The 72,089-nt window shown below is 34.8% G+C and overlaps 3 protein-coding genes across 3 annotated transcripts; 2 read left to right on the plus strand and 1 right to left on the minus strand.

Annotated features, from left to right (window-relative positions):
- Positions 1-3,879: 3,879 nt before the first annotated feature.
- Positions 3,880-37,978, minus strand: LOC132561820 (amiloride-sensitive sodium channel subunit beta-2-like). The gene is made up of 13 exons (XM_060226520.1): positions 37,877-37,978; positions 35,661-36,089; positions 32,446-32,669; positions 25,869-25,946; positions 25,313-25,404; positions 23,618-23,781; positions 23,014-23,121; positions 19,097-19,232; positions 11,391-11,466; positions 9,115-9,172; positions 8,388-8,473; positions 8,068-8,143; positions 3,880-4,014 (listed from the first exon to the last, which is right to left on the minus strand). The coding sequence occupies exons 1-13, from the start codon at positions 37,976-37,978 to the stop codon at positions 3,880-3,882; spliced, it is 1,764 nt and encodes a 587-aa protein (XP_060082503.1).
- Positions 37,979-40,285: 2,307 nt separating this feature from the next.
- LOC132561821 (tRNA (cytosine(72)-C(5))-methyltransferase NSUN6-like) lies at positions 40,286-52,671 on the plus strand. Its single transcript, XM_060226521.1, has 11 exons — positions 40,286-40,381; positions 42,277-42,432; positions 43,013-43,117; positions 44,550-44,643; positions 45,341-45,497; positions 46,859-47,019; positions 47,515-47,555; positions 48,033-48,162; positions 48,920-49,077; positions 49,639-49,764; positions 51,819-52,671. Exons 1-11 carry the CDS (start codon positions 40,286-40,288, stop codon positions 51,975-51,977), a joined length of 1,383 nt encoding a protein of 460 aa, XP_060082504.1. The 3' UTR covers positions 51,978-52,671.
- A 10,518-nt stretch (positions 52,672-63,189) lies between these two features.
- Positions 63,190-65,991, plus strand: LOC132561822 (sodium-dependent glucose transporter 1-like). Its single transcript, XM_060226522.1, has 3 exons — positions 63,190-63,315; positions 63,557-63,839; positions 64,820-65,991. Exons 1-3 carry the CDS (start codon positions 63,190-63,192, stop codon positions 65,989-65,991), a joined length of 1,581 nt encoding a protein of 526 aa, XP_060082505.1.
- The last annotated feature ends 6,098 nt before the right edge of the window (positions 65,992-72,089 follow it).

A 72,089-nucleotide genomic window follows, 5' to 3' on the forward strand; every position in this document is an offset into this window, starting at 1 on the left:
AAAGGGACAAAAAACCATTTAAGTTGTGGTATGAAAGGTTGTGATTTAAATATCAAAAATGTTTTATATATAAATCTTGGTCTGTTGTGCACTGTAGCCACTTAGCGTTAATGTAATCGCATATTTATATATATATATATATATTTATATTCAAATATTAAAGTTGAATTCTCAGTATCCGGTGAAATATACTAGAATAACTTAAAACAACAAGTCGAATTAAGCATTAAGCACATATGACGTCACATAATGACTCTTGTTATTACGTCACAGACATTGTATCTAGACAATTTATTAAGCATCATGAAGATTCAGGAATGAAAGCGCTAATGCTTAATTCGAAATGTTGTTTTAAGTTATTCTAATATATATATACTCAACAAAAAAGAAAGGATAACATGTTTCCTTGGCGAACACATGTAAATGAGTGAAAACAAAATGACGTTTGTGCAATATTTGAAAATGGTAATGTTTTACATTACAAAATCCAAGGGGGTTACCAAAATCATACAAGTGTGAAAGTCTGTATTAGCGAAAGAGCTGCACGAGGTTTTGTGCGACTAACTTGTATCTTCGCTTGAATTTCATAAACATTCGAACTGACAACTGCTCCTTAGATCCTTAGGACTTAGAAATCACCGAATCTTGCTATCTATCAACCTTACGACAATGGAACAATGTTCTGTTTTCAGATGAGTCCAGGTTTTGTCTGCAACACGGTGACGAAAGGCGCAGAGTGTGGGGGCGACGAGGGAAGCGTTTTGCGAACTGCTGCGTCGCAGAACGGGACCGCTTTGGCGGCGGAAGTGTAATGGTTTGGGATGGTATTTGTGGGGGGCCTCGTACCAGGCTTGTGTTAAATGGCAATTTAACCGGCATTCGATATCGGGACGAAATTTTAAGACCAGTGGTTCTGCCATTCTTAAGACGCCATGGCGTTGGCGCCATTTTTCAACAGGATAACGCACCAGCGCACACCAGTCGCGTCAGCAGAACTTTCTTGCAGCAGCATAACGTACAGGTGTTAGATTGGCCATCTAAATCACCTGATTTGTCACCGATTGAGCACGTCTGGGACGTTCTTTGACGACGCGTGAGAGAACGTCAAAATCAGCCGTCAAACTTGCAGGAGCTGGCCGAAGCCTTGATCGCTAAATGGAACAACATCTCTCCTCGAATTATCTGCCGGTTTACGAGTTCCATGCGACGACGCTGCAATGCTGTTTACTTCGCCATACCCGTTACTAATGGTGCTACCTTTGAAATTGACCCCAACGTCCTTTACATTCGTTTTAAATCAACTGAACGCAAAGTTTTATAATGAACCATGACTGCAGTTTTATCAGAATTGATCAATTACTTTATTCGTACATGATTGGTAAGGATTTATGAAGGGGTTAATTAATTAATCACAGAATAAAGTAGTGTTACCTTTCATTTTTTGTTTAGTATATATGTATCTATATAACAACATTTCGAATTAAGCATAAGCACCTTGCTCTACAACTAGAATATCGATTATAAATTTGTGGTTTAATCAAGAAATATCATTTAGAAAGCTTAGTTACATTAAATGCAGTCGATAATCATAAAAAAGAAAATACCAACATGTCAACATAATCATAATCTAAACAATTTCTTGTTATTTAGAGACAAGAAATCGTCAATATATCTCAAAGTGGAATTACACGAATAGGCAAGGGCTGTGGGAGCTGTTTTGATATTGATACAACATTTTACGGTGCATTATATATATATATTTACAGCGTATTGTATTTGTTGTTTAATGATTAATTATCATTAAAGTGCACCTAATCGACAGAAATCTACGGGATAGGAACCTGCAAAAATATAGTACCAGCATCAGTGAGAGGAATAGTAGCTGAACAACAACCAAATTACTGTCACCTTCTTACAAGTTTATCTCTAAGGTATATGATGGTTGGTGCTATTTAATTACGTATCAACGCCAAGAAAACTATGCAGTTTACTTTATATATGGGTCCTGTCCCCAAGAGGTCCAAGCTCAATTTTGTTGAAGTAGTTTAAACTAATTTAATGTGGTGCATTAAGTGGTCACATCTCTCCTAACTGGTAAAATCACGTATTCAGGATCTTATAACTTCCCGAGAGAAAATTATATAGTTTCTTTCATGACGGTAACGCCTACAGTGTGTAAATTATGTGATTTGATTCAAAGTTTATACTGCGGCGTACAGTATCGAATTTCTGTGATGCTTACTTTGCAAATGATTTTGAAAATACTTAGTAAGTATAACCTTCAAAAACATTTCTTAATGGAAGCGAAATGATCCGCACTTAAGTAAGATAATTAACACGGTGTTAGTACAACTACTATACTTTTGTTCCCACTTATATCGAAATATAACTCATTGCATCGACTAAGCTTGATTAATGCAAAAAAAAAAAAAAAACAAAACAAAACAAAAAAATACCAAACACGACATATTTTGATATATGTAAACAATACACAACTAAGGCTCTCATCATGTGCTTCAAATTCATTACAAAAAATTCCAAGGGGATCTAAGCACATACCGTTTCAAGATAATATAGTTTTCATAGTTTGCTCTTCCTTCGCCTGTCATTGGAGTGATTTCTATGATGGTTTTAGAGATATGACGATATTTCAAACAACAGATATAATATCAAAGGGGAAAAAGCAAAGAAAAGAGGAAACCTTTTATAAAGCGGGACCTTGTACGTGCAGGAAGGACAAAGATATCATGCATGCTTCCCCAATTACAGAATAACAGGAAACGAATGTGGTTAAAAAAAGGAATTTGTTCCTTTAATAGAAAAGGAATAATGACCCGATGGAAAATGAGGCCCTTGTCTTATTGCAGGTTTAGGACAGTTATAGAATGTAAAATCTACACATTCCAAAGAGGTCTTTCATTACGCACACATGAAATCTATTCTGTCATTTGATTATTTTGGGATTTCAAATGGTAGGATCCACATTAGGATGACATTAGCGTATGAATGGACCTCTGATTTACCATTTACTTGAAGTGTCATAACAAGGACACAGTATCATGACACCGAATAAATGCACCATACCTCCGATCAATGCTTTAATAGCACTGGTGTTTTGTTACTAATAGCTGACCGCATGATAGCAAAGGTCCTACGATCGTTGAAATAACGATTTAAATTTGCTAATCGAAGGCATCTTTAGCTATGTTTTCGGTTGTCCTCCGTTTTAACATGAGTCAAGCGGATAACCACATGTCATCAAAATCATATAAATAAGATGGTTAAATCGAGCACAAGATACGCCCAAAGTAAATATTTACAATTCAGTCAGAAACAATAGTACACGTGTTCCAGAAGGGTTAGCGTTGTTTTCGAGGGACATTACAGTCACTATTTAAACATTGGTAATCCGAGTAAACTCATATCATCTCCAAGAGACATTGTTATTTACAGCGTCGTTATATCAAAAATCAAAACTTTAAAGTCCTTACGAGCATAATATTACTGTTTTGTTAAATTCTCCGATCAATGTAGCCGCGTATGCCATACATAACAACCCTGTTGAATTTCCCGATTAGTGTTCATGTGAACAATTGATTGGAAGATAATGTAACCGAACTCGATTTCATTCACAAGAGACAATCTTTAACCAACAATTTGCATAAGGATCATCAATGAGTTTAGATAACACTATCATTGGAACACATTTCGTCATATATGATAGTAAGTTTAAAATTTCGATGCCATCATTTATACAATAAAAACCAATTTTCGATCACACTAATTGATTCATGTATTCTGTTTCTATTATTTAAAACACATATTACATTAACACTAATGATCAATGCATGCACATTTGATCATTTTCGAGATTTTTCTTTAATCGTTTCGCCTTTTTTTCACAAAGAAGTAGGCCAGTTCTACAAACAGTTCTAAGATTTCGCCAATAGTCAATGCAGAAGCCCCCAGGAAAAGGCCAAGTGATCCTCCAACATCGGACAACAGGTTCATCAGCTGCAGTATAGAAAGAGTATCACATATTCATAATATGAGTAAAGGTCGTACTGTCAAGGAGATATTGAATAATTATTCAGGGATTGGCTTTATTTCAGGTCGTTGAACAAGCGTTGTAATTTAATATAAATCTACCAAATCTACTAAGACTATTATTCCATCACAATATATCATGTCATACATGCCATCAAGACTTATTTTAATCCTAACTGCATCTATGATAAAAAGAAAGTTTACGCTACGATTTACTATTACACAATACTTTCTAAATAATTAGATTTATCTGTTGTCACATCACTGCTGTTTAATGAAATTGTTATAATAACACTATTGTCATGAGTAGTAACGTTTTCATGATGTCAGATCTCTGTCGCTGTAGTGTGAAATATACTGTCCGTGTCGAAATGAATCTGTCTTATGACGAGATTAATTTGCGATCTTTCTCTTATCTTTTTTTAGAAATACAAGATATGTGAGAAAAAGGATCTTATATTCATGTACATGAAATATTGAATCTACTAAACTTAAACAATTCATGGCGAGTGACATATAAAATCCCTAAATAGAACAAATATTAACAGATTTCATTCCAGCAAGTTTCGTCATATCACAAGCCACTTTCGTTGTCAGTAACAGATTGAACACTTAAGAACTTGAGAATTCTGGAATGTTGGGTCTTAATATTCTATTCTCTCATCAGTTAATGGTCGGGTATTTATTTGCGTTTTTAATAATTTCAATCTGTTTTCAACGACCTTTCCTTAAAGGATAAACCCATCTGCATAAATTAAAGTGCATTTAAACATACATACTATTAACAAATAGTATTTGTGTTTTACTTCACTGGAAATCAATCATATCAAAGATAACAAATACACATAAAGCCAATAATATTCTTAAATAAATACATTGCACTGAATACGAACACAATGAATAAAGTTATTGTAATGTGGTGAAATACACAGATGCACATAGACAACGTTGTTGTAAACCGTGGACGTGTGCGAATGTTGACAAGATGGGGTTTACATTCTGTGGAAAACTCGTAAAAAGGCACTGTTGATACCATTAATTCAAAGCTTTGCCAGGCAGCTTGGAATGGGAATATTCCCGGCGAGATGCACCAGAAATAAAAATATCACTGCCTTAAAGTCAACAATGACAACAACTAAGACTTTGCCCCCACAAGTGTTGTACATATAGACTAAATGTATCATTTAGTGGCGCTTGGAACTATAGTGGTAATTGCTATCCAAACGGAGCGCAATCCAAACATTGATTGAAACCTGGTCCTAAACGGAGCGACAAATACAGACAACAGGCAGTCATTAGCAAGCACGATACTGTTACAAAATGTTACCATGTTCAAATATAGCTCGCCGACCGTACTGTAAATTGTCGCGGAAAATAATTAAATCAATTCAAGGCAAGTGTGAATCCCGCTGGCAAGATGTGCGCTTTCTAACAACGTCTTGATTAAAGGAAACGAATAGCAATTTTCTAAGTGTCGCGTCCACTTGTTTGAAAAAAGAAAGGAATGCATGTCGACGATGAATTCAAACAAAGTTATCAATTCTAATTTATTTGATTTCGTGAAAAATCACGTTAACGCAAGATATCTTTTTTATATCGTGATACTTTGCAATTTAGCATACGATGAGTCAAATACGTTCTTCTATCGGGTCCGAGGCGTCCTTTTGGTCTAGAATGTCTGGCAGTGAAAACTACATTGATTGTTCCTCGTTCATTTTTCATCTCGTGAAATTGACGTTTGAAGTGTTGAGAATAGATCATATGCGAATATGATTTGTTAAGTATGCATCGATACAAATGCGTCAGGCATGAAAAATTTATTCCATAAGTTAATAGTTAAAAGCCATGGGTGGAGCTATTATAGCTCACCTGACCTGATGGACCACGTCGTCCGTCGTTCATCTGTCCCTCCTTCAACTTTTTTTCAAATTGCGACTCGTAATGAACGACGGAGTGGATTGTGACCAAATCTTGATAGAAGCATTATTGTAGGAAGGGATGCAAAATTGATATCAACAGTTGACTTAAAACCCCACTCCTCTTTTACGAAGGACTGGCTTTGGCCCAATTTGGTCTGAAGCATTCTGGGGATGAAGTGGAATCATTTCGGAATAAACAGTGTGTCTCGGTCAAATAGGGCGGGAGGGATGGTGCCCACAGTTTGAAATAGAGCAAATGCTGTAAATTTCAGCACCTCTTGAAAAATTGGAAAGGGCAGGACCTATTATAGGGGTAATAAAGCAAATTCAATAAAAGCATTCTTCTGTAGCCATGGTAAGATTCTGACCAAATTTGGTCTGAAGCATGAAATGTTCGGCTGACCAGCCTAATAGGGAAATGCATATGGTGAAAGTTGTGTGCTTGAATATATTTTTTTCAGACACTAATGATGACCGATACAGGCACTTTTGGCCTCTTTGTCTAGAGAACTCTAAAATACGATATTTTTACCCAATTTACAACGTCTGTGGTATAAAAAATGTCCGTTGATTTCAGCACCGTAACATCTGCACCGCAACAAAATACTCACATATTATTCCGATAGATAGTCGATGATGTTGCTAAAGCGAGCCGAAATGGAGACCATAACATAGTGTCTGGAACTTTGCCATCGTATGGAATTGAACTATACAATGACAATTGTATTGGCTAGTAATGATCAACTAATGAGAAACGTAGAAAATGAAATGTCCATGTGTGAATGGCATCCACACAGTAAATGATTGGTTGTACCGAAAGCAGTGTGAACAATTTCACACTACTGGGTCCTGAGTAATGCTAAATCAAACGACACTAGATAAAAGACGTTGACAAGAAATAAGATATCAAATTTGAACACGTAAGAAATATTTGCAACGAAACTAATTTGCTGTCAAATACATTATAGTCTACTTTATATGTAAAATAAATATAAATGATTCGAAAACTATTTCTTCTTAATGGTAGGTTATTCACGGTGCATGTTATTTCCAGAATTAGCAAAATAATATACAATCGATCCAGATTTTATGTGTCAGAATTTTCATCCAAATATTGCTATTGTCTATATTTACATACACAATGACATAATGGTATTTTAGAAAATTGTAGTCATATTTTCCTGGTACGTTTTCATGAATCGACTGATATCCCTCTTTTGGTTTTATTTTACCATCCTTTCATCGAATTTGTGTTTAAATCGATGTTCGTGTAAGTATTTAGCTTATTGTAGCTTAATTTGATATATTGCAACTTACAGCACGCTCACTTCCCAAGCTCTATCTCAGTAAAGTAGATTCTTCAATCATGATTTGATCTATTTGTCTAACTGTGCTTTAACAAATAATCGGGTACGCCTTAACTAGTAAAAACAACTCATCGATATCCCACTTGTCGTTTTATACACACTGCAAAATTAGTGTTTCTTATTTGGCACATTTCTGGTGTATGTAAATCGATAATGAATCTCTTACTTAAGAACAAAACCCGAACCGTCGAATGTTTACGACTAGGACAGTGTTATATTCATATTGAAACAAACAATATGTGTAAAGCATACTATGTTTCATTGGATTTTGATAATCTTGCACTTCACTAATCGAATAATTGATTGCGCTGTTAACAATGTATGAAAAAATCGACTTCAAGACTGGATGTATATGTGAAATATGAAGCACTTTACAAAAGGTTTGCATAACTCGTACTAAACGTTGTAATTATAAGTTTCGACTTAGTTTCATCTTATTGTTGTTAAGGTGTGGTTAGGAAAAGCATACATGTTCGTACATATAACTAGGCCGGTTGATAAAAGTATGAGCATACAATTTACCAGACACATAATGTAAGTTAACCATAATACTGTTAATAGCGTCATATAAACGCGTTTTGAGGACAATGGATGTAAAAGTGCCGCAGTTATATGCATATACCTGTTCAGATGTCAATTTCATTTTATTATTCTGACATATAAATCTGTAAATGTAAATCATCTTCTAATTTTCTCTATTTGTCTGCGTGGAGACATATTTAATGGAATGTTACCTCATATTCTGGTTCTTCTTTCAAATACTGGAAGTTAAGGTCTTCGTAGTAAATATTTATCTTCAGGAAGTTCGTCCTATAACGAAATTGAGAACAATGACATTTCCAGCTTAACATATTTACATTCCTGTTTAAACGATGTTTACAATATAAAATTTCATATATTACGATACTTTTTATGCATATTCTAATCTGCATTTTCATAACAAATCCTTCACATTCCTATCAAAATAACCTAATAAATGCAATTATATGTACACATCAGTATAACCCGGACATCAATTCACAACATTGATCACTAGTAAGACATAAAATCTTGCCTCAATTTTGCCTTTGTGAGACCAAAGATAGGACATCTCTTCTGAGTTGTATTATATTTACTGCATGCAAGCTCCACCAAGTCGTCCTGTACATGTAACGAGACAATATAGTCTTCATTTTATTAGGCAAATAAAAAATAAAAAAGATAAATACCTAATCAGAGAGATAATGAACAAATAATATACAACTACAAACATCATATAGGGAATCTTCCTTAAATGTTTATATACACTATTTTGGTCAATATGACGAAGGTTTAAAGCTATAAGACAAATAAAATCTAGAAAGACACTTAATTTCTATTTGCCATTCTCTCTGTTTGTTCTTTTTTTTAATAATTAGCCTTCTTGTGGCATCCAAATCTGTTCCTTTCTTTAATTACTTACATTGAAGATGCCGTCGATGAAGCAGCTCACCTGGTCTTATTCTGTTTGAATATTTCTTTTGCTCATATTTTACCTTCTTTTTTAATGTTAATTTGAATGAAGATTATGTAAACATGTCAGTATTTTTTTTATTTCTCTCTATATATTGATATGACAATATTTACATTGGGCGGAAGAAACTCTGTGCAGATAGTTCCCCTCTGATTGAGCACTTTGGTGAAAGTTTGTTGTCAAATAAACATTTGCCAAAATAACTGGAGTGATATTCATAGGACATTACTATTGACAATACTCAAAGGAATAGCAGAAACACACAATCTTTACATGAAGTTGAACTCACCAAGTAATCATCGGTTGGCCAGAGACGTCCAGAGAAGAATCGGGAATACACCGTCTCGCTATGAATAAATACAACTGCGTTAGATGCAGAATTCATTTAAATATATCAAATAGATGATAGTGTTATTGATGTGGAATTGTTCTATTTCTTTGAACAATATGAGGCTAGGCGTGTTTGAAAAGCATTGGATTTGCTGTTTGCTCTTTAGTTGTATACCCTGTTCTCATTTGAGAAAGTGACCTTACTTTCTTATATTGACCAAGATCTAAATGGAGGGTGTCGTCAATAAAGCGGGGGATGTTGAATTTTCCTGAACACATGCTCTTGATATCCGTTTGGATGTTCCTTTTGGTGATATATTGCCATTATTTTATTGACTTTTATAAAAGGATTATGCTGGTTTTCATATGTTGCTAAAATCCTGTGGTTTTAGATGTTATTTCAATTAAGCGTTTCACTTCCTATCGAAAGCTATGATCTTTTGTGGAAATGTGTCAAATGAAACAACAACGAGAACAGATACTATCCAGTTGGATAGGGCAGAAATCAATACCTCCTGGAAGATTGTAATACAAATGTTAAACAACATCAACCGTGTTCTAACCCTACTATCTGCTCCTCGCACCAGACATTGTGCGTGATTGCATGTATTCGTTAGGTTTGTTGTCACCATGGAGACCGTGCTTGGACATCACGAGGATAAAATCCTGGCTAATAACAAATAAATATCTTAAGAATGAAACATGTTATATCGCTTGAAAAAAAGTGTGAATTGTCTAAACGAGAGATAAAGTGTTTTCCTCTTTTTGTGTTCGTTGACATTGACGAGACAAAAAATAATCTGTTGTCCCGATGACAACATTTTGTGTTAAAGTTCAAAGCCCATTCCTTAAACAATCTTACCCTCTGTTAACAGGGCTTCTCAGTATCGAAGTGAAGCTAACAATGCAAATACCAAATTTAGGGAACCGAATCACCAGAACACGAACAGACGGTGATATAAATTAATAACGTCAGTAAATCAGTGACTTCATCTAACATTTCAATTTTTGCAGGAAAATAGGAAATGAATGAGAAAAATTTCCGCAGGGTAGGTGTCGATTACATGCTACAGTGACAGACAATTATTTTCACTAATCTCATTTCGTTGAACGAATTCCCATAGGTAAACTGCGTATTGCTGAAGAGAAGAAAACCAATTGATCTTATCTTGGATTCAATCAAGCATTTTCAAGTTATGTAATGAATAACAAATAGATAGGAAATGTCTCTATGGACTTGTATATTTATGCAATTGAAAGTGTTTATAAATCTGATTCGTGTACCTATTCACGTCCCCAAATTTGAAAACGTATTTTGATTTATAGATGAGATACAGGTGTACAGGTACAGATGTATTCATTTAATACGCAAGTTAACATGTATTTTGCAAGGAAGATTTTTTTCTTTTTGAACCATACCAAAGCTTTATTCATATGAAGACTGACATCTATGAAAAATGGACTCAATCTTTGTAACTTGGAAGTAATTGACACGGTGACACAGGTCTGACCGCCGGAGTATGAAGTGATAATGTTAAAAGACAAAAGGGAATACATCTGCTGGTCATAACAGTAATTGAGATTAATCAAATTCCGTTTGGTTTGTAAGCAAAACCCTGTGCTCTTTCAGTGGTTATGATTTATGATTTGAAAGTGCAAGTCCTCACATTTGAACAAGACACCGCTGTGCCTCCTTACTGTCAAATGACATGTGATTGTAATTCGCAACGGTACAAAACTACGAAATATATTAGAAAAGCTCCATATGAAATCATTATACCTTCACGGAATGATTGAGTAGCACACCAACATTCCTAACCCTTATTTGATTCTGTAATGTTCTGACATTTTCAAACCTTTGCGAATGAGGTGCCCTACGCAGATAAATTACCTGTAGTGTACGATGTAGATGTCACGACCCAACGCAAATTGAAATTTCCCATTTCCTAGAGATGATTACGTACGTCCTAACGATTCATTAACAACTCTGTGTAATTATAAATGTATTCAACAATTTGAACAATTATGATTTCATTTACAAATTTAACGCCCCTTAACATAATTACAATATCCATCCTTTAACTAATTCATAATTAACGGGGTGATATAATTCAATAGTACTTGCTATAATTCGAACATCAATAGTTTTTTGTTCTGTGTTGTCCTTATTAGAATGACTTTCAAAATGAAGACCTCAAGACTACAGAGTGCTTAATGACACATTCAAATACTGACTTGCACGTGTTAGGACATTTACATCCCCTGTTCCCAGTCAGAAAATCCTTGGTCACAGCAGTGGAGCAACGGAAATCTGAAGAAAAGAAGAGGTCAGCATTTTATATCAAATAATGAAAACAACATACGAGATGTATGTGTTTTAGGTTGTTTGCACATACGCTTAAGTATATTAAAAAGGGTAGTTTGGTGTGTGTGTTTTTTTTTTTTTTTTTTCTTATTGTGTAAATGTGTGATTATTTGGTGATTGTTTATCATTAAAAGACATGTGCTGCAGAAGGTGTTTGTTGAAAGATATGAGTGGATAACAAGCTGACTCAGAGGTGTTTACAGATAATGTTATATAAGCTACAAATGTACCTAACAAAGACCCCACTATGGTAATTCTACGTATAAATGTAGCGAGCACCTGAATAGTATACAGCGTATTCTAAATCTGACGGTTGATCATAAGGACGCTTGACTAGTTTCCTGTTGCTTTTATGGATGAATAAAATGCTCTTTGTATAAATCGTCAAAGTTGCTTTTGAGTTAGAGGAGGTAGTCTGTTTATATATGCAGTTTTTTAATGAAGCAATCGTTGGAGGTGTGAATTGATAGATATATTCTCAACATAGGTACCAATATATTGAAAGGCCAAATGTCATTCCCTTGCCAGTAAGTCTTCATAACGAAGATCTGAGCAACATCGTTGTGACAGTAATAGAGAGGACTGCTCTCATTTGAAACCGAGATATGAGTTATGCTTTGTTTCCGGTTTGCCAATTATTTCAGAATGCAAATGCAAAAATAGGAACAGCTTGAAAACGATCTACTTAGTAATTCTCAAAGCACTTTTATTTTCAAACCAAACTACAAACAAATGCATTAGGTCCATTCATATAACTAGTAATACAGATAGTTTTGTTTCGGATTGCTGCCAACAGAAAATATTCCCTTCGTTATTTTTCGATGAAATATGATGGTTATTCATGTGTTACGCTTTTGTCGTGATTCGTTAACACATTCGTTTAAAGCTGATAGCATGAAGTAACGGGATAACCAAATAAACTGAAATGAAGTTGGACCGCTAAAAAGAGGAAAGGAACGTTTTGCGTGGCGATAGGGCGATGATTAGCAAGGTGAGATAACGATATCAAACAAGTCGGGAAACGGCGACTTCGATTATAGATTTTTCATGTTATATGTTTAAAGCTACTTCGTTCTGTCGCGACGAAAAGATGTTTAGATTCACAAGTAAGGAAATAATCAAAACTGGATCTACCAGCCACCAAATGTTCGAAATGGCTTACTTTCAACTTCATCAAAACTCGTTAAAGAAATGATTGCATGATATGTACCGTTCATATACTTCATATAGATTTTCATGTTTTCTTTCTGAAGTTGCTTCAGCATAATACAATTTCAATAATTAACAAAAACCCTTTTTTGTGTAAACGTTTCAATTTACTCATGCATACACATTGGCGGCTTATTTCTTGAGAATTCCGAAAGTACATGAAATAGGAAACCTATTTATTTGGGGATAAAGAAAGAAAAAAATGTTTATCATGATGTTATCTTCGTAGTAAATGACTGAATGATTCAATTACTACCTTTCAATATAATAGAATCAAATACTAATGAATAAGTGCAAAGTAATGAATCAGACTGCACCATACAATTTCTTCTTTCTCCTTTTAAGACTTACCAGTGATTCTAAGGTTATCACATTTAAAATCTAGGTGACGATAGAGGAAAATCCAAAACGATTGTTTACATGGTGCAAATAAAAGCTGATGATATGAAACGGGCACACCCTAGAAAGAAACGAGACATATATACTGTTTTTTTTTATAATCCCATACATGTTAAAGCTAAGTATTATTGCAAAGTGATCAAAATCTGAAACTGATATTGATTGGTTGATATTTCCTACTGTATTTTCGTCTATCTTTTGATCTTGTTTCACAGACGATAGTCAATGTATTGTTAACGTGTAGCTATGTTATAATATGATATGTAAAATTGCTCTTCTGCTCCAAGATATTTGTAGTCAAAATATTTAATCATAAGTCAACATATATTCTGCCAGCCCTTCCTAGTTTGAATTATCAATTAAATACGTAAAAAAATAGTTTGGTATCAATGACTCAAAGAATAACTCGTCATAATCAAGTAACAGCGAGATACAGTGTGCATCAGAGCTATATTTGTTGTACGTTCATACAATGTATAAGGGAGGTGTCTCTTATCTCGTTCATCTCTTTGTAAGTTTTTTACCAAGTGCTGGTTGAGCGAGATTTATTCTTGCACTGAAGTGCTGCTCCCAGTTCTTAGATAACTTAAAGATAAAGGCAACATTTATGTAAAAGTAACTCGGTCTTTGCAGTGCGCGAGGGCTTCTCTCTTTTGAAGTTCGATGTTTTCCGAAACGCGGTTTAGAATGTACTCATATATTTAATATTCCTCTGAAATTGCTATCGATTAACTTTTAAGTCCTTCCAGGGCAAACAAAAATAAAGCGTATAGTACACATTTACCTTTTTATGGTTTGATTATGCTGTGTTAAATTTGTATTAAAGTTCATATTCACATATGTAGTCTCTTGTACAGTCCTCGGGGTTGCAAGTGGGAGACAGTGCAGGTAGATCTTTAGTCCTAAAAGTTCTACTTAAGCTGCAGATCACGTCTTAATTTATTAAAAGGATGAAAAAACGGTCTAATGTTGTTTAATTTATAACTTTACAATTAGCGATCGTTTTTCGTACTCAGGATATTGAATTGGGGCTGGCGAAATGGAATATGTATGATGATGACACGACTACAGCTAAAGGAAAGTTAGATATATTTACGGCTCAACAGCATTTTTGAGCTCTCGATGTAAGTTGAACCAACGGTTGTATCTAAAATCAAAATCAAGATTTTATCACAAGATATTGATTGTCTTGAACCTTTCGCTGGGTAGGAATATGCGCTATGGGAGTGAATGCTAAAAGATAAGACAAAGAGTGCAAAAATATTTGATCAAGATAATCGAGCAGTCGTATAACAGTTTAAAGTCCATCGGTATTGCTAGTAAATTCCGGTACATGTTCTTAATCATAAAAGGTTATTTAAAACTGTAAATGCAATTTAAAATGCTGTCAAAGTGAGGTATAGATTATTGGGAACGAGGGAATGATTTGAAAATGCTTCTAGTGTGTTCTATTAAGTCAACACTTGCTGATGGTCATCGTATTTAAGGAAAGACATCTTAATTCCTGCTTTGCTGAGAAACAAGTACCGGTATCTTTGGGTATAAAATGCCTACAACCTATTCTTAAACATTGATTTTCATGTTTGGTTTTATGTTACAACATTAACATGTATCGTATTAAATCCAAATCCGAATCGGGCTAGATAATATCTGTAATAAGTTTCTATAAAAACTCGGTCATTTAACATTATACACTGGGCATATTGTTGTGAATTGTGGTCCATGGAGTATACAATATACGTCATTTTTTCTTTCCAATTTACGAAACTGAACACCGCTAGTAGGAATGCTTAACAGATCATTTACATTAAATACAATGTAGTAGTGCACACATTGTTGCGCTGTATATATCACTAATAATGATTATCATATGATTATGATAAATAAACAACAAGAAAATACCAACATGTCAACATAAACATAATCCAAATTCAAATCCCATAAAACAATGGCAAAACATGAACAAAAGAAAGATTTATTTGAAGACTCCTTAAAACGTAGAAAGGGAATAAGATCGGGTGTTCGGAAGAGACAACTGCCATGTTAACCTGGGTTCAGGCAAGTAATGTCATGTTCTCAAATAAGAACAAGGTATACAACAACGGCAGACAAACGCAATGTAGGGTTGTTTGTTTCTGTTACACTGCTTTGTTAATAACTGGACTGTATATATGGTAATACTTGAGGAAGAACCATTTTCGTATCTTTTCTGCTCATTGAGATAGTGTGAAATTCAATTGCCACAACCTTTCCTACACTATATACCAGTATATAAATACAATTTGTAACAGGACATGTTTACCTGTTTATTGAAAACAAATCCTTGTTTATAGACGACATCATGCAGTAATCATTAAAACACAAATAAAAATTTACATTACCTAGTGGAACACTTTTCGGCTACATAATGATATCATATCATTAATGACATCATATTAGACTTAATAGTCGTCAGAATGTGCAACCAATATAATTATTTATGCTTATATTTCAGAGAAACCATATCGCTGTCATGTGATCAGGAATGTTGTTTTCATGAGTGAATGCAATTTCGTGTGAAAACGAATTGCTATACAATTTGATGGCGTCACCAAATTTACATTAATTTTTTACAAATTCAAAGTTTGTAGAATGTTAGCTTGCATATAATACAACTAAACAAGAACAATTCCCTGTGTAGCATATGTACGTCACACCAAATGTGGTGCTACTTGTGCCCTGTATTATATAATTCCCTATGTCTGTCCTCGTGTAATGATTTTCTGGTGACATATACAGTATCAAGTACTTTGTGTAATCTTTCCTGGGCACCCTGTACTGTGTTGACACATGCATTGTATATTTACCCTATCCTGAATTCTTCAGTAACCTTTACTATGCCTCAATACCTTGTACTGTACATTCCCTACTATGCACACTGAATCTACACCATGTACCTCTGTATATGTTTACACCATTTACTATATACATCCTGTACTATTTGTCCCAGTATTATGTTCTAAGCATCAGCACTGACTCTGTTGTTCACATATGCACCCAGTATTTTGTATCCTAGTACTCTGAACTGTGTATCAGTATCCTGTACTCTATGCACCTCGCACTATGTGATCTAGTACCATGAACTGTGTATTCTGTACTATGCATGCACCTGGTCCCACTTTCATGAATCTTTCGTAACCTAAGGAATATTCCTTAGCTTAAAATTGACAGTTGGAAAGCATAAGGAGCCTTGTACTCTGTGCTCCAGTTACCTGTACTGTGTATCAACACAATTTGATGCGTCCCGACACTTCGTATTATGTAATCAAGTACCCTGCCTTGTATATCACCACTCTGTTATGCGTCCAAGCACTATATACATTTTACCATGTGTTCCATTGTTGTGTACTAAATACTGGTCTTCTATACTACGTTTGAATACCCTGTATCATGTGCCCCAGTGACCTGACCCGACATCCTTGACAACTTTGCACTAAACGGAAGAAAAATGTCACTTTTAGGAATCGTATACCGTTTTTAGAATTATACGTTCTTGGCTTTTTGAATGACTTCATATATTATCTGTAGGGATTTACTGCTTGAGGGATGATGGCGAAATGAGAAGAGGAGCTCGGATCTTCTCTTTTTATAGGCAGTCACTTGCAATCAGAAGACAGCATTGCAATATTTCAAAAAAGTAGTTACATGGGTTTTCAAGCGAACCATTGTTTCTAAATAAACCCTGTACTATTGAATGAAGCAACAAAGTTCCACTTCTGTGACGTAATATAAGGTTCCTATACACACACGAAATAAACATGTATATGTCATGCTTCAGTTTCTATACAGATTTATGTTCGTTTGCCGACTTCTATACTCCAACCGTGTCATTTAAGGAACTACACAAGTCATGAAGAGATCATATTACTACTTTTTACATGTAACCTCCGTCTTCGTTGTTGTAGGCATTGAACGCATTCACTTTTATCGCGAACTACGATATATGTTTCTGGTGAAAACATGTTATATGCAAATCAAGATAGTATTTTCTTCTCTTTTCCAAAAGTGACGAATATTGTTACTGCATTTTTTCTTACATGTACTGAACAGCGGACCCGGTTTGTCACATGGATTTTCTAGCATGATGTGGGTTCTTTATACGATAACGACTACTCATGATCCATCAAAGCTCGTATAAACGTGCTAAACAAAAGTCTTTAACTGAAATTGACCATTTATGTGGTACGAATATTTATTAACCTGAAAGGTATGTGTAGTAATCAAAGGTTAAAAAAAAAATTGAATGGTTGCAAAATATTTTCAGATTTGCTTGCCTAATGAGACTGATGTCCCTCGTTTCTTCAAAGAAAAAACTATCTTTGCAACTGCCTTTTCATCAGTGTTTCTCCAAGGAACATCATGCGCTTTACCATGGATGACTTTCAACGCAAGACCATAATGAACTTAGCCATAGCAACTGCGAATGTACACTATCAAAGGATTGACAAATCACTTTACATATCTCACTTTCAGTAACGGATAATCTATTTCAGTTTTATCGAGCGTTCACCTACATATGACACTAAAGTATTTAGAGAACACGTCATAAATATTATGTCGGGTATAAGCTTCCTTGAACCGCTAGGGAAAGCAGCGCATATAAATTGAGGTAGTAACTTTATATTGATCGGACGTAACCAGGTATCAGCAAGTGTTTCCTAAGTTAAATTTATATATCTATATATAGATAGAAGTACTGTTATATGTTTGTGAATATCACACTGTTTTAGCACAAACTGAAACTGTTATATCAGTTGGTAGGTCTCTTCGAAGGTTACAAATGCCATGTCAAATTAACTTAGATCACTAAAATTACAAGACAATATTAAAACATATCTGTAGCATGATTGGGACAAAGAGATGCTCTTAATTCTTAATCCACAAGAGTACATCGTCAACACTTGATAAAAATGAAACTTTTTTCCCACAAGTTGCTTTCGCAACAGACAATCGCTACAAAGTGACGTACATTGCATACCAAATGCGTTGCGTACGTGTAGGTGAAACAAAGTATTTTGCGTCAACCCTTTTAGCGTCTTTGACATTGGCCGTACTGATGCTAAACCATATATTCTTGGTTCTGGTGACTTTCATGCACTTGATTCGATATGTGGAAGTGCTATACTAAGTACATGACCATCTGCTAAAAAATACACAACACCACAAAAAACAATGTCCTTGACCGACATAGATTTGTTGCTGGGCTGCTAAATTGGAAATCACATTCACATTAGCAGTTATTGATTTAACCTCGCGCACAAAGACCGTTCTTAAGCGGCCATATGTTAGAACGGTGAGCAATATCAACTAAACATTACGCAAAAGTATTTGACGTCTTCATCTCTACGTGTAATACAACAAGGGCAAACATGGGACTAGAGAGATTGTTATTAAACAGTCGTTAATTAGAGTCGTGAACAGCATTTGTTGTAAGGAATACTTTTATTTCCCTTAATGCGAGTAGTCATCAAAATATATTAAAAACCGACTGGTCTTATTCTTGGGGGAAAATCAGACAGAAGAAAACGTCTTGAATATATCGAATGCAGTGTAAGAGTATCATATCATTCACGTTAATTTCAATTTATGTCCCTACTACACAAAATATAATAATGTAGTTTATTGATAAAACTACAAAATCAAAACTGAAGATCACATGTATCAAACACGCAATATCTAGAAAAAAAAGATAAATGTGTAAATACGGTTTCTCCATCAACACAAGGCAATTAATGACGAGAAATTGATATCGCAAACAAAACGTATTCATATGAAAAAAAATGTAATTGATCGACGAGGTTACCAAGTTATAGAGCGTTAAAATGCAAGATTATTAACGAGATCCAATGTGAATATACATAAATTGAATCCTCGAAGCAAAGGAAATTACGGCACGAAGAAATGATTAATGTAGTGATAATAAACAAACCATCGACAGACTTAGCACAGTATGGTGACCGTCCAGCTCCATTAAGATATCCAGTGTGTAGCTCATTGTGGATATTACCATCGAGGCAACCACAGACCGCCGCTATTTCAGTCTCTTTGCAGTCTAACAGGCATGCCTAAAACAACAGTTATTAATATATACATAATGCATATGAAGTCCAATACATCATTGGGACCATTTTGGCCAAGCTATTGATATAGGAATCCAATTATTGGACGGAAACTAACCGTTTATACAAACTAATTTTCCTTTACCCAAGCATGTATCAGACCAAAATTTGACAATATCATGCAATTCCTGAAAAACAAGAGAGATTTTAAAGAAATCCATAGATTTTCCTCACTGGGAGGGGTGCCCCAGGCCACGGGCGGTCCAGATCCACCATTTATACCAAACTTTTTCCCTGTTTCCCAAGAATGTTTGAGACCAATTTTGTTGAAAAAAGTCTTTCATGACGAGTAGCGATTTCATGAAAAACTCATAAACGACGGACGGGCGGACGAGGGATGCCGTGGTATCCTTAGAGATCATTTGGCCCCTCGGACGACATTTGTTATCGCACATCTATCACATTCTATCACACAGATGTGCAATTCTGTTTCGTGAAAATTTAAGAATGAAATATGAACAAGAGTGGATAGCGTTTACTCTTTTTCTAAATATATAAGAGCTCTTCCCTATTCAAATTATATGTTTATAGGTCATACACATGTAGATCTATCAAATATAGACTGAAAATGTGTTTTGTTCACAAAGTAGCAAGACGTAGTGTACAAACGGAAAATGAATGATTTAATAACTTGAAACGCAAGAAGAAATGTCATTTCATTTACATTCCTTCTGTATGGTTTATATATTACTTTGCAACAAAACAAACCACTAATAGGCAGGTGATTTTTATTTTTGTGATTGTTACACTGCAGACCTAAACCGCATGCAGGTAACGTTTGCTGACTATATGAGGTGTGAACCGGTACATTAAGAGACTGATTAACGCCGGGTCCGATTGTATTTTGATAACTGTCACTGCTGAAATTACTTTTCCGTTAAATTTTCAATTCGCAATAATAAACCATTTTTACTAAACCGCACAAAATATGCGTTCCTATCACACAGTTGTGCGCTAGGTTTTGGTGCTCAATGACGTGGATATGATAACGTATGTTTCAATGATGCGACTTAAGTTATTATGAATAATAATAATGACAATTATCTAAAGTTCCTGCTTTAATAATGTATATTATGATAAAAACAATTTGTATTTAAATGTTACACCAGGATCTCAAACATGTACATCACCCGCTTACTCAAGGTAGTGATTCGATGCCCGCACCATTGTCTTTCAAATAAAATGTAACTTAGAGAAGGAAACAATGTTATGTCGTGAACGCGAAATGTATGAGCACTGTAAGTAGATAGCATAGAAGTTCTTATAATACAACCAGTAACAGATTAGAGTGTGGCGTTTTGATGACTATACGGTAACCTTCATCTTATAACACAACTAGTAGAAGGTTAGAGTGTGACGTTTTGATGACAATACGGTCACCTTCATTAGACTATTATTATCATTGTTTCATTCTTAACGGCCCGTCAACGCATAAAAGGTCATTAGGACTATTAACTGGTGAACCACACCAAAGAGGAAATAACATCAAACAAACTAAACGGTAAAAGACAAATGATAAAAATCTTAAATGGTTATACTATCACAAACGATTAAAATGGTAAGTCATATTCTAAAATATAGACCAACATCGTTCACATAACCTAGAATTTTATCAATCTCAACAGTTTCACAACGGGTCTTTAGACTTGTAATGTTACGATAAAAGAAGCTCAATGCAGTCAAATAAAAAATGTGTAACGTTGAATGGCTCATCACATCCTATGCATCGAGGATTACCTTTCAACATATATAAATGTGTAAGTTATATATGGCCCATCCGAAGACGGACAAGGACAACTTCGTCTCGGTGGTTGTCTCTGTAACATGGAGACCATTCACCGATGGTTGGTTTCAGACGAATGACAAGTGCCGAGCGTATTAGTACTGACGTACATAGTGCAAGAGATGGTAGGGAACTTTTTCGGTTGTTATATAATCCTATAACCTCAATCGTCCTTATTAAGTGCTATTTTCAACCTTAGTGTACACAAGATTGTATTAATGCTGATTTCTTACCATCTCGTGCGCGATGTACGTCAGTGTTAGTTCGCTCCACACAGGTCATTTGTCTGATAAAGATGACCTTGTAGATCTTCTACTGATTATGTTATAACAACTTCTATTCTCTAGACATTACAAACCTGTAGAAAATGTTCCAAAATACTGTAAGGATATCTTATGTTGATTTTGAATAATTCTCCTGACTACCAAGAATCAAGTAATACAGAAAATGTTGAGCATAAAACGACTAACACAAATCAAGAGCAACTACAGTTTGCTTTTCAGTATTGGTGTAGATTGAGAAAGTCGGGCTTTGTAAGACATGATTCGGAACTAGCAAATGAATTAGTCTCATGTTCTGAAAGCCGTCTGTTACATTTCATAATGCTAACGTAACTATTTCAATTAACTGTGATATCATGAACAGTGATCATTGGGGACTATATGAAAGGAATAAGATGGATTTGTGGAGTATTTTAGAGACATTTTATATCTTGTTCCAGAAAATGAGAAAACCATGTGTTGGTCGATGTAAAGACACGTTTATTATAGGTCTTGACAAATTGTCTCATCGAAGCGTATTTCTAAAGTAGACTAATCACATCATGCTTGTGTTCACTCATGAACTTCGTTATTAATAGCATGTGTTCAGTGATTAAGTATCTGTTGAGGCATATGCAAGCAAATAGAGTTGGTTAAATGTTGTAGTGAGGGATGATGTAATAGTTTTACACTGATGATGTTGAATATTTATCTAGCAAGTTAGTTCTGCTTATTGCCAGGTTACCTCGGTTTCCAGAATAAAGATATAAATGGATTCAACTGTAGGCATCGAATGATCTGACGGACGTATGGAACATATATTTGACTGGAAGTTTTGCACAATTCTATATAAAATAAATTCCAACGAAATATCAGACTTTTGCGTTTTGATATACTTTGCTAACAATAGTTATACTTTTTTGCCAAAATATGGAAGGCTAAATATTATGTTAAGCGGAAGTTTTTCCTTTGAACTACATTTTAAGGGGAGGAGCAGTAACATCGTGATTCAATTTTTGGCTTCAACAATTTGAAAAATGTTTCCGTTGTTTGGAAACTTATCCTGAATATAACTCTGGCAGTGTTGGGCAGAATTCGACAGAATTTTGCATCATTACAAATCGCAAATGTAACATACGTGAATGTGGACTTGGTGAATCAATTGTTCTTGAATTTTAGGACCCGAATATTAATATTTCTGCCATTGATTTCGGTGAAAATTAAAAATCGTTATACACATCGACTCTTTTTATAATTTCCAAACATTTTTGCTATAACTTCTTAAATTTAATTCACAATAATGTCAAAGAAAAGAATTTTTCATTAGCTTTGGAGATTTGCAGTTGCCAAATCAAGTTGAAAATTAGCATTTTGAGAATATTCCTTTCTTATCCTCCCACTATTTTTCTTTTGCATTGTAATGTTTCAAAAACAGGATGTGCTGAATTAAAAAAAAATAAAAAGATCTACAGTTAAAAATACCTATTTCTATAACACACGTTATGACGACTGTAGTTTCTGTCATGTAACCTTTTCAAAAATCATCCCCAAAATAAAGTGGGTTTTTTCGACATTTTTGTCGTCTTAATTTCATAATCTTTAAAAAGTAAAATAGACATTTAACACAAAAACAGCAAACCTTTCATAATGATATAGCCTTATGTTTATGTTGTAGTAAACGTACCTGGCTACTATACCGGATATTTGTAGAGTGGTTTCCATCCTGTTGTTTTCCAAAGAACTCTGTCGGTAGACAGGTTCCATATGGTTGCCCTAATCGGCTTATTTTGGTCTGTAAATGTAATGGTAAACATCCTTTTCAATAAATATTCAATAGGTTTAGAACACAATAGACTTTTACAGCTTGTCCGTAGGGAAGCCGCAATACTGCTGCCACTCGGCAATCAACGAAAGTGGAATTTGCAAACAAATAAGCACATCGCAAACGAATTCTGTACTAAATGACTTTGGCAGCTACTATACCGTCAAACCTCAATACAATACAAAGATCGAAAAATGTTGTTTTCAAGCTTTTTTTAACTAAAAAGGCATTATAACAAAATTGAATATATATCATGTTTTCTTTACGTCTATGGCAAGAGAGAGAGGGAGAGAGAGGGGGGGGGGGTAACCTTTAAACCTCTAACCAACATCCACCACAATATTTCGATGGATGCATGTTGAAGAATGCTATTGTATTATTGTTGTTTCCATTTCAAAAATCCATTTCTTATTTAAAAAGATACCTTGGTTTATATAAGAAAATCGAAATTATTTATTTTCCCTACCATTCGAACGCCCAGTGACGTTTCGTATCCCGGAGACAAAGTTATCCCCTCTTCCGCCGGAAGTGGAAAATTCCCATGTTGATGGATGACAAGACGCGCTCCATAGCCGTAAGTTAGATGAGGAATGGCTTCATGGGTCTCTAAATTAAGTGTCATCTGAAAACCTTTTTTTCAAAATTCATAAATAATGAAAATAAGTGCAGGCACTCGTGTACTTGTCAGCGTAAAATCGACACTACCAATTTGATACCCAACTCGGAATGGCAAATGTGATAGACAGTTTTCAAGTTAATGTGTTTAGAATATTAAGAGCCATTACTTATCAACACTCATCTCAAATGTTTGATTTATGAAAAACAGATGGATTCGTATGACATAAGTTACCGTCTTATTGAAAAACGTCATAAACATATCTATATTCGATAATGAAATAATTCAAAAGTATCAAGTTTCATCTGAGTAAAATCGTAAGTGATTATAGAATATGGTTTCGTTACGATTCAAAATCGGTAATAAAAGTAGAACTACATCTAATTCGTGGAGTCTATAACATGAGATAAATAACTGCAAGAGTAATAGATAGAACTAGTCAACTTACCTGAATATAAACATAGACTCGCAGAAGGAGTGTAATGAAGAAAGTATATTGATGTATAGCAGATGTGCTTGCTAATATTGATCGATCCTTGGCGTATAAGTCTTAGCATATTCTTTTTATGGACCATCAGTACACAAACCAATAAATGGTGGAGAAAAGGATATAAAGTAGCAAACATAAAAAAATTATTGCAACCATGTGTATACTCCAAATAGACAACGTATATAGATATGTGTAGTCCTCATACATACTCCTACAAGAACAAATTGTTAACTAAAATAAGACTTTTTACGGTTGCTCTATGTGGAACAGATGAACACCTTTACAGTAATGTGGACCTTTTTAAGATATTAACGGTTCATTTCTCTTCTTTAATTATCATTATTATCTCACTTGGGTCAAAGTTTTTTGGAAAACGTGTCTTTGATCCACGATCACGGTCACAGCTATCAAAATTTGTTACGACATTCAAACTATTAAGTCGGCTGCAGGTCTTCAAAGCCATGGTTATGAGAGTAAGACATGCTATTTTATAACAATAATTTCCCATAACGCAAAGGTTTTCAAGGACGAATGATCTTGACACGTTTTCAATGTAACAGGGGTCAAATTTGTCGTTTAGAAAAACAAATGTCAGTAGTAGATAAAGAACTTTCAATCTCGAGTGTTATAAACTCGGTAGCTTTCAAGGCAAATCGTATTATACCAGTTGAGTATATATACTATGAATGCGATAAAAGCAATGAAACACCAGAAGGGCACAGGTCCATTGGACTTTGTTTTTAAGTGAATAACATATGTTTTTGCTTATTCCTGTATCTTTCTGTTCTGAGTCTACGGCCGGAAAGACACTTTGTCCACAACAAGAACCATTCTAACATGTATTTCCCGTGCAACGGATGTATATTAGTGTGTATAGCAGATGCATTCTCATAATGAAGTACACATGTTCGCTTGCAACGCTGATGTGCAAATTTATACGACTGATGTCCGCGTAAAACTACCGCTTGTACTAATATGTTTTTGCTATATCTAATTTAATGTCAAGTGTTTGCATATCTTTGTACGATGATGTATGGAGTACGTGTCATTCTCACCATATTCCGGTCCGCTCCTGGTGGCGACATAGGACGATGATTCGAAAGTGTAACAGTTGCCATACTCTTTTGACACGTGCATACGTTTAGGCCTGCACACAAAGAAAAGTCTCAATATTATTCTTACACTTTTTTGTTACAAGGCAAGAGCCTATTTGTGTAAAGATTGCAATAGAAATCCTAACATAGAAACTAGCTTTAACGCCGACCACACTGTTGCGACGAGCGCTATTGCAAAACAATGATAGCTGTAATCAGTAAGGAGTAATTAAAACATGTCACTTTCGGCAGCGAGTTATCAAATAGATTTAGCATTACTAGCGTGATGGCATCATAACAAGGTGGACAGAATAGGGAGTAGAGTTCATCCATTTGAAATTATTTAACAAAATTAGATGCATCTCTTTCACCTAAAGTGAATATGTTTCTAACCAAATGGTTGCTCGCATTTTCATTTCCTACTTTAATTACAACAAACAAGGCGTAAATGAAAAACTGAGAACAGAGACAATCGCAAGATAGTGAATCACCCTTTTGAAAATCTGTTTTATCTCACCGTTTGCAGGCGCGTCCAGCGAAAGTACAATGCAGTAGCATCTTCTCTATTTCATGACCCATGTAAATTCGTTCACTCCTGTGAAAACAATGACATTTTACAGTTGATTTGACTCGCCGATGACTTTTATAAAGTTCGCTTTACGAGATTCATGGTATACATTGATGAGTATTAGAAATATCGATGCCATAAATGTGTCAAAATATTTATAGATAGACCAGGAATAAACTTAATATACAAACGAGGATCTGGGACACTTCTGACGAAAGTAGAAGCAATAAAAACAAAATTGAACAGTGTCTCACATTGATATACCCCTCTACCTGATCAGTTTTATTTAACAACATATGATTAAGGTATTCATGATATGTCTTGTACGTAAGCTGCATGTTTTTCTTATTCCAGAATCGCTCAAGGGCGACCTTTGACCTTCAGCATTGATCTGTAACCGCCACATTTTCATCAAGTATACAATTTGGTGCAATGCATTGGTATGAATGTAAACTAAATTTGTTTAGGGGTTTTTGTAATATTCGGCACTCAAACTAGATATCTTAATAGCAGTCAAGGTTGTCGTTTGACATTTATCCTTGGCTATAGCAAAAATGATCAGCTGTAGATTGTGATTTTATATAAGGAATATGAACAGAAAATGCGATACCTAGTATACAAGTGACCGGGTGATCGTGTGATCTTGAGTGCAGGTGATTGAGAGCATTATCGTGTAAATACGTCTAATGCACAGATGAAATATACTGAGGATGAAAAGGGAAAATAGTCTTGCTTTCATTCAACAACAGTTTTGTTGAACATGGTTGTTTGCATTCCCATGGAAACAAATTTAACCCATCTTTTCCCACAAAAAAACGATACCAGCATGGTTACATAATCATAATCCAAACGCAAATTAGATAAAATATTTGTATAAAGGCAATATTTGTAACTAATAACTGATAACCAATGTCACGTCCTCAAATGAGAACAAAGTATACAACCATTGACCAACCGGCAAACAAGCAAGCCTCAATTACGTCCAGATTCATGTCGCACAAAGACATAGAATATTCTTCAAAGCGATTTAGATCACAACCGTAAACTTTTGCCTCAATTTCCATCAACCTACATCTTTTGAAAGCCCTTGTAACTAATTTGTCAGTCAGTTTACGAATTCTAGCACTACAATCATGATAATGGGAACAGCAATGGGAACAGCCCTAAATATCGAGTCACCTACAATATGTTAACACCATTGGTTGAGGATGCAAGAATGTTGCTATCCAGAAATGGAAAATTCACATCAGGGAAATACGAAATTTCATGTTAGCCGGAAAGTATGGAGTTTTTCTTTTCTTAAAAGATGACACATCAATTTTACGTTTGAATATATTGATGACGCTCCCAATTAGTCATTTCTGTGCATAATGATGACAACTGTGACATAGTCTCTCAATTCTGACTATAGGGTTTTGAGCTATGCAAATTGATGAAAGCTAGGAGGGAAAATTTATTGTCGTTACAAGTATTAATTTGGAAAATATTTCTAAGATAGATGTGCTTGTGATGTTTTGTTATCGCCCTTCTCTTAATTTGATAACGTGAAATTTCTTCAATGGATAGCATTTACATGTCGAGTTTAAACAATGAAGCAGAAAACGCTTTTTCGTCCTAAAACATGTCATAATAAATGGAACCATCTTAAGGTGCTTTACCAAAATTGTGAATTTCATGGCCTCGGGGTCTCACATATCCCAATGGGGAGGGATTAAAGTTTACTACAGTTAATATAGGAAAACTAGATTTTTTAGCGTCATTTGTTTGATTTCCTTTGGAAATGTTTTAGACATGGTTAGAATTATCTGTGAAAGGTGACGACCTGATAGTATGCCCATTTGATCCTGACTGACCCCAGGGGCTGATGGGTGAGGCTGAAAGGGGTCATATTGACTTAATTTTTCTAAAATCTTCTTTCCAACACCCAGATATGGTATAATCAAATAATCTTCATAAATGGAAGCATCTTAAGGTGTTTTGAGTACTAAAATAATGTTGATTATTTCCCACTGGAAACAACTTTATAAGAATCATCAGTATATGAAGTATATGACGTATATGACACTGTCCATATTCAATGTCACTATTTCTGTTTCATGACACTTGATAACTATCCTTTGACCTTTATATTCAATATTCTCAAGTGACCGTCAAAGCAGCTAGGCCTCTTGTTTGACATGCATGTACCTTTACATTAATTCGTTTGATTTCACAGGGAAAAAACTGTAATGAAAGAATACGAAAATGTTGTTTCATGGATTTTTATTTTGCAGGTACTGGCTTTAGATTGTTATCGCTTGGACCAGCATAAACTGCATCATGATAGTGGATATTCAGGATTAATACCTATAGAAAACTAAGGATCAGGGTGGCTAGTGAAGCATCACAGAAATCCTGCCAGATAACCTCTCATTGAGTATTCGTTGATTTTATTGTAACGCAATATGTCTGATATTTGTTCTGGTGAATTACTTTGTGTTGGTCATTCCATAAATGGACAGATATCCAAATCCTTTTATGTAAGTGACTTTTTGATAGCCAGCACTCCATCTGATGACCTTGTGACCATCGCATGGATGATCATACTATATTTTCACCATATTGTGATTTATAGGCAGCTGCAGATACAAAACCTTTGACCTTGAGACAGCTGCAGATACAGAATAATATGACCTTAAGACAGCTGTAGATACAAAACATGGTGACCTTGAGACTGATGTTGATACAGAATATTGTAACTTTGAGACAGACACGTACAACTACTTAGAAAAATGCATTGAATTTATTGGTGATCTCAAAAACTGATCGTGGTGACCAATACGATCCAGGTGATGGTTCATTTGATAGAATTTCAGGCCTGGTATTAGACAATTCGTCAATTTCGGTGCAGCCTCATTATCAAATTGACACATCATGTCAAGATGATAAGATCAAAATCAAATTCAGAAATGTTTAATTCAAGATGGTTGGAGTATCACATGATCAGTGGCCACAGGAAAATGGATGTGCATTTAGGGTCAAAGCTATGGATATGGATGGAAGACCACAAAGGACAAATATGTAAGCAAAGTAATCAGTGATCTTTAATTAGAAAATCACAAAAATAGGTTGGTTGAGGCAAACAAAAGGGGGACCAACGTATTTCGTATTTTGGTACATAAACAAAACTCCAAACAGATAGTTCTCATTAAAGATGTTGTAATTTTAAAATGTTAACATACCTTAACACTCATTTATGTAAGTGCAAACATTATTTTTCAAGTACACTACAGAAGAAATACAGATATTTTTCACTAAAGAGTGAACCAAAATGTAGAGAAATCATAAATAGGATTTTTGCCATTTAGAAAAGGTGTTGTAAAAAAATACAACACATCATTCTAGCATTTGGTCAACTTTACTTTGTAGTTTTTTCAAAATTAATTGTTATATCAATGCTTCTAAAACTGCAATGAACTAGTGTTAACATAAAATCTGGTGTTTAAATGCATTATATTGTTATTCCAGTTGGTCTGTAATAAGTGATATATCATTTTGCATATGGTGTACTTACATCGATCTACTATATATCACATTTTCAGGGCTGTGAAAAAGATTTTTTCATTATTTGAATATCATCATGACCACTTGTCCAGAGGACATTGTTTGATTATCAGTAATTCAGAGTTTAGAGCAAACCAAGATCGCCCTAGAATGTCTGGATCATTGAGAGATGCAGAAACTCTTAGAAATAAGTTTCAGAAATTGGGGTTCTGTCCAATCAAGTCCTCAGATGCGTCAGGAGAAATGATACATCATAATCTGTCTCGGGAACAATTATTGCAAATACTGTCTGATGGTACATATGCTACGTGTATATCAAAATATCGAGTTGTCATCAATCAGTAATTTATCATCTCATTCGGGCATTTTCTTAAACTTTCGACAGCTTTGCTTTATTCATTGGTTGGATCAAGATATTAATCATTAGTTACATTATATCTATACATTTTGACTCGGCTGACTTTTCTAACACTGCACAAATATGGGAAGTGATTGGAAAGAGAGGTGTTTATATGTCACTATGACATCTGGTGATAGAATCAAGAAAAATAAAACAAAGAAATGTTAGATGGTAAGTACATTCAAGAAATGAAGAGAATTTGGCACTGATCGATCACACATATATTGTGACGACCTTGATATTGTGTGTACTTGTGTGTGTGGTGACGTCATAATATTGGTTGACGTTATACACTTAGTGCTTGTGAAGTATAAAAAGTTAATATATAAGATTCAAAACGATGCTAGACATAAGTCAGATGTTTCATCATAATTTATCTGCCTATGTTAATTTAGTACTGACATCTACTGTGAACATTTATGTATTGCCCAGTGGCCAGAGGTATTCTGTCAATATTGATCTACTACACATGTTCATGTATTAGTTCATTCCCTGATGATATAAGTCAATTACCTGAAGCCTATCTAAGCAATTTGTATGATGGTCTGTGTAATTTTACCTGGTTGTAAACAGCCGGATCTATTGCCATTTTTGTGTTCAAGACCTTGTGGACAACTCATGTATACTTCAATAATGTTTACCAGTAAGCTAATGTGTATTAGTCCTTCATCAGTTAATTAACATGGCTAGTATAAATACGACCACCTTTCTAGCCAATATGAATCGGTTCCTGATGGTCAGACAGGAGAGAGCCTAGTCTCAACTGACGGTACCCCGCTCGCTCGGGCTTTTGCCCGAGCAATAACATCTCAACTCTAGGCTCAACTTATGAAATTTAACAGGTTTTTCATTTTACTGGCGCCGAGACCTCGGACACCACTGTAATACAATTACCGGTCATTCATTATCAATTCTACGATTTCTACATTGAAGAACACATTTATAACAAGTTTTCATCATACTTGGAGAAATTTTGATTGTTATCAGTTTTGTGTAAATTCATCTTATGTCAAGTAGAAATAAAAACTTCGTCAAGCAAATTCAGGAAAGCCAGAATGTTGTCATAGCATTAATTACTGTTGTGTAGATTGATCATCTTGCGTATGTTACTGTAAAAAGCTTATGAATCGACAGTTTTACAGTGTAGGGCTAGCTGCAGCTGCTGACTATCATTACCATTATATTACTTTACTGCTGCAGAGTATTAACAAGCAGTATTATTATTTTCTATTTTAGCTACTAATCCGATGCTAAATGACCATTCTGACTATGACTGTTTTCTTTGTGTGATTTTGTCATATGGACTGGAAGGCACAGTGGTTTTTCCAGTAGAAACTGATGATGTATTTCTTGAGTTTACTTCATTCTATAATTTTGCTAAGAAAGCTAAACATTTCTTCATACAGGTGAGTATATTCATTTAAGTAAAACAAATAACTTTTTTCATAAAGACTAATTTAAGTGTAATAAGTTAGAAATTGATGTGTATTATCTGATTTGGATTGTGATGAATCTGGTAAAAAAACGTTTCCATGTATATACAGACTTGACACTTTTAACTTTTAATATTAGATAATGGTATCATCTATAAATATGTAATAAACAGAAAGGAACAAAAACCTGATAGTTGAGAAATGACTATAGTTAAATCCCTGTGAAATGAACCATGGCTCTGATTAGTTGATACATGTACTGTGAACAGAATTAATGATATTTCCAGTAAATTCAAAGAACTCCTATCCAATAGTGACTGCCTTCTTATATTTTATAACAACACTCTGGTTGTGTTAACTCCTATATCCTGCAAATCACATATATCAAATATTTTTATTTCAGGAAACTTACCTCTTCAGACATATTTTCAAATGCATGATTTCGCGAACAGCGGTCTAGATATGGATTTAAATTCACAAGTGATAGGCTATGAGGTATATGGACTCGGATATTGGATGGATTTCATCAAAAGTTGTTTTGGTACAAATAATAACGAAGAATTCAAAATCGCATTTGACTCTCCTTGTGTATTAATGGAATTTTATATATCATTAGAAATATACATGATTTACAGTTAACATAATCTATGACTGAAAAGTATACATTATATGCTACATATGAAGGCTTTTTGTCATATCAAACAGGGATGTACACCATATGAAAGTAATGAAACACAAGCAACAGTGCCATCCTCAGCAAGAGATGGTTCAGATGGATGTGTGATGACAACATCTCTCCCTTTAATGGTAGATTGTCTTGTTCAGTTTTGTGGTGTAGATGGTGCGTATATGTTAGATTTCCCCACTGTAAAAATTACATGGACTCATGGAAAAGTATGTATACATTTGTACAGTCACGGTATATTGGTAATTTATGCGCACCGAATGTTTTTTGTCACGGATAACGGATTTTAATATTTACCAGGGGATAAGGTAAAGTGCTCAAATATTCCTCATACTCTTTATACGGCTATATACATTCAATACAAAATATTTTGGAATTAAAGAAGTGTTGTTTCTATATCTTTCCAGATTATATATCGTCTCGTTCTTGTGGGCAACGTTATCATTATTATAGCTGTTTACATACCTCGGCAAGGAATCGTATTCTTGTTGTAGTTTCTGTTGGAGTATATAAAATTCATCAAGTTCTTCTTGTATTTCCTCTTCATTGATAAGATGATCATCATAAGTGTCGATAAGTGTATCACGGATCTTAAAGTACGCGGTGTCATACACAGTATCGCTGATATTATGCATGCTCTGAAGAAAGTCTTCCAATGTCTCTATTTCATAGGACTCTCCGGATGTATCCTGAAACAGAAAACTATTTCATCAGAAGAAAAATATTTTAATCAAAACCTATGTGTGCCTATACGACTGGTGTAATGATAGGGAAAACCTATCTGTCATGTTTACAAAAAGAGCTAGATTTGCTCGATAACGAAGGAAACTCCGCGTATAAAATCATGTATTTTTACCAAAGGAAAAATGGTGGCTAATAATACTTCAGTATTACAATCATTTAGGTTTCCTTTTAGGGATAATGACATGGACGTCCTCATTTACATTGGATCCTTAAACTTCATACGAAACCATAAAAACAGCTGGCTCGTCTAGCTGTTCAACCAAACCTTTGTCAAAACTACGTACTATCGGTCTTTGTACTATGAAATTTGGGTTACACTCTTATTGTGAAACTATAGAAGTGTAATCAATGGCATGTGAATTGTTTTTGCCAATCTTCAGCGCCCTCTTATAAAGTATTTCTTCATTGGGAACATTTGATTGTTCCACTGTGAACACCATAATACCTCAGTTGTTTCCGTTCCCTTGTTATGAGAGTTTTCTTTTCCACGAAAGGTCGCTGGTTGTACAAACATATGGTTGTGAACTATTCTGAATTACCTTGTTCTGTTCTGCACGATAGGAAAACTGGACGAAATTATCTATTGCACATTGTGCGATTCTATCGCCCAGCTGTGCGATTCTGCTGTGTATTGAATAGTTATGAAGTACTAGCAAGAGTACGAATAAGCGATTGTCAAATTGCAGGGGTACTCATAGAACACAAGCAAATACAAAGCTATAAATCTAAATCAAGAACGGTGGTGTAGATTTAGGTGTCTCGATAATCCCCTCGGCAAATGGATGCCGAAGGCCCTTTAAAGCGGACAAAAAACCATCCCAAGTTTATATAAATATATATACCGTAATTATGCCATATATCTATTATGTAGACATTCGTAGATCGACCAGGTACAGACTGAATGATTATATACATTCGTTGTTTAGAGTGTTTTGTTGGCAAATGCCGCACGTGACCAGTCCTTGCGTACAAACAATCCATATATATACATTATATATGTAAGCAATAAATGGACGTCACTTTTCGTCTCGGCAGTGAATCGTTGAAAATCTAATACCGAGAGAAAGGGAATTTTATCCCGAACGTTCATGCATATACCCATATAAGGTAGTTTTTGTTGCCAGAGGCACCGCATTAGTCACTCTCTGATGTGTGAAACTATACGCTGGAAAGACTAATTTCGCATGGGTTTAGTGGAATTTCAAAAACCTGTCGAAGTAAAAATTACCTTCATAATCACCGATCCCTATGTAATACATCAGTGATCGCTATTAAGTCATAAGCAAAACGAGTTTTCCGTTTTATTTTCAATACGTCATATCAGCCAACCATTTTTATCAATCCGAACAAAATGTGCTATTCTATCACAAGCTTGTATGGTGCGTATGTGCTGGACGCTGTGTGCAAGAAGTGTTTGTTGCGTTGTGCATTACTACAGTTGTAACAATTAGAATTAACTCTGTTGGCTGACTTTACATCACCATTAATGTTGCTTTTCAGTATTTAACTGTTGAAAATACACCACCTTTTATTCCATGTCTTAATTTCATCATGTCCTATGCCGTGCAGGCTTCATAGACACTGATATTGTTGATACGTATTGACGTTTTGGGTTCATATGTACTCAGCGTTAAGTCACGTGACAGGAATTTGGAGCCTCTAAATAGCATTTATGTGATACTTAATTTACATTGCTAGAAAGAGCATTGACTAAACCATTCAAAACGTTACTGTCCGTCTGAAAAAAATTCATGGTTTTATTTTCAAATGACCATTAAACCAATGGGGAAGGTTACGACATTATTTGCATAAGAAATGTGGTATTTTGATGATATATAGCTGAACTTATTTAGGTGGACACTAGAATTGAGATTGTTGGATTTATTCTGTCGACTAATAACACAAAAGGTTTTCTTTCCATAAAGGCTACAAGGTTGTACTTTTGTCACCATTGTCACATATGTTTACTTAACCTAGTCCAACGAACCAGTCATCTAAAACTATGTCGCAACGGCCTTCATTCGTTTGTCTAATTTTCTTCAAAATGCATTCAAAATATAAGCCTGATTGCACAATAGTTGAAAGGATTTTAGCAAATGGCTTTGTCTTATATGACAAATGGGTGGTACTTTTCAAACATTTTACAAAATCTGACCTAAAGTTTATTTGGTTGAAGAGTTACAAAACGTTAACATCACCTAATAAAGAGATATGATCAGCACAGGCTAGGACTTGATGTTTTTCCTTATCAACAAAATCACTAAAGACCAGTGTACTGACCCAATACTTCAATAAAATCTACAACCCGATCAGTGACTAAGTTTCGGATTTCCCAATATGCTATATTTTGTCCGTCAAACTTGGCAATGGGTATTGCCACCAACTTCGCCTGTCCCAACCGACCTTACGAAAGAAAGATCTTTTGCCGCTGACAATGACTTTAAAAAAATAGCCACAGTATAGACAACTAATGATTTGAACTGCATCATGCAGCAGATCTTTCCTTCTGCGACTCGTCCATGATGCTAAGTGCCGAATGTTTTGAAGTCCTGGAAGGTAATAGTGGAAAATATCGAAAAAAGATCAAAAGTAGATGGGGATGGGACCGGGTAGCACTAGTCCTGTAATTAAATAGATGTTGTAATTCTCCGTAGGTCGTCAAGTACATGTGCAAATTTTGAAATTATTTTTCTCTTCCGACACAGGAGTTTAAAACCAGTTTCAGTGATAAGCAGAAAGATCTGTTTTTTATACATGCTATGAGATTGTATATTGTATGGTTGTGAGGAAAAAACGCCTTTTTGTAGAGCAATAGTAAAGTATAGCTATCTTTTCTGTTTTACTTGTAGAATATTGGAATCATACAGATCTGAACATAAAGTTGGGTTATGGTTGGGACATCGAGTGTAACAAACTCTTTTGGAATATCTTATAGCTTTAAAAAAAATGCTTACGTCATCAGGCTGATTAATATCCATCAGTTTCTTCATGATCCTTGTTCCGGACTCTCGAATGGTGGACATTCGTATAGGATTTGTGTTGCATATAGTCACAGACGGAAGTAAAAGTGGGCGTGACTCCACTTTAATAGACGTCCTTATTGGGTACGAGTAGTAATGTGTTAAAATAACGTAAAGCTGGTACAGAAAATATGAGAAAAAGCCTACAACGAACAAAAACCACATCATGCGTCGGCGTGTAGTTCCACTGAACACGCGGCTAACACCATGGACAGAGGATGTTTCTCCCATAGATTTGATAATGGTACCAAGCGTTTCCTCATTGATGTTGACTCTCTCTTTTTTGTCATTGGAAGCCTCTTGTTTTATGCTTTGTATGGATTTCAGAGTATCTGACAAACTCCTCTACAAACAAAACAACGAATAACATTAGTATCTTTATTTACCATGGGCATTTTGCCTTATTAGTTTATCTGTAATTTTAAAGAATGTGGATCTCATCAGCAAACACAATCGCGAAACATCTATCCGTATGTAACTGTTCTACGTTGTAATGAGAGTAGCGAAATAATAGAGCTCCTCACATTTCCAGCTTGACATGATACATACTATTCGTGGGTAAATATGCATCCACCGTACTTGTGAGCGTAAGACCTCTACAATGCAGCTGCAAACGTTAATTTAACAGTGTGATACAGGGGAAGCAACTCTTACATATCGACGCTATTGTTAAACACTTCTTGCAATTATTTGTATAGACATTTAGTGTTATAAAATTCATTTACAGAACAGATACATGTCATTTAGCTCAATATCTCCATCACGCAAGGTCATCCACTTTTTATCAGGTGTCAAGCGCTATACAGTGTAGTTTGATCAGTAAGCGATGTTTAGTAATTCATAGAATATTACTTATATTTATAATCTGGCCCCACAATTTCAAACAACATCAACTGCATGCTTACCCGAAATATTTTACTTAAAAAAAAACGAAATAATTTATCATTGAGAGCACGATGTGTCAAATTGGTCCTGTCTGAATGCTGATACAAGTAATCGATCATACAGAAACAAAGAAAAGTCTTTAACCCGAACTATTTGCTCAAACTAATTCTGTAAAAACTTGAAGGGAAAATGAAAATCATTTTCTCAATTGCAGTCATAGAATCATTTGTACATCCGACGAGAATACCATCACCAAACACGTTTTAAAATGCTTCAATTTTAAAAATTTGTCCAAAATTTGATGCACAATAAAAACTGTTCACACTTAGTTGATTCACAAGATTTGCAGATAATTTCTTACGCTAAGAATCAACACAATGATTTGACTGAAAAACTAGTCTTGCAGAAATATCCGTAAGCTCTAACGCGTTGGACATAGTCAGTATTCCGAAATACCCGATGACTCAAAATTTGCAAAGCCAATACGATTTAAATTTCTACATGAACATTTTTCCATGGAGTTATTGGCAATGTGATGTTACTTGTGCATACTTATATAACTGCCTCCACAATCTACAAAGATTTTATGCGATGATGTTCTATTCCCTATAATAATTTTTTCGTAACATCCCGCACATTTTTGTAACACATTAGGTGGATATTTATTCCAACTGTGTAAAAACATACATGTTATACATGCACCACATGTGATAAAAGTTAAATAAAACTTCAGAAAAAGATTGATCTTCTTATTGTGGTGGAAACAGTTAACAGAATCTCGCAGTTGTAGTACCACAACCATTCATTTTGTAGTTTCTATATATTACAATTTCCGCGGGGAAATAATATGGATTGACAGGCGCACGCACAACATGCACTCACCTCTTATATATTGGGGGGCATTCTAGGAAGGAATCAGAAGATGATAAGTAAAAAGTTTCCAGAGTAAAGAAATTATATGATTATATTAGATACTGTATTAAAACGTTGTTTTCAATGGTCCACATTTTCGTGGGCGTATATTTCTTACAAGTCAGGAAACGGGTTGCAGTTCTCTTTCTTTATTGTATTTTTACGTTGCATGTAATTTTTTTCGCTAATTTATCCATTCTCCAAAACAGTTGACAATAGGATTGTTCGAAAATGACATGTTTACGAACCAACATTTATCAAATATAACATACCTGTACTCGCTACAAACCAAACCAAACCATATCTTTTCAAACACTGACGGACAAGTTACCTACCTTCCTGGTTGAACGTGGAGTTACTTTTATGGTGTGTATCTTCTTGGTATCCAATGGTTGGAGTTTAGTGAACATATCTGTAACAACTGTCTTCTCTCTCATCTTTCTTTACTACACTAGTCACTCCAACGTTGATTAAAGGTGTTCTGGTCAATCTGATATTGATAATTCCTTTATTCTGGTAACCTGCGCATCATATATAGCCCACTATACGTGAATATTAATTATTAAATAGTAGTAAATTGGTATTATCGGGTCATTATCGAATGTAACGCGTAAGTATCGTTAAGCCTTAAGGTCTCTCCGACAGAAATGCTAGTTCGTGATTATTCTCACGTCACGTCAACAAATAAACTTTGAAACTGTGAAACTGTAAAATTTCATAAATTTCTCATTTGTCGCGTAAGCTTTTACATTTATACGCGAGTAAAAAAAGGTAACATGATATTATTGATATGGGAGCATAATTACATTGTATGTTAGGCATTTAATGTAATGTCATTTTGGTCATTTTCACTACTACTAAGGGAGACGAACTAACAAAAAATATATATACGACGTGGACGTCTGTTCGTCGGAGTAACGATATTGTGAATAGCATGTCTGCATTACACCAAATATATACCGACCGATACATGTAAAATAAGATGTAACACTCACAAACTTGTGAAAGCTGTGGCGTACGTTACAGATGAATTAATTATAATTCTAAATGTACCCAGGATTGTGAAAATACCGGATCCATATCTATACAGTCATGACTTGAAATCCGCCGAGGGAGACCTGATGTAACTGGAGGATGAAAACCAAATAGTTGATTCCCCAATGATTACGTTTGTTGAAAGCATTCAGGAACTATGCCCTGGCCTGGTCATTTATTATTAAGTATTGGCCATTATTTGGTAATTATCATGAATGTCATAAACAACGGTGACTGCATTAATAAAGGGATGGAGCTGAGAGGCGTGGTTTGATATTTTGATATACATTGTATGTAGAATTCATCTGATCTATTATACAAAAATGATTGCTGTAGAATATTTCTGCTAGATGGAGAATAAACTATATTTAGCTTGGCATTTAACTGCAATGGACATAAAAGTAACATGGAAAATATCAATATATCAACAGAGTCATCATTCAAACTCTGAAAAGTGATTTTAATGCAGCATGCTCTGGATTCGTCCGTTCCTGGCATAATTTCCTCTCGAAATATGTAATGTTATCGTGAAATTCCTATCGCCGTGTTTTAAAAGTCTTGTTACCGATTATAGTCCCCGAAGGTCATTAAACACAACTTTAGCTTAATTGAATTTGGACGTATTTGATGGTCGTTTATTTGTTTATCGGTTCCGTTGTTGTATACCTTATTTTCATTTGAGAACCTGACATTACTTACTTGCATTGACCAAGATTTACATGACGAGTGTCGTAGATGGAGCAGAAGACGCCTACTCTGCCGGAACACCTGGTCCTATTTTCCTTGTACTTTTTCAGGAGCCTCTGTGTAGATCTTTCTTTTGTTCGTATTTTACTGTAGTATTATTGAATTTAAGTTAAAATTTTGGTTATGCTAACGTCTTGGTATTTCTTGTTTTCATAACTCGGAGGGAGGAAGCAAATGCAGTATGGTTCGACTTTGTAAAATCTCCACAATGTATTTAAACTAAACAGTATGTGATTGTAATGGCTGCTTGATGTTGGTAAAGTGTCCCATCAATTAGTGATGGATCTGCGGCAAAGAAAAAGTTATTTTTATTCTTTGTCTCCGTATGAAAATTTCAATTAAATGATTAAAGTGATACACTTGATATATTTATAAACATTTTTACTGAAGCTTTTATAAGAATATATAATTCGTTTGGATAATTCTTCTTAAAGAGATACTTTGTAGTCACAAAAAAATGTATTCTACATGTATATAAGAAATGCAAGATCGGTACATATTGTTCAGACTTTGATGACTGTTTTCTCGTATGTAAATCTATTTTGATGTTCTACATGTTAAATTTCGTTTCAAAAAAACTGTTGTTATTTTTTTCTGTCATTTGTTGTCTTAAAACCCCATCACTTTTATATGGAGCATTTTCTGTCATGGTAATATTGCTTTTAAAAAACAATTCATAGTTAGCTGTTACGGGTATTTGCGAGATTTATCGGACATGGCTATCAGGGAGGAATCGGGGTTAATGTTTTTTCGCAGAGTTCCACATCAAACAGACCCGTGAGCTATTTTCAACATCACTCTGTACGGTTTCTGTGGCAGCCCCAGTTGCAGGATAAATGTAAATATGATGTGTTTAATTCCAGCTTGCATCAAAAGGTGCTAGCCATTTCAGGTAATCCGGATATACATTTCAGCTTCTTGCTTGAAAGTTACTTAGACACACCGCCGGAAGTGGAAAACTCATGGCCTCATCATGTTCAAGCGCTTGTCTACTACCACCGCTTCGCTTCGTTACTGATGTTCACGGCTATATAAAGAATTCACTGTTGCAATCATTGGTATGGTAAAATAAAAAAAACAAAGCCAATTTAATTGGGTCGTCATTAGGGACGGTATTCTGTGGTGACACACACAATTGTATTTCAATCATTATTGGTCAGATTTCAATTAGTATCGCCTGGACATCTATTTCGGTCCGATATATATTTTGATCCGATATATATTTCAGAACGGCCACTTTGTCGAGCCCTATCACATAAACTAACGACTTTCGTGACATTGCGTTCGGCTTATTTTAATTATTGTAGCATGTCATACTCCCAGAAAGAATAACAACCTTAATACACATTTTTTGTTTGAAGGCAGTTCATTGACAAAGCACAGCTAGCGAAGAATTATTCTTAAGGAGTCCAAAATTAATGCACCAGGTATACATATATGTTAGTGTGGACCAGAAGATTTGTTACATTTGTTGAAAGTTATGCTATGTCAGTGAATTGCAACCAAACAGATACATAGATTTATTGAGATGTGTTCATTCTGTATTCCATCAATACTTATTCAATATTCTGATCAGTCCCCTACACCCCAATGCCCCACCAACCCCCCTACAAAAATACATCAGATTGAAGCGAATTAAGAACTTTGTTCACCTGATATGAAGGGTAGGCATGCATAGGCAACTGCATTCTGCTTTCTGTTGACAACTCTTAGTAACAGGGTTTTCTATAAGAGCCGGTCGCCGGCTACTTTGATCATTTGGCGGCCTACAACAATTCAGTTCCATAATAATGTTCCGTACACGACTACACATACAAGGCAGGCCAGCCTCCTACTTTCACTACACAGCCTACTACTAACAAAATTATGGAAAACCTTGAACAGTACAATGGCTTTTCAAAGATATTACATAGAACTATAAAGTTAGAATAGGAATAACACCATGATGTGGAAATTTCAAGATAACATCATGTGGTGACATTAGAAGTTATATGTGCTCTGTGTATATTTTTTTTTTAAAGTTAAATTTTTCTATTGCTAAGAATGTTTTTCTCAAATTATCCGTATTTCTTTGTTGTTTTTTTTATCAAACTACTTGTATAGACTATTCAAATAAATTTATAGTCCTCTTTTCATCTGTTTGTCTACATCTTACTACTTAATTCAAAGAAAAAATGATCCCGTTAAAATCAGTGTTTAACAGTATTTAAGACATGCAAGTTTGATAGCTGTAGCAAACAAATGGTAAGCAGGTGCAATTTATTTTCTGTGGTAGAATTATTTTTCGCTTGACAGACAACAACAAAATACAAGCATCCTATAATTGATTGATTGCTTATTCATCATATCAAGGCCTGGAAGAATGATTTGCATGTAAAAATTGTTTTCAGAGAGAAAGGACACAAATTTGCCAATGAAACATATATCACTTCCAACATTTCATAGTGAATGGATATAATCAGTTTTGGTTTTCTCCTCACAAGCATTACTTATCTTACAGCAATCAAAATCGTCTAGAGACTTTGTTACAGTCAAGCTGAATATGAACCTATATGGAAATGTACAGTTTTTATAGAGGCATATTTTGTTTAAATGTGACACTCATCTATGGTGATTCAACACCCCACAAAACCTATAAAAACCTTACAAACAGACCAAGACTTCACTATAGCTACCTTACAAATTTTCAGATCTCCTTGTTGTTTGTGATTGGAAATGTATAGCTTTATAGACATATTTTGTTTCTTCCTCATTGAAAAATATAATCATAGTAAAGATTCCCCCCCCCCCCCCCCCCCCCAAAAAAAAAAAAAAAAATCAAATAACTGTGATATACAATTACATACATGAAGTTTTTGATATACACTAATGTATAGTACACATGTAGATGATTGAGGCCATGGCATAGTTCATGTACTTCTGTGCAGTACATTACCTGGCATTGTCACTTCAGCAACAATCCAGTTCTCAGGAGGATGGATCTTCCCTGTTTGAAAAACTTCTTGGCCAACTTGGTACACCCCCACTGTTCACCACCCTGAGAACCAACCCGCTGGCAGGGAAAAACCAAGAAGAATTACTCGGCACTGTGAAATCAGAAATTTTGAAAGTAAGAAATGGTTATCTTTACATGACTGTTAATATTTAAAAAAAAAAAAAAAAAGTAGTGCACAGGGCTGCCAAGATTTAGTGATTCTGGTCAGTGTACTGTATTGCAATTTAAAAAAAAATTGTCTATGCTAAATGTTATATCATGTTTTTGTCAAATTGCGTGTAATTTCCATCATCATAGTTATTTTGCACCTTTTTTCATAAGAATACAAAAAATCAGGTGGTTTTGATTTCTTATCAAGGAAAATAGGAACAGGCATGTAACATATCATGTTGAACTTACCCTTTTGTAAGAATGCTGAAACAGGAAATTCTGATTAGTTTCAGTAACACACATTACTATCTTGTTGATGTGATAACAGTCAGAGTTAGATTTTTACAGTTACAGAAATATTAAAATTTGTAGCTTTGTACATGTATGTGTGTAAATCTCTACTTATGGACTCCTACTGTATGAATGTGACGCATGAATGAATGGTAGTAGAGAGAAGAGTAAATGGAATGAAATGAAGCTAAATAAAAAAAGAAAGTAAAGTTGATTTTTGATATTTCTTTATACTTTATTCTTTATTGGACAGAATTACAAGCAAAAGGGATGGAAGGAGCCTTGCATCTACTATCATGCTGTGCTGAAGGATCTCATCATTGTAGAGGGAAGGGGACCAAACCTGGATCTGCAAAAGGTGTTCAAAGCATCAAGTTGGAAAACAAATATGTCAATATCATTGCATTAACTAGAGGGTGTACATGTTTGTGCAATAAGTTTTAGTTCTTTAAAGTGCTACTAAAATGTATTGTACTACTTCAGTCATTATAAACAAATAAATATGTGTTTCTTTTTAAATATCGAAAGTTATTTGCAATTATTTTGCATGTTCATTTTGAAAATTATTCAGCTTTCTATTATCATTCTTTTTGAAAAGACAGGTTACTTAGCTCACCTGACCCGACGGGCTAACTGAGCTATTGGGATACCATGACGTCCGTCCTTTGTCAACTTTTTCTACAAAATACTACTGGTCATAAATGACTGAGATTTTGATGGGGAACATTGTAATGGTAAACAATAAATATAAATGGTGGATCTCTGCCATCTGGGACAGGAAGGGTAGGGTAAAAAAGGATAAACAAAGCAAATTCTTTAAAATCCTATTCCTGCTGTAGAAGTTTCTGGATTTTGTCCAAATTTAGTCAGAAGTGCTTTTGGATGAAGGGATTTTGTATTTATAAATGGTGGATCTTGGACCCCAAGGGCAAAGCCGAAATGGGGAAATAGAAGAAAAAAATAAATCCTACTCTTCCTGTAGAAGTGATTGGATTTTGCCAAAGTTTGGCGTGAATCATGTTTTAGTGAAAGGGGATCAATTTTATATAAATGGTGGCTCTCGACACCCTAGAGCAGTAAGGGAGGGCTCAATAGGGGAGATGTGTTTGAAAACAGTTTAGATCCCCATCCCAGGACCATATATAGCATTGCTAGGCATAAAGAGATGAACACAATCATGATGGTCTGGGGTCTGACCCAATCCCAAGGGACTTAGTTTCCTTGTTATATCTTTGAGACAGATGAGATACCCACCCTTTAACCATATACATGATGTTAGAATTGGCCTTTGAGTCTGGTGCCATCCTGAGGGACTTATGTTCCATGTCATATCTTTGAAAGTGTTGAGTTCCCCACCCCATAACCATAAAGGATATAGCAATGTTGTAATTGGGAATCAAGTAATAATTACAATCATGACGTAAGAATTGGCCACACTGCTACTGACTCAGTTTCACAGTAATATCTTTGAAACAGTTGAGAATGCCACCCCTAAAACATATATGGCAATTCTAGGCATCAAAGAGGTTAAGCGACCGCTTTATAATTTGGTAATATTTGAAATACTAAACCTGTAGGCATGTATTACATTGTTAGGCTTTAAGATCAAGGTGAGCATTACAGGCCCTATGGGCCCCTTGGTCATTTTCTGCCAAATGCCATTTTCCATACAAAGTCATCAAGGTTTATGCTCAGCAGTCTTTCAGTGTTGACTGCTGGTCAATATTTTTTTAAAGATTATATTTGTTTAAAGAAACTAGCATGAGTTTAATTAATGTTCTCTTTGACAGTATAACAAGCAAGTTGTGGTTGACTTGGCATGTGGAATGGCAGTGTTACGTGGGGCTGATGTGTTTGCACAGGGAATTATGGGATGTTCAGTAGGTATGTCTGAAAAGATTGAATTTTGATGTTTAACCATTTCTTAAGGAAAACAGTATGTCATGTTTTTTGGCTCACCTGGCCTATTTCTCGAGAACTAATGCATAGATCATTTCCAAACTTCATGTGTAGGTTCCTCTTGCTCCCTAGTGGAACCCATTTGATTTTGGGACTGATCAGGAAAATAAAATGGCCAACAGACGGCCATCTTGTATTTTACCTAGTAAGGATTGTTATCGCTATTTCTGAATGGATCTCGTTCAAATTCCATATGTAGATTCCCCTTGGTCCCTAATACCTTGGATTTGGCAGGTTCAATTTTTTATGTCTATCTCTGAAAAGGATTAATGTTCAAATTTCTTATCATTAAGAGCAAAAACAGAAGAAAAGACCCAACATTCAAAGAACGAATGCAGATCAAACAGTGGTGGGTGTAAGATCCCTCTGGGATCTCTTGTAAAGTAATGTTTCTTCTAGTTAAGTTTGGTGCCAGTTGACAATTACATTGCAAGTTTGATGACTTACGAATCTAAAATCAAATAAACTTGAATGTTGGGATTATAACTACCGTAAAATTTATTAGATAATTACAAGAAAAATGACTGATCAGTTATACATATTATTACTTGTTTTACATGAATCTTTCTAAGTATGTGGTTCTTTGATAAATTTGCTGATATATTGCCATGCATTGTGACAGGAATGCGTGAAGAGGATGCTGTGTCTGTATTTTGTGATGTTGACAGTACATGTTTAAAGGGAGCAACAAAACTCCAGGAAGAATCCATGATGTTTGTAGGAAATGGCATTGCTTGTGTCAGCAGGGAGAAACTATTCTGCTCAAAAGAAAAAGTTTGGTAATCATGATTCTAACATTTTGATTAAGTTTCTAGCTCACCTAGTCATGCAGGAGCCCATTCGTCAACATTTGCTACCAGTATAGAATGAGTGAATTTTGACCAAATTTGATCAGAAGTGTTGTAGGGTGAAGCTGATCAATTTTCATATAAATGATTGGCCCCGCCCTCGCCCCTCAGGTCACTGAGGAGAAAGAAGAAATTTTCAAAGTTCTTTAAAATCCTACTCTTCGTTTAGGAACTACTGGATTTTCCCCAAATTTGGTCTAAAACAATCTTAGATAAAAAGGAATCAATTTTGTAAGAGCAGTAGGTCTTCGCATCCAGGGCAGTGAGTGGCAGGGTCCAATAACGGAAATTTTGCAAGTCTTTTAAAATCCCACTCCATTGGATTTAGTTCACATTAAATCAGGAGCATTCCTGGGAGGAGGGAAATCACTTTTCTACACAAAACATCAACATACTTAACATTGAAAAACACTGCAAAGTTTTCTGTGATATATAAGTGATGCATTGATAGAAAAATACTTCTTTTTTTCAGTTTTAATATCACTGTTTTTTTTTTTACTTTTGAATCAATAAGTCTCCCACATGTTCATGTAGTGTATATGCTCAACATACAGTGTAATAGGTCAGCCAATTGACTAAACACATCAGTTTCGAAAACTTATTAACTGGATGATTTTGGTGAGAATGAAGGTGTCCAGACTCTCAAGGATTCACAGTATAACATCTTTTGATCAACTGTATAACATATATCATATTCCCATTTCAGTGAAATCTGTAGCTTAAAAATTTCAGATACATGAATTATAAATATATGTGATGCATACTCTTAAGCCTCTGTTGAATACATGAAATTATGTGGGTTTTTATTTACATCACATACAAAAATAAGTCACTGCAACTTTGTTTTCATGTTCAACTGTTTTTACATTTTATCTCATATCTTTGTGTTTCATTTTTACAAAAATGCACTGTAAAACCTGAAAAAGTTGCTGTATAGAAATGCTTGTATTTTTCATGGCAATAAAGAATCCACAAAAATGAAGTGTGAACTTTTAGATTGAATAAATATGTATATAGTTGAACGACATTCACAAATGTTTTTACCAACTGAAAAGATGTTTTGAACCAGGAAAGAAAATGATACACACAAATATTCAATCTTATACATGTACATCTATGTGTAAATCAAAGCAGTCATGTGTACTGACATGTGTTTTTAGGTCATTCATCACATATGAGGGAAGGTCTTGTTCATGTCATTGCATAGCATTGCATAGCTTAGCTTTATACATTGTAATGTAGATGTTGATGTGGTGCCATCGAGCAATGATTTAATTATTTTGTGATTTCAGTGGTGTTGGTATCTCTATGACACAGCCATTATATGAAGCCCCCAGTCTGACAGATCTGTGCTCTGATCTTGTCTTTCCACAAAATCTTCCGTCTGTTGTTGCAAGTCATGCTCTCAACCCCAAACAAGGGGAGACCATCCTGGATATGTGTGCTTCACCTGGTAACTTCGCCTTTCTATTTTTAGCCCATCATCAGCAGATGGTTGGCTGTCAAATTACCCTTTGTTAATCACCACTTTAGAGGTTCATATTAAAGTTAAATCTTTTAATAAACTTGAGACCTTTTTTATGAAATATGAATAACAGTTTAAGAATGAGAATACTTCATTATATCTCATTTATCGTTTTTTTTTACTAAGAGAAATTGATTTTTTGAAAGGAGGTAATGACCACTTCACTACATATTTGTAATTACAGTGTTACAATTTAAATCCAGGTACAATGAAATAAATGCATGAGTAAAGTGGTTTAATGAAGGCTTGAACAAGGTTAAATGAGGAAAGTGTATTAGTGGACTTAAATAAGACTTGGCTGTAGTTTATAAGATATTAATATAGAAAGTTATACATAAAGTTATCAACTAAAGAGCTAATGTCTTAGTCATATCAATATTTATCTCTAATTTTAGTATGAAAAGTGATACTTTTTTTTTGCAGGTGGAAAAACAGTGCATATAGCTACACTTATGGCCGGAAAGGTACTGTAAGTAGATACATTTCGTATCTCTCCAACTATAAGAGTAAAGGATCTGGTCCCAGTTGCTTAAAGCTTGGCTAGAGTTTACAGATTGTCAGTGAAAAATCATATTGAAATTAAACGAAACATTTCACAGTTATGTATTTGTTGAGACAGGTTCAATTAATGTTTTTGAATACTAGATTTTCTTTGAAAGTCCTTGTTTTTCAATGGAAATGTTTACAATTTTTCACTATCCATTGGTCAAATCTAACCAAGCTTTCAGCAGAATAAAAGAATCTTACAATAATTATCTGACGTTTTATTCAGACAATGCAATTTTATATAAAATTTTATCACAATACTAAAAGGAATATTTATTGGTATCAAGAATTCCTCATCAGCCGATGTGAAGTTAATTTTTCTATCTCTTTTTACAAATAACACAGTAATATTGATACCTTATATTAATAACTGATGACATTTCTTTGAATTTAAGGGCCGTCTGATAGCTTTAGATAAAACACCAGCTAAAATTGATAAAATCAAGAAAAATGCTGAAAACTGGAATATCAATTTTATTGAGACCTATCCATGTGATGCGAGACATGCATGCTTAGACACAGCAGGTGAGAATATTATCTAGAGTTCACTAGTATGAGGACTGATTGATAAGTAGAGGGATTTCTGAGGAAAGGACTTCTTTAAAAGTGGCATGGAGGCCCCTAAACATAGAAGGCAAAAGTGTATAGATACTAAAGGGGATTATGTTGAAAAATAATGCATTATGCCAGCCACAAGTCCATACCTTAAATATGATACTCACAACTTATCAAACAGTCCTCATATATATCTCTAAATGTAACGTGGTTATATCACAGTTAAACCTGTTGTTGGATGGTGTAATTACTCTGGATCGCAAGATCTTCTTTCTTTCCAGGTAGTGACAAAAATTATTGGGTATCTGCCACATGTCTCCTGTTTTGATAAGATTTGTTGATACAGTGCAACTTTCCCAAACCTGGGAACCAGATGAAATTATGTCCTGTTTATTGCAGTAATTAAAAACTTCCCTTTAGCAATTCCTCTCAATTCCAATTACAAATCCAATTTTGTGACATTATTTATGTTGAAAATTACTGATACCTACCATGTATATCATTAGAAAATTGCTGACTGGCTTGTGCCACACACATCAAACTTTAGGTCATACATGTATTCAGCAAGTTTATTACTGATATTGTCATTTTTCCAAACTTTTTATGATAATCCCAAAACATGACAAACTATTGGTTTTATTTCATGAATAGCAAAAAGAGATAAACTTATTTAATAATTTATGTTGAATCTGTTTTAGTGGTTTTTTTTGTTTTTCTTTTATTTTAGATATTGCAGGGGGGCCTCCCTATCCACCAGATATGTTTGATCGTGTCTTACTGGATGGGCCTTGCAGTGCTCTGGGCCAGAGGCCTTCCAGCAAGAACAATATGTCACTTAAGTCTTTAAAATCTTATCCTATCCTTCAAAGACAACTATTTCATCAGGTAATCTTGCATTATAACATTCTTTGTCAAACTAAATACATAATGTACTTCACAATATTCAAAGGTTAAAGTGAAAAAAAAACAATTATGAAATGATTATTTGCTACTACCATGGTGTCAATCCAATACTGTTAGATATGCTTATCATAGACTTGCAGATATTGCCACATTTGTTAAGATCTAAGGATATTAAAATATTCACTAATTTGTAAGATATAAGTTATCATATATAATGTATCATTTGTCTATCAGAATCTGTCACCACGGTGTTGGTCCTATTTACAGATTTGTTTACACTAACACATTATCATATGGTAGTTGAAAATATATTATAGATATTTGTAGTCTTTCATAAAGACTTAAGGTTTGTTATATTATAGAAAAGTTTTTTGTTTGCTGTTGGTCAAATCCTTCCTACAATATACACTACTGAAACTGGATGTTGCTTGTTTTAAGGAATATTGATGGATCAGCATAATGTTAGGCTTGGCTAGAAATTATCTAAACCTATAGTATGCTGTAGTATGTACTTAATCCTGACTGGTCCTATTTGATTCAAAGGCAGTGAAATTACTGAGACCAGGAGGAACTCTAGTGTACAGTACTTGTACCATCACGATGGAGGAGAATGAGGAACTAGTCGCATGGGCATTACAGACATTTTCCTGCTTGTCCTTATCCAAAATGGTGAGTAGATATTGATTTCACACCATTGATATAACGTATGATTCGATCACTACAGGAGTCCTTGTGGGGATGTACATGTATAATAATAGGGATGTTTCCTTATATATTGTAACATGTATCCTTGTCAGCACTCTAGCAGCTTCATTTCTTGAGAGACTTATATAGATTTCACTCTCATATAATGGTCCACCATCTGTCTAAGATTAATTTGAATTTCAGGGTTCTAGGGTCAGTCATCCTAACTCTAGCAATATAAGTCCTTGTTAGATTGTTATCAAACTTTACCCACTTAAAAAATTCTGTCATATCTCAAACAAATCAAAATTTCACTTTAAAGTCAAGGTCATTACTATTATCTTTAGAAATTCCAAAAGACAAATTGAATTGACATGTAAGTAGAACAAGTAAGAAAGTAGAGATTTAGTTTTAAAATTTCTTGAAGTGAAAGGTGTCAAATATCCCTAAATCATGTAAGGAAAATCACAACACTCTTTATACTTTATACAAGAAGCTTTCAATTGATATTACAATTGAAACAAAATTTACAATATAAAATTCTTCAAAGGGTTTCAACTACTGGTACAAATAATTTCCTTTATTAAGTTAATGCAATTGTTAATGTCTTTTGTTCAGTTTGTAGAGAGACATCAGAAAATCTAGAACATTAATATATTTGTTGTGTGAAGGCTAATCAACTGTGAATTGGTTTAAGAAATTGGTTGAATGTTAATACACAATCATGATGTCAAAATTAGTTTAACTGGTTGGTTTTGCTTTGTGAAAAGGGTCTGCCTTTAACTAAGTACTTGATACTTATAACAAATTACTTAGTACTTTTACTCAAATACTAAGTTTATAATACTCGCAACAAATTTGGCTATACTGGAATCACCCAGCATGTCTGTCTAGATGGTGAACTGATTCCAAAGAAACTTCATATCATTATAAAGGACCATATGTGGATGTGCGTACAATTTTTTTTCCAAAAAATTTGATTTCCATAATAATTTGTAATGGTACAAATATTTTACAATAAATGACCATTACACCTTGGTCATTCAACAGAAACAAAAACTATAGTAAGGTACATTAGGTGTTTCAAAACCAGTTACTATGGGAACGCAATCTGGGCCTCTGATTGGTCAAAATTAAGATATTCAAGTTCGACCAAATTTGGAAAAATAGGGGTATAAGAGGATGCCAAATATCATGGTATGTGTTTCATTGCCATGACAACTATGCTAGGGCAAATGGTGGCCTCTTACTGGTTGAGATTTAGATTTTGTCTGATTTTTACCTTAGTTTGTATATAGGAACATACAGGAATTCCAACATTAATTTTCAACTGTTTTTGAGTATATTGAAGTCTTTGGATCTGCAACCAGTATTATAAGGTCATTTCATCGAGTGCTACCTAGAAAAAACACATGCACCTAAGTAAGACCATTATCACAGCTCTGAATTCTCATAGACGCTAGTAAAATCTGTGCAACCTACCCCATTATTTTCTGTGTACGCTCTACGTTTCATGTTTCTCACACAACCTTTGATGGGTACAATCTACCTGCGTCCTCTACAATATGTAGACAGTCTACATACTCTCTACATATGCTCTACTGGCGTCAATCTTTACGCTACCAAGGCTCATTCTGTCATCCAGTCTTTGACACAGCATAAATCTCTCTGCAATTTATCTTCATAAGTTTGTGACCTTAGCTGTCCTTCACGTTACTGACTTCAATCACTCATGATCATAACATTTCCATTACTATTTATTTTCATTTAACAATATTGATCAACCAATTGATACTGACAAAGTAGCTGCACATGGTGTTATTAGTATTACTGTGTGTGGAAACAAAATTTAATAGAGCATTACTTATGTCATCCTACAAATACATGCATTCATGAATAGATGTAAAATAATTCAGCCAGTAACATTACCTTTGAGATATGGACAGTAATCTGTTCAACACATAAGACTTGATGCTTAAGAATCGTTATTACCTTGAACAGAAGTTGATTATAATTTGCAAATTTGATCTCTGGTACAGGAGCCACATCTAGGAAGTGCAGGACGAGTATGTGCAGGCCTTGGTGCAGCTGACAGAGACAAGCTACAGTTGTTTCTACCTGGATGTGGTGACAATACTTCACCAGAAAATGACACTATTGGATTCTTTATAGCAAAGTTTCTGAAATTACCTAGCTAATTGAAACATTTCTTGTTTCTGGTGTTTCAGTGTCAAAGGCTTTGAATTGTCAAAATTGTTCACTCAATTTTGATTATGTGCATGTGCTTTATAATCAGTCATATATGTAAAATGTACATAAATTTCTCAAGGAAGAAATAAATAGCTAGCAATTAGAACAACATGCTTTGATTGGTGATATTTTACTGGACTTGTATCCATGGTCACATGGATCAGAATTGTAAAAGAAAAAAACACTTAAGCAACTTTTGATATAATGTAATATTAATAAGAATACAAAACTATGGTAATTGGCCTGGAGCTTGCTGGCATTGAGAAATGATCTTGTTCATGGTTGTCACTTTGTCAGATTTGTGAATCCTTTTGATTTACAAGAGGACCAAGTTTATATAACAGGTAATAACTATGACATTCAGCTTTTTGTTGTTAGATTTTTATTAAGAAATCAATTTAAAACTTCATGACCAACATTAATTGAAATCTTGCAGGAAGGGATTTACCAATTTCAGTGGAATACAGTTTAGGCTGAAGTGTAAACATGACTGTTTTAAAGTTAATTAGTGTGAATTTGATACTGAACCACTTTTAATGTGTGAGAACTAAAATTTAATGTTGTGATGACAAGATCACTGCAGATGGATGCACTCTATGCCCATATATACATGTATATAAACATGCCTTTTAGGCCTTTTCTATGCCCATGTTATTGTGTATATCATCGATAGTATTAGTCCATGAACATTGAATTAATGATAAATCAAGAATTAATAAAAAAAAAAATTCTCAAAATCCCTAGAATCAAATTCCATGAAATTTTAGAAGAATCATACACTTGCAAAAGATGAACCAAAAGTGTGAATTATATGGTTCCATGTCCCCACTGGCCAAAGGGGTCAAATTGACTAAAATTTTTAAAATAATCTTATAAATACCAGATTTAGTAGAATAAAATGATTTTCATGGATGGAAAGGTCTTGTGGTGCTTTATCAAAATTGTGAATTTCATGGCCCTAGGGTCTCGCATTTCCCCTTGGGCAGGGGGTAAAATTTGTGAAAAAAAAAAAATTTATAGTAAAGTTATATTTTCAGGATGATTTAGTTAATTTCTGTTGGAAATATTTGAAACTTGGTTAAGGATGACGGCTTGATATTATACACGTATTGCTTTAGCTTGCTGACCCGAGGGGCAAGTGGATGGGGACCAAAAGGAGTTAAATTCACTCAGATTTCAAAAATTATCTTTTTTTCACCTTGAAATGGTAGAATCAAATGCTGTTCATAGCTTGAACGGTCTTAATGTGCTTTTCACTAAAATTGTGAATTTCATGACCACATGGTCTCACGTTTCCTCAGGTTTGGGATGAAGTTTACCACATATCATTCCACTCTATGAAACATTCCAGATGTACTATATTGATAAAAAAAATAGTGTACATGTGCATTGGGACGTTAGAGTCTGCCTGTGACATTATGCTTTCAACAAGTAAATCATGTTATACTGAACCACCACAATGCTAGGTGTTAACCATTTAATATACATGTACAAATGCATATATATGCAGATATTGAAGGCTGATTTAAGGTCATCCATATTGATATTGGCAGTTAAATTCCTGTTGTTTAGATTTTAATTTTTCCCTTATATGCTCTTAGAAAGGTGAAATAGTTGCATGACACATAACCAGTTTGATTATAATAATTTTAGGTCATCTGATGACTATTGCGATTGCCTTTTGTCCGGCGTCCGTCGTCAACAATTAACATTTTCAACTTCTTCTCAAGTTCTACATGTCTCATTGAGCTGAAACTTACCTGAAAAGATCGTGCCATGTTCCTGACCAAAGTTTTTTAATTTCGGGTTGGTCCGAAATCCATGAGGGCCGCCATGGATGCCATTTTGATAATACATTGAAAACACATTTTCAACTTCTTCTCAAGTTCCACCAGTGCGATTGAGCCAAAACTTGCAAGAAATGATCATGACATGGCACTGACCAAAGGTTGTCAATTTCGGGTTGGTCCGAAATCCAACATGGCCGCCATCTTGAAAACACATTTTCAACTTCTTCTCAAGTTCTACCTGTGACATTGAGCTGAAACTTACCTGAAAAGATCGTGACATGGATGGTCCCTACCAAAGTTTGTTAATTTCGGGTCAGTCCAAAATCCAACATGGCCGCGATTTTGAAAATACATTGAAAACACATTTTCAACTTCTCAAGTTCTGCTTTGTGACATTGAGTTGATACTTACCTGAAATGATCGTGACATGGACTTGACCAAAGTTTGTTAATTTCTGGTCAGTCCAAAATCCAACATGGCTGCAAAGGCCGCCATTTCGAAAATACATTGAAAACACATTTTCAACTTCTCCTCAAGTTCTACCTGTGACATTGAGCTGAAACTTACCTGAAATGATCGTGACATGGATTTGACCAAAGGTTGTTAATTTCGGGTCAGTCCAAAATCCAACATGGCTGCAATGGCCGCCATTTCGAAAATACATTGAAAACACATTTTCAGCTTCTCCTCAAGTTCTACCTGTGACATTGAGCTGAAACTTACCTGAAATGATCGTGACATGGACTTGACCAAAGTTTGTTAATTTCGGGTCAGTCCAAAATCCAACATGGCTGCAATGGCCGCCATTTCGAAAATACATTGAAAGCACATTTTCAGCTTCTCAAGTTCTACTTGTGACATTGAGCTTAAATTTACATGAAATAATCGTGACATGATCCTGACCAAAGTTTGGTAATTTGACAGAGTTCAAAAACAGAAGTAAGTAGTAGTTCTTATATCTGAAGGTTGTCTGATCTGTGTTGTTCTGGCACCTAAGACCTTCTAGGTATACACAGCTGCTTAAGGCTTATATAACCTATAAACAACGTACCGTATTTTACCTAATTGCCACACATGCTGTTATAACCACACCCCATACTTTTGTATGGAAAAGAAGATGGGTGCGCTTATTTAAACCCTGGAAACATTCCTTGCCTCAATGATCTGACGTCCAGAATATTTGTCAGCCTTCTAACCAAAGACTCTCTTCCGGAGAATCCTCTTTCTTGAAACAAATGACCTTGATCCTTTTTCAAGGTCAGAAGGGTCAACTTTGTATAAAACCTGGAAGAAACATCATCTGAATAACCATAACACCCAGGGTGATATTTGGCCTGTAGCATGCTGGTTTGTTGAAATGAATAACCTTAACCCACTTTCAAGGTGGTGACTGAGTGCACTTGATTCTTAAATCCAAGTGAAATAAGTTCAAAATTTGAAATCTTGTATTTATGTCAGATGACCGTTAAAGCCCATGAGCCTCTTGTTTTGTATACTGTTCTTCCGAATTTACAATTTATGGAATTTACAAATTTTGGAAAGTTATTGCTGAAATCAGGACAGTATATCCCTAATGACAATAACGGCGAAGTGGCGGGTAACGAAAACCAAACGTCATTAATCATATATACTATGTAAACAGGTTTGGTATCCAGCCATTGAAGGCATGTATCACGACATGTCAATGCTGGAATCTCCTACCACAAACCAGGCATACGTGAAATAAAACCAACAAGAAAATAACAATATGTCAACATAATCATAATCCAAACTTAAATTTAATAAAAAATATATATATATATATATATATATTTACACGGAGATTCATGAAAACGTACAAAGAGAATAAGACCACTTATCCAGATGAATAAACATTTTTGCATTATCAACGACACCCGTAAATTTTGGTCAATCCAAGCACGTAATGTCACGTTCTCAAATGAGAACAAGGTATACAACAATGGAACCAACAGAAAACTAACGAGCATCAAACACGTCCGGCTTCATATCGCACAAAGAAAAAAATATTTATCAGTGAGAGCATTGTGATAACCGTAAAACTTGTCCATACATTCCCATCAACACGCATCATTTGAAACCCTTTGAGACAAGTTTGTCCGTCAGTTGATGACTTCTTGCATGAAATGTGTGATAACGGGAACAGATCTTTGCACTGTGACATGTAAACATCATAGGCTGGGCATGCACGATGTTGCTATCAATTAAAAATTCACACTAGGAAAATCTAAATCATCATGCTCATCGTACAGCTGGGTGGAAAGCTGTCTATGTGGTTTCGTTGTAGGAAAAGATCAATATAAGCTGTTGGGTGTTTATATATACATATGCGTATATATCGATAGATTCAGCGACGTATGAAAACAAACATGTCGAACAACAGAGTGGTAGAGGCAGTTCCCATAGGTGTGTCAGTAGTCTGGTTGATGATCTTGCAACCGATCTCAACGAAAATGTTGCCACTCCGTATATTTATAATTTGATTGTATTCACAATCATATACTTGTACCACCGTGCACTTTTTGGAAAAGACAGTAGCATTGAAAGAGAACGAAGGCGTTCACTGACTTTAAAATGATGCTAAAATGTACTTACTGTACAACGTTTTTTTTCGAAAAGGATGTTTGGAGATTGGTCAAAAGCTCTTCGGAGTACTTTTAAAACCACATAATATTCATTCCACTTCTTCAGTGAACAATGTCACGTTCAGGCTATACTAAGAATGATAGTAAGTAGTTTTGTTAAAGGTTTGATGTAACAGCTAGACGAAACAGCAATAAAACGTTCTGTATCCGTATCATTATTGGCAATCTAAATTATTGTAATGAAACATGATTAGCCAGTACAGTTCTTTTTGTATACGGGAAATGAAACAATATTTGCAGACAAGGATCAAAGCATTGGCCTCGTCATCTGCGGGAACAATAACATAACTGTAAAGCAAATCTTTGAAATGTGGTTTTAACATCAGGATCATATTCCATTAACGGACGGGATTTCACGATGTTTATGACACTAGGAACGCGTCGTGAATTTATCTTTATATTTGTTTTCGTGAAAAAATAGATTTTAGGCTGTTATTGTTTTAAGAATGATGGACAGAGTGGATTTAACACATTCAGTAAGTGAATCAAACACAGCATATTCTCATTTCACCCATCGTCTGGTATAGTTATGAACGAAATCCACCAGTTTCTTGAAATTCATATTCCATTCATTTATGGAAGGGACAGTGGGTGGGATTTACACAATTCAGGTTTCATATTGCATATTCTGTTATGTTACACACAAATGTTTTATGTAATAAAGCACACATACCAGTTTTGACTGAGGTTTATTTTTACAGGACTGGGTTATATTGTAAATTCGTTGCACGAATATAAAGATAAATTCCTCTAGATCCGAAACGCAATATTGATGTGATAAGGAACGTTCTCTGTAAGCAGACAAAACACTTATTTTACTCACCGTCGTGAAGCGGATGGTCGCCGCCATTTTGGTTGTGACCGGGGATAGTTAGGCCGTGACCTACGGTTTAGGTTGGACCCCTTGTTTATGAAAAGCACACAGAGAGAGGAAGCGGTACGGTGTACTTCAAACATAATGAAAACCTAATGGTTTCTGTAAGATATCTGACAATAAACCCCATATTAGTACACGTTAGAAAAAAACTTATTATAATTAAGACATGGGAGCTATGAACATTCATTCGACAACAAATCCTTTTTACAAATTATACTTAAGTACAGTACATACTGTATCGTAGTGTGGTTCGCTTGACGCACTGGCGTATTTCTTGTATCGAGTACATTCTTTTGGCGGCACAATAAACATATGGTAGATCTTCACGAATAGTTGTTTTATGTGTCAGTAACCAGACGGTGATTAAGACACATACGTCTTTAAAATGAACAGATCTGTGTACAGTGATGTTGGTATGTATTCTTCATATCGAGTATCAAGTTAGTGCGTCCTTACGGATATATCTACTGCAAAATGTACGTGTGTTTTATACCATTTAAAACCAGCCGGATATATTGCGCTCTCCTCCACAGGTGAGTATTTATATAGAACCACATGTTACATTATTTAATGTGTACGTGCCTTTATTTGTTGAGCAGTGTGTTGTATATAATGAAAGGAGATTATTATTATTGTTATTACTGTTTTAACGGCTCGTCAACATATTAAAGGTCATTTAGGCCATTAACTGGTGAAAGACACCGCGATCAAAACGAAGTGAAATGTTGAAAAACAAATACTAAAAAATGAAATGGTTATATTATCTCGAAAGTTTAAAATGTATAAATCTGAACAGTTTCTAATTTATCTGACAATTTTATAATACAATACGAAGTATAATGTTGATTACTTTTTATATTCAGTGACGGACAACTCGTCGATCAACGTAATAATATATCATATATGTTTTAAACTTTTCATCTTATCAGTTCACGGAAGGAAACTTTACTATGGACATTTTACTTATATGTACCGCAATGAATACATACAGCGTTAACAGAACGTAGTCAAATAGAAACAGAGGTGCAATTTATAAGGGCAACGCAAATGTTCTGTTAAAATGTAAAATTGTGAATTGCAACGTTCTTAGAACTTATGAAATACTAGTTAGCTTGTATAACTGGTGACAGAGCCTATTTCGTGTTGTTACGTATTCTGACCTACGAAAGAAATGGTGTTTATTTAAATGTGTCCCAGATAATGACCTATCACTTCATTCTTGAGCAGCAGCAAATATTTCCTTAACATTGGTTTTTATTTGATAGCCAAATGATTGCTGGTGTTGATTTTTTGTTTACTGTGTGTTTTAAACATGTTAAAGGGACATACTTTTGTATTTTGGCATTGTCCGTCCGTCCGTCGTAAACCGTCATTTTCCCGGAGATCACCTCCTACCATTTTTAAACTTAGCAGGTTTGTCACCAGGGCATGAAGGTATGTTGACATGAACGGCCTTTAGATTCAAAGTTTTTACCATAAGCTGACTTCGATTGTGTCTAAGTCAGTTAGTATTTATCGATATATCGTTTTGTACCTCACGCTATGCATCCACGTGATTCCCTATAGTGCTTATGACATAACTTGCTTCAAAATTGTCTATTGTACTTATTGTCTGTAGTACTTGGTAATTGATTATGTATGCACTACTCAAAAACAGTATGAAAACACTTATAACCATAAATCGATGCAGCATATAACACAGTAGTGAAATGCCTGCAGTTGTGCAACGTCATCAATTTTAGGGCCTATCACATATCATGATAGGAAATACGGCAAAAACCATTTTGAAGTAGGGTGGGGTATCTATACTCATACCATTCTTGTTATCTCGTTATCCCTGACAGTGTTGAATACGTTTGCAAATTCATTTACTAATGTAACTTTGTAAATATATGTACATACTTTAATGTCTACAAGATAAAGTTAAAATGATTGCTGTCTAGATCAATATACATATGTATCAATCAGAATGTTGGACCATTTCCCTGTAATTCTAATCATATCTATAGGTTCACCGGGTAGTCATCATCTCGGGTAGTCTTTCAACACTACAGTCTATAGACAACGAAAACAGCTCAAGATCAGTCGCTCTAAATTCTATTATTTGCTCTCTAAAACTATCAGATGTTCAGGGTACACAAGAGAACAAGCATATATCCCATCGCCCGCTGACTTAAGAAGCACTAAATTATACATATAACATCATTGACATCGATGTCAAACTTACAAACACATAATTCTATGCTCTAATCAAGAAAGCTTTAAAACAGAAAATGGGTCCGAGTAATTCAAACAATCTGAGACAAATTACAGGAAATCTATTACAGAGAATAAATCACACAAAATCAGCAGAAATAGAAGAAGACAAAGATAAGGATTAGCAAATTCAAGTCGAACATTTACATGATATTGAAACATATATCGCCATTTTTTTTTTTTTTTTTTTTTGCGGTAATAATGTGGAAACAATGTTGTCTTCTGTTACAAACATACCACGGCTAGGCATAATTATATAGCAGTAAAATCCATAAAGCTTTCACCAATCATATTTTATTTCACTGGATAGACAGGGTATTGTCCACAATATAATACTTTTTTTTCAAAACAATCATATTTTATTACAAAATTTAGCTTTACACACCAACATTATATATCGGACAGATATTTGGAGACTCTGGCCCATACCTAGGTCGCCACACAGGACAAAGTAGGACTCGCCCTCTATTTTTTAGAACCCTGCGCAATGATCTTCATATTTCATGCAGGTAGAATCCTCAGGATACCCTAGGTGACTTTACCAGGGAAGATTACTATCAATCTTCCTATATTTCGAAACATTTTCTTTAGGGTGGTAATGTGAGTAGAATACGGGTTTTTGTAACACAAAAAATTAGATTATTAGATGATTAGAGTGTGAAGTTTCGATTATTACGCGATCACCTTCATAAGAAAAAAGTATGGCGGTTCCAAGCGGAATGTTCTCTTGTCACAACTGTACACGAATTAGATTTCAACAACACTTCACAGATACAAGCACAATATTGCACAGGTAAGGATAACAGAATGGAGAATCGCACTCGTACCTAGGGGGCTATAAGGGACACAGGTATAGTCCACGTCTGATTTTCTGATCTCGGCACAATACTTGCAACACCACATAGGTATTTTATACAACACTGCCACATCTTCAAACTAATACGGCTCTACACCACGCCCTTGACATGCGCCACTGTGGAGATACAGCATCATCCTTCTACCGGAAACAACACGATCAATATACCCACGTAACATGGTTATACAGGTATTTTACAGGCTCGTCAACTCATCAGGTGCACTTATCTACCATCATAAGGGAAGAACTATCATAACATAAAACACGCATACCGCTTACTTACTAAAGATTGGTACAACAAAACCTAACATCACACTCGAACAAAATGTGGTTCTGTATGTTTTTCAAGTCTCGACACCTAATCCTTTCAACATTTTTCTTCACTATCACCTCTGCCACACAACACCAAATTATCCCACAGTAAACATTCGATTATTATAAGTATATTTCATTAACGACTTGGTATTACTATAAACTCTTTTAGCACTCACAATACTAACACGATCACAAACATAAATGTCGAATTTGTGAACAGTAACCTGATGCTGGGAACGGTGTTGATTTATAGAAATTATGGACTTGTTTAAGACAATTGTTTACAGAGTGACGGACAAAATCTGGAAAAAGACTACATATAAACACCAAAATGAATAACCATGAACACAAGAGTCCGTTGGAAGGGACCAAAATGTCGGCCTGTTTGGGAATGATCAACTCTCATTATATATATCCTTTTGCAAATACTCGAAAAGGATCAGGCGTTATAACGCCAACCCAGGGGTGAGGGTTAGGTAACATTTGGAACTCTAGTCAAACCTGTCTTTCAGTCTAACTTTATAAAAAGGTCAGCTGTTTATACATCTCTTTTTTTTTTTTTTTGGCTTCCTGTGTAATGCCATTCATATTAATTGAACCTCTATACAAAGACCACCTGTGTATAAAGGGCACTTTTCTCTACCCCTGTGAGTGGCCACTATAATCAGCTTTGACTGTATTTATTAAGGAATTTTGGCGTACCTCCAAAAATATCGAAATTCACATAGAATAGGATCCCCATCCTCTCGATATCCTTCCACAACCGATCCTTCTTCCACAGGATTTATCCTGTACTTTTCACGATAATAAACATTAACTGTCCAATTTGATAGTAAGTCACAAACTTGAGAGTTAAACAGGCGGGACCGAAATATAAAAGGACAGTGCTTGTCATTAAGGAAAAAACGTACATCCTGATTATGAAAAGGATATCTCAATATTAATTGTTAGGACATTGCGATAATGAACTTTCATAGTCAAAACACAAGACGACCAATTATCAGACATTTATGTTTTTTATCTGTCTAGAATCCTAAAAACCTCAAATACAATGAATCTTCAAATGAAAGTTTAGAAAGGTCCATTCAGCGTATCTAAAAAATGGCGATAACAAATTTCGTCATTGATGTTAGAATAAGCTTGCAATTATTCTCAAGAATAATCAAATAGGCTATTATCAGTTGCACTGAAAAATCTTATTTTAATAAATTTCTCAACACTGAACCTTTTCAGGACCTTTACCCATTAAATTCACTAAATCTGTTGCGGAGTTGATTATTGATTTTTATTTTAAAAGATGTCAAATGTACATTTAACCCTCAAACATCATGATTTGCCAATGACCGCCAAAATGTTTTCAAATTTAAAACTTGTGTTTATTTCGCCAATTTAAAAATGAGTCTGTGGCAGGAAAAATAATTTTATTGGTTTCAGTCAGTTTTAGCCGAATTGGCGGATTCTTACATAAAAAAGGTACCAGTTTATAGAACATTGTATCTTCGTCTCATTCGCTAACCTTTACCTTAAAGTCCAGGAGTTATACAATGACACGATAAATACTTAAAAGAAGCACGTTGTTTAAATAAGATAAGAATCAAGTTCGCATTTTCAGCCTTATCCAATCATGTATTGTGGATGTTAGGCATATTTCCTACATCATACCCATCTGCAAAATATGTCCCATATAATAAAAAGCTAACCACGCAGTAATATCGAAAGCGGTTTCACCATTTCCACCATTATGGCATATTTAAACTCGAGATAAACCGAAGTCGTCATACGAGGACACATTATTGTCACAACGAGATAACTCCTAACTGTGGCTAAGTATATGTAATGTTTGGAATCTAAGTTACAAATAAATTCGTCACCGATACAGATACATTTTACTTGTAGTTTGACCCACATAGATAATACATGGAACATACTCTGTCAAAGTGATAGGAAAATGTGCTCGACACTAACTCAGACTTTAACACACTTGAGGTTGTTATATTTCTGATGTAGGAACCAATACATCGTAGATTCTGTCTCAATGAACTGAATTGAACAGGAGCTGAGTGAGGTTTAGTATATTGAACATATCTGTATTCTACTTCACGGCGTACAATTTCGATCTGCATGACAGAGAGAAAAGTGCTAGTATTTTCTATCCAAAATCTAAGAAGGAAACTTTTTTTATATTTTCAAGATTCATACTAAGCCTGAATACAGACAACTCTGAGATGAAGCTAACTAACACAAGTATTTGTCGTTGGTAAACTATTTTCAAAAGTGATCTTATTGTGATTATACTACGATTCAGTTTATGTTCTTATGTTGCAGCTTTAGTAAAGAAGGTTGAAGAAGGGTGAAGCCGGCAGCTGTTTAATAATTGGCCAATGTAAACCGGAATCAAGAAATATGACGGAGGAAAACAATGAAATGGAAATAGATCCAAGTACTTCCATTTGCAGATCTGGACACGATAGACCAAAACAACAGAATGTGATTTACTCCATCTGCATCTATGTTACATTTTTCATGATAGTAAGTAGTTTTCTGTTAAAAAACAGACATAATTGCAATATACTTACAAAAAAATGCATAAGTGTTAAAAACAATAAAATACCGCTATGAGAAAAGAAAAAAAATAGAATAGGTGCTTCTGTCTAGCACCAGTCGTAGGCTATACTATGAAATTCAAGAACTTGACTTCGAATTTTCAGTTAATGAACAAAAACAGTTATGCATTCTCGAATTGTGCTCATTTATTTCACGGTTTGTAAAGGGCTGGAGTCGCAGTCTGTTTGGTCCGTGCTTTCCCGACATTCAACACATATGCCACATCGATCTAGAGCTGGGATCATGGATTGTTGCTACATTTTATATTGGCTACACATTTGGCTCTTTAATTGCTGGATTGTTAGAAACATATAACCAGAATTTGATATTTGGTTTATCTCTCATCACATTAGCGACGTCTGTTGTTGTAACTCCTTGGTGTTCTGTGTATTGGATAATGATAGCAGTCCACTTTTCACAAGGATTTTGCCAGGGAGTCGTAGATACCAGTAAGTTTTTAATAAGGTTTCATTTACATTTATGAAATTATGAATTATGTTGTTAGTAACCTTAATCAAAACAACGGCCATTTAATCCAAATTAAACTGCAAAAATCATAAAGCTTAACGTTTTAATCCTGTCATGAAACGAATATTGATCATCGGTGCTGTATAATACGTACATGTAAATGACATATAAATCCATTGCAAACCATTAAGATGGTGTGTCGTGAAAGAACACAAAATATCCTATTTATCAATTTTCAGATTGCCAGTGTTGTCCATGATCATCATCGTCTGCTCGTAAATAATTCTTGTTTTCGTAACATGAATTTTCAATTTATTATCAATTCTACATAATTAAGACAATACGCCGTGGAGTGTATAAAATTTCCATTTTTGAAGAACAAATAAATGGCAAACAATATTGGACGCCAATGCTCCCTGAAATTTCTTATTTGCTTACATCGTCCTGGTGATGCGTTTCCGTAAAACTGCCCATTCAAAAAGACATTTATTTACAAGCAATGTAAAAATTTTGATATGTTTATGGCACAAAGTAAAATAACATCTGCAATGACGGATCGCCTTTATATCATCCATTGTGAATGTCGTTTCTATGACATTTAGCGTTGGGTCATAAAATAGACACATTTGCACATTCTAAAAATAGCACCATGACGCTACTATGAAGTCTTTTATATTCAAAAAGACATTTATTTACAAGCAATGTAAAAATTTTTATCTAAAAATAGCACCATGACGCTACTATGAAGTCTTTTATCATTTATATGTTATTATTTACAATTAATTGGCGATTACTATACTATCATAGATATAAACATTGTATGCATCTGTTAAGTAAGTATATTTCCCACATTATTGTCTCTCCTGTATCATTTATACCTTCGAAGGGCGTAATGCGATACGAATCTTTCTTGAGCAAACTTCGTGAATGTATTTTTGTCTATTCTTTCTCTTTATTTCAGTCGGAAATTCTGAAATTCTACGTATATGGAAGAACAATCGTCTGCTGTACTTCTGCCTTGAGCTAAGCTATGCCATCGGGAGTTTCGTTTCACCATTGGTAGCCGCTCCGTTTCTCATGGATATTCCTGTAAACCAGACTTTGGTTAATAATATTTCTACAGGATATCACATGTCAACTGTGAATAAGGAAGTTCCAAATATTTCTATATCAGACTTTTCACGGAACACTTTTTTTAACCGAACTCCTGATAGCGTGAACATCTCCTCAGACGGGATTCCATCGACTAAATCTGTCCAATCGATGATATACATTCCTTACTCTTTAACCGCATTTCTTGTTAGTTGCATATCAGTCTCTTTTTTGTTAATGTACTTTGTTTATGAACAAGTCTGTCTTTCTCAGTTTACTGCTATAACACAACCCGAAGACGAATTAAATCCCGTTCCTGTAACAAAAGGTAATGCAGAACAGGCGGTTGCGACAAAATCCGGATGTGCACCTATAGCTAGACAGCTCCCTACCATGATCAGGGTTTTCGCTTTACTTACCACAAGTATTTTCTTGTCGTTTTATGTTGGAGTCGAAGAAGCCTTAGTTAACTTTCTTACTGTATATTGTGTCGATTATCTTAATTGGACTCCGTCAGATGGTGCTTTGATAACTGCCATTATGAATATATGTGGTATAGTTGCAATTGTTGGTTCCTTGTTTATGAGGTGTATCAACACTATTGTGTATGCAGGTATCAATTGCGTTTTTGTGTCGCTTTCCTTTTTAGGTATATTGATAAGTTCACTATATTATCATGGAATAAGTATGTGGATTTCTTGTTGTTTTCACGGTTTTTTCAGAGCCATCCTGTTTTCGTTGATTTTCACTTGGACCAATGAATACATTACACCAGTGACAGGACGGATTGCGTCCCTGTTTATGATTTCTTCTTGTCTAGGCGCAGCAGTAAATCCGCTCATGTTTGGATATGTGATGGAGACTTTTGGTGATATATGGTTGTGTTACGGTTTTGTAGCTGAAGGATTTTTTGTCCTGTTCTTGTATTTTGCTATGGTCGTCATTACGAGGTATGTTGTGAAAAATTTTGGTAAATCTTTGGATACGTCAGATATATACGAAACAGCAATTTCAATGACGGGCAGTATTATCAGAGTTTGATAATGCATGAGAAATGAATTCAACACCTAATGGTAGCGAAACTGCTTTGATAAGGGAAAATGTCTTTCCTGTCGATCGAAAGGGACATTCTTATACATAAATTATCAACGTGACACGTACCGGGTGTTTGCGTGTGTATACATTTTTTTTTTTAACTTAGCGAATCCATCAAAAAAGTAAAAGCAAAATCGTACTATTTTCGTTTGTTTCTTGTCTGTGCGAGAGAGTACGAATGAACGCGCCTACGGAATGTAACTTAAGGCTCAATTTAACTGCATTCATTGTATAATAAACGATTTGTAGGGTTACGGATTGCTGGAAAGAAAATTGTCAATGAACATCGGTATTTAATATACATTTTTTATATAATCACTCTTAGACTACGTATTTGCTAGTAATTGATGTGCTAGCTGTACATGTGTTGTGCATATATGTTGATGTTGCTCACTTCAATCATTAACGTATTCATGCAACGTATACATGGTAATCAATCCCTAAATCGTGCCTCCACAATATTTTAGGTAATATTCACGAGCAGGTTAACAAGTGTCGGATAATAATGCCTAAAATCTTCTTCTTTTTTTAATGTCATTATAGTATTAAAAAGAGTAAAAAATGTATATTGTTTCCGCATAAATACATCCATGTGATTAACGTTTAACTTTACTACAACAGATACACTTGAAGTAATGCGATTTCCAGCGACTCGTTTCAGTTTTTATAACATGTTTGTAGGGTCAATACAGCGTTCCGTGCCATTTTGAAGCTCTACACGTCTCAAGAGTTGCAACAGTCGTTGTCATAGACTCTTATACTAGTATTACATAACAATGCCATTTATACTGAACACATTAATACTGAAGCCTAAATTGGATAGGAAGCAAATGTGTCATCTGTTGAGTCCTAAAACAGGATACACTACAAAAGACCTAAGTAGGTATCTACTGACTATGAAGATTTACAGCAGGAAAATGATTTCCAATATGTGTTTAGTGGTTGGTCAGTAGTCACAACATAGTGGTCATGTATCAGTTATCAACTTAAATAGGGATATACAGCATATTTTAGCTTATTGGACACTCCAATCCTTACCCAGAAGAGTCTAATGTCCATCAATTCTATTAAAAATTACCCTTCTGCTCCATCTGATTACGTTTCAGACCAAATGTTTAGAAACCGCGTAAACATTATACAGGATGAAGAGAAATTCAAGCAGCACGTCTCGTCTGTCTCAATTTCCTTCATTGGGTCACACCCGTCTGATCATAGAAGTAACTTAGTTCTACAAAAATTGTTCATAATGGCAGAATTTGAAGCGAAGCATTAATTTTCCTAATTGGGCGTTGACCTTCTTAAATAACTAAACTACTATAAACCATAGGTGATTACACATTGCCAGCGTGATAGAACTGTGATAGGATTTAAAGCATAAATATAATTCCTATAAGGGATCTCCCTCCCATTGCTTGCCTCAGGGGATTAAATCAATATCAAATGATTTAAGAAATAATTGGTTTTCTTATAGAATTTTATGGAATATCATTTTAAAGCAGAAGTTTACTTCATTGTCATTTTGGGACCTGTCCCTCTGTCTCCGGAGTTCGAATCGATCTTATATATTCAGAAATTATTGTACTCTGTCACTGATGTCCCGGGGATGAAATTGAAAGGCATTAACGAAATGAGTTCAAATCATAAATTACTTACGTGCACGACTTAGGACCAATTGGAACCAATAATTGCTACCTTTCCTCCCCTTGATAGCGTTGTTAGAATTATGAAAAATATAGCAGCATCCCGTGACTACGAGTTCAGTTACTATCGACAACGTTAGGTGTCTGCTCCGTTTCCGCAATCGGTTGAGCATAAAATTCCGTTTATAAAGCTCAAATATAGTGAAATAGTACTTTAATTCAGCTGTACTTCTAAAGATTGATATGTCCTCTGTTGAATATAATCAGAAATTGCTAAATCCTGTATATCAGTAAAAGCAATATGGCTTTCTAATATTTAATATTCCACTGGCACTTCCAGCACCAGAAAAGAGTTATCAATTACTTGACGAGGCTTGGCTCCCGACACACTTTGTATTGTCAACAAGGAAAGTGAAAGATCATCACACTGGAGACCATCTTGTTGATGCCATGGCTACTTTTAGAGATTTTACAAATAACTGATGGAAGTGTGATTATAATCGAAAAAGACAATAGTGTGCATTTGAAGGAAATCTGATGAAGCATATCGTTCTGAGTGTATTTCTCCAAGAGTTCACGATAAAAAGCTTAGCCTTATGATCTGTTGCGGACACTCACTCGTGTTGACGGTAACGTGAATTCGGAAAATATTATATTGAAATTATTTATAGACTAAAACTTGTGGCCGGTGATTGCTAGACATTTTCCGGATAATAATTATATGTTTCTGATTTCTGGAAGACATTTATGGAATCAACCCAAATAAACGCAATGAGCTGGCCGGCACAGAGTTCCGACTTGAACAGAGAAAGTTCCCGTTTGGACCAGTTTTGACTTATAACTATCCAAAACATATACCGGTCTATTCCAAAAAAGATATCTGCTATAAGAAAGGCTCAAGAATACATCACAAAAATATCAGGTAATTAATTTATCATAACATTTGAATCTATCATCCAATACAGATACGATAATCTTTTTAGTGTGATATGATTTATTTTGTTTGGTGTAAATACAAACTGTCAAGGTCATCTAAACGAAGCACATGGGGCACGATTAGCAAGAGTGCAGTCGTTCCATTGTTTTTGTCCGAAGTCTATATATGAAGTTAAAAAACATCCGTCAACTAGGTACTGTTAACAATGAATACTTAATGACAGGCGAACGCCTTTCCACCAAGGAACGGCAATTTGGATAGCTGGTCCTTCGAAAACTTGATTTTTAGTTTGTTTATGAGATGAAGTCTGTTGTCGACAGTTGCCATAAGCAAAGTAATGTTTTGACAGGCTTTTGTTTATGATGTCACAATGTAACTTCACCACCTCGTTGTAATGTCATAAAAACAATAGTCATTAATTGCCCCTGTAACGTGACGAGGAGTTCGTACCTAGTTATACTTGGATCCATAAATTGACTTAATGATATCCACTAATTGACTGCACTACAAAAGCTTAAAAACCTACAACAAAATGTTAATATATAGATATTGTCAGTATCTCTCTGGACCTATTACTTTTGACTACGAAACTATCATACTACATACACAAACGTACACACGAGACTGATAAGAACTCAATACATGTATAAAATGTTAAGAATACTGAACACCACACACAGGTGTTTTCTGTCAATGTACAATCACCGATAACCTGGTGATATTAACTTATCAATTGTCTGGCTATGAAATTACAAGAAATTGGAGAGTCATCTCCCTTTTTTATCACCTAGTGCAGATCAACCGATTGAGCCAAATCAGAATTTTTGTTGTCTTTTCTGATGTTTCTAGCCATTCCAGATGTAAATGAGTCCCAAATGAAGAATTTTAAAGAATATTCGTCATGCAATAAATTTTGGTAAAATCCTATAAGGTAACAGGAAACAGATAAATGGCCATTTTCTGAAAAATAAGGGACACATTCCAGATAATTATACACAGTGTATTAACCGTGCAAAACAGACATATGAAAGTATATATTTTCATAAACTAAACACCACATGCCATCTTAATATACAATAGAGCATTCTCTAAATACATGTTTACTGTTAACAACTATGGTTACCACATTAAACACTGAAAACAGCAATATATTGTGATTTGTGATTGAAAATCTCACCAAATAAGACAGAAATTTCAACTATGACACACATAAAAAATTCAACACTGCATACATGAGATCAAACGTATTTCTGTTTAAGGAAAATGTAACTCGGAAATTTAATAACGTCGTGTCCAGAGATTCTCTACTTTACAAAAATATCACCCATGGCCACACCAAGAAAGTGTGTACTGCTACCTATGCACCGAGGATTACATTCTTCTTTCAACATATATGAATGTGTAAGGAATGTATAGCCCATCCGAAGACGGGCAAGGACAACTTCGTCTCGGTGGTTGTCTCTATAGCATGGATACCATTCACTGACAATAGGTTTTACGGAGTGCAATTTATTATTGGTATATGTATTCCATTCCTCCTGCAATTGAGGTGTTAAAATATGTTTAATAAATGATTTAAAATCGGAAAATAAATGTTAAAACAACAGGTGGTAGCGATAAAGCTTCCTTTGCGAGACGATCTGCTTTTTCATCGCTAGACTAGACTAGACTAGAGGTAACCAAGGTGAAAGAGACAAACAAAAAACAGAAAAATCTTCTTCGAGGAATTGGAGAGTATGTTTCAAGTATGTACGATTTCTATGACATTGAACCGGATAGAGAGGTAGATCTAAAAGATTCTGGTTTGGTCTTCGAAATAGTTTCTAAAATTTTATCCAAAGGAATCAAAGCATTTTCAATCCTATCTGAAAAGAAACCTTCTAGAAAACAGTCACAATCCATATGCTTTAAGCATCGGAAGGGAGAATAGAACTAGAAATTAAAAGATGGGTGTAACTGAGGTAAAAGCTCTTAACTTCAGGGCACATTCAATTGGTCTCAATAGAAGAACCTTTATGGATGAAAATATGTCAGAACTTTTGTTTTAGGTGCTCGTTACACCACATTTTGAATATGCCACCATACAGGAGCAAATATCTAAATTTAACTGAAGCGTACAAAGACGAGCTTCCAATATGTTATTTGAATTGGAATATATGTATGCAGAGTGTTTGTAGAGACTAACCAACAGCGGGACGTTAGAAGTAGAAAGAGCATTAGTAAAACCTTTTTGAAAATTAAGGGAACCATGATATCAGGAAAATGTCGTTACTTTATGTGCTGTGTAACCCACAGGATGTAATATATGCAGCTGGTATTGTACAGTTTGAAATTTGAGTACTACTGTAATTTTAAGATGTTCATTTGACACACGCATCATCTTTTAATGCCAAAATCATTGCATGTACTGATATAAATATAGATGCTTGAAGCCTGTGTCATTTATGTATCATATTAGATTTGAACAAAACCTACTGTATTTTAAACTTCTTTTTCAAGTGCCGTGCAAAGATTCATTTCAACATCCCCTAACGATTATCATGAAATGTTTTTTTCGATACATTTGTTATTAAAATTTAAGGCAAGGTGTAAATGATGGACCTTTACCTGGGATTAAAGCTTATTAAAATAAAACCAGGAAGAGAGAAATGCAAATGTTTATCACCATCTAACCATACTCTATCACGTTAATAAAAGTTTAGAATATTCTCATTTTATATGTCTTATTTAATGCATTTCCTCTAGTATAATGTCTTAGTAATACATAGGTCTTATCGATAATTAAATGTATGCAATGTGAAAACGATTAACTATCATGTTTTTCGTGTACATTTTATACGCTAGGGATTATTGTTCATGGTTATCAAATACGGTTTAATTACAAAAACTAAATATTGTTGTATTGAAAGACCTAATTGGTTGGTTCCAATCAATTTCATAGTCCTGGATTTTTTCAGGCAGTTTTAAAAGCCTAAGTCGATAAGTGCATCAGTAAACGTTATCTCGGGTGCTTAGTGCATGGTTCGAATCCTCTTATCTGTAGAAGTTTGTGTTTCTCAGGAAGTTTGGAAACTGACCGGGCTATGCTGCCGTTGTTGTGTCCTTGGGCAAGACACTTTATCTGAATTTCTTTTAATGGCATGCGACGGGCCTCCGTATTTTCTTCAGTGAAGTTGCCATCAGCATACTGATATCTCCTTCCTCAGTTTTTTTTAACAATCTCGCTGATTCTTTGACATTCTCATTTTATCCTGTTGTGCTGTGATTGACTATCTCTGGTAAATTCGATGTGATTATTACAGTAAAAGTATGCTGTATATTTTTGAGATAAGAAAAAACGTAAAATCTAAAATTGCTTGACCTAAAATTTTATGTTTTTAATGGTACATTTAAAAACATTGTCGTAAACGTATTCCTATTCTGAGTACCTTATTTCGGAATATGAAGGATACAGTCACATGGCTAAA

The sequence above is a fragment of the Ylistrum balloti genome, unplaced genomic scaffold (genome assembly GCF_031769215.1).
Source record: "Ylistrum balloti isolate Yb309-2 unplaced genomic scaffold, AGI_CSIRO_Ybal_v1 Utg371286, whole genome shotgun sequence".
NCBI classification, from domain to species: Eukaryota; Metazoa; Mollusca; class Bivalvia; order Pectinida; family Pectinidae; genus Ylistrum; species Ylistrum balloti.

Bases quoted from the DNA above. Each gene is read 5' to 3' on its own strand.
- LOC132561820 (XM_060226520.1), bottom strand. From the start codon at position 37,978: ATGAGAGAGAAGACAGTTGTTACAGATATGTTCACTAAACTCCAACCA. The intron at 36,090-37,876 runs GTAGGTAACTTG...TTTTGTTTGTAG, and splicing joins CTCCACGTTCAACCAGGAAG to AGGAGTTTGTCAGATACTCT. The intron at 8,144-8,387 runs GCAAGATTTTAT...ATTTCGTTATAG, and splicing joins CTCACAAAGGCAAAATTGAG to GACGAACTTCCTGAAGATAA.
- LOC132561821 (XM_060226521.1), top strand. From the start codon at position 40,286: ATGGCCTCATCATGTTCAAGCGCTTGTCTACTACCACCGCTTCGCTTC. The intron at 43,118-44,549 runs GTGTTCAAAGCA...TCTCTTTGACAG, and splicing joins CAAACCTGGATCTGCAAAAG to TATAACAAGCAAGTTGTGGT. The intron at 47,556-48,032 runs GTACTGTAAGTA...TTTGAATTTAAG, and splicing joins CTACACTTATGGCCGGAAAG to GGCCGTCTGATAGCTTTAGA.
- LOC132561822 (XM_060226522.1), top strand. From the start codon at position 63,190: ATGACGGAGGAAAACAATGAAATGGAAATAGATCCAAGTACTTCCATT. The intron at 63,316-63,556 runs GTAAGTAGTTTT...CGGTTTGTAAAG, and splicing joins ATGTTACATTTTTCATGATA to GGCTGGAGTCGCAGTCTGTT. The intron at 63,840-64,819 runs GTAAGTTTTTAA...TCTTTATTTCAG, and splicing joins CCAGGGAGTCGTAGATACCA to TCGGAAATTCTGAAATTCTA.